At 45.1% G+C, this 72,089-nt stretch overlaps 2 long non-coding RNA genes across 3 annotated transcripts; both read left to right on the forward strand.

The window, feature by feature from the left end:
- Positions 1-17,861: 17,861 nt before the first annotated feature.
- LOC139830239 (uncharacterized) lies at positions 17,862-19,924 on the forward strand. Of its 2 annotated transcripts, XR_011742234.1 has the most exons (4): positions 17,862-17,926; positions 18,022-18,101; positions 18,484-18,645; positions 18,740-19,924. It is a non-coding gene; the product is annotated as an uncharacterized lncRNA (long non-coding RNA). The 2 variants fall into 2 exon arrangements; XR_011742233.1 differs by having other exon boundaries at positions 17,872-18,101; positions 18,740-19,404.
- Positions 19,925-21,800: 1,876 nt separating this feature from the next.
- LOC139830240 (uncharacterized) lies at positions 21,801-22,742 on the forward strand. The gene is made up of 2 exons (XR_011742235.1): positions 21,801-22,084; positions 22,199-22,742. It is a non-coding gene; the product is annotated as an uncharacterized lncRNA (long non-coding RNA).
- The last annotated feature ends 49,347 nt before the right edge of the window (positions 22,743-72,089 follow it).

Below are 72,089 nucleotides of genomic sequence, written 5' to 3' on the forward strand. Positions count from 1 at the left end.
TCCGTGTTAGTTCCAGTCTTAAAGGAGATCAAAACGGATCACACCTGTCTCCTCCCATATACTACCTCCGTTTCAAGAAATAAGGCGCACGCGTATTTCAAGACGAACTTCGACCATAAAAATTGAGCAACAATATCTTGATTATATTATATGTATATAGTATCGTTGGATTCGTATTGAAAAACACTTTTTAATGATACACATTTTATACAAACAATTTTTATCTATTTGAAGTAATTTTTGGTCAAACAAAAAGATCGTAAAACGAGGGCGCCTTATTCCTTGAAACGGAGGTAGTATAGCCAGGGAAGATGCCTTCTCACGACATCATATCGAATCAAATCTTAGAAGAGTACAATTTAACAACCACGTCTGCCGCCGCGATTGCCAACACAAAACCCCAAAGCATAGGAGCAGTCATCGGAAGTCGAAGAAGAGCTTCTACACCGCCGTGTCCGTGCTTCGGATGCGCTAGCTGTCGCCTCGAGTTCGAACAACTCTTCGACATGTTACGTGAAGGCCGCAAAGGATTAGGCCTCACCAAGCCCATGCGCCAGTGCCAAGCCTTCGTCGAGTACGGCGATGACACACCCCCGACGTGGAAGGCGGAATAGCAAACTCTCAGTCTAATGCCTGGCGGGTGGCGGCGGAAATACATGACGAGGCGGGGCAAACCAGGTGACGGGCTGTCGAAGAACTGAATGGGTGCAGCGGCGGCCATGATCTCTTGCCGTCTTGCGACGGCTCCGCGCCTGGGGTCTCTGCCTACAGACCAATAATCTATGGAGAATTCATGGATGTTATATACATCGTTCTATTCGTGGGTCCGACCCGATTTTGTGGAAATAAAAATAAGGTGACTCTCGTGATAAGCCAATGGTTCCAGCTGACGCCGGAGATGGTGGCGAGGCTGGACTGCGAGTACTCCGGAACGTCGGTTTGGTGTGTGGATTGAAGAAACCAGAATTAGTGAACTTGCATTACTTCTATAAATGTTCAAAGACTACCCTCTCAACCAGGGGGTCTGAAGGGGCAAACGAATCTGGGTCGTTCAATCAGGTTGCAACAGTAAATCTCAAGTCCCACTTTTCACCACAGCCGTTCGATCGGTGAATATTTTTCTCACTTGTTTAGTTTCCGACTAAGTCAGTGACGCATGGGGCCAGCTACGTGCGGGGGCCGACTGCTGGAGACTGCGACGCTGCTCGTTTCGTGTCACCTTTTTTCGCGTCCGCGGTGAAACCCTAGATCGAGAAAAGCAAGCAGCCAATCCCCCCTTCCTAGAGCCCAGCACCATTCTCCTCTCTCCTCTCCCCGCAGTGAAAACCAGATCGAGTCGTGCCGCATCCTGCCGGCGGCCGTGCGGCTCGGGGATGGCGGGATTTGGCGCGGGGAGACCCGAAGCAGCGACGACGCATCGACCGGCAGCGGCGTCGACACATCCGCGGCTCCGATTCCCCTGCCAGTGCGGCGGCGGGGAGCGCGCGTTGAGCGACGCCGGCCGCAGGCGACGCACGCCGAGCTGGCGACGACGATCTTCTGCGTGGCCCAAGTTGCGGCGTCGAGTTTGGGTGTGGGGAGGCTGAGGAGTTGGTGCGGGCCGTCAGGGGAGAGCGCGGGGATGAGCAGGATGAGGGAGCGCAGGACGCGGCCGAGCAGCACCGGCCGGAAAGAGGCGCCGCAGAAAGGGTATCGGCGGAGGGCGGCGCCGCGCCGGTGGCAGGGGGCTGCGCGCCTAGCGGCGGCGACGGCTGGAGACGGCGTTCGGCGCGTCGAGGACGGCCACCGCTGAGCCACCCCGGGGCTGACCACCGCACGTGCTCGTGCTCCCAGGCGAACCAGTGGGAGCCAGGAGGCGATTTTTTCGCCGACAAGGGCGTCGATGCTAATGCGGCGAGCTCGTGGTGGAGAGCTCAATGCCGCTCAGGAGGACGATTTGGTTGGCAGCCGGCCTCGTTTGGAGGAGCGGCCGGCCTCGCCCGGAGGAGGGGGACAAGGGTCGTGGCGGCGGCGCCCGAGGCCGCGTGAAGCAGCAGGAGGTTAAGGTCGAGGCAGTGGCGATGGTGCTTGCCCCGGCGGACCCGAAGGAGGAGGCGCGCGATTTGCCTCCATGGTCTGACTTCTCCCTCCTTTCCTCAGGTTTTGGTGGGGCGGCGCATTTGGAGGAACTCCGGGAGCTCTGCTGGTGGCGGCGGTTGGAGTGGGTGGGGCGGCAGAAGCGAGCAGGACGGGAACGTTTGGCTGTCTGCCTGTCCCGTGCACGGCGGGGTGCTGCGTGACAGCTGCAGCAGGTGATTTTTTTCCATTTGGTTTTTGCAAATGGGCTCCTCTTTCTGATTCCTCTTCCTCCCCACTTTTATTTTGCTTCTAGGGTTTGGTCGTCCAGCAGATTCACCGGCAGGGAAAGCAATCACCATTGGTATTCGTGGACTCCATGGCTGGCACAGGTATCCTCCCCTTACCTTTCTCTTTATTTCTAGATTTTTAGATGGACTCGTCTTGATCTGAGATGTTACCTTGTGGTATTGTTCTTCCCTTTTTATCGTAGGATGTGATTCCTTCCTCCTTTTCTCTTTCTCTTTATTTCTAGATTTTTAGATGGATTTGTCTTAATCTGAGAAATTACCTTTCTTGCCTTTTTCCACGATGTGAACTTGGAAGCACGTTCATAGACCTGACAGGTTGATTGACGATGTTAGGTTGTCTCATATGATTCAAATTTGCTAATGATTTTTGGGTTTGGTGGCGGGAGATTCCTATGCTGGTGGTGACAATTACCAGCATTGGTGCAGGAGGATTCAGTAGTTGCCTCTGTTGTAGTTGAATCTTCCTCCGCTTTATTATTTGTCGGTCGAAGATGGCGGCCTGCAGGCTGATGTAAGTTTTTTCTTTTGTGCACACCAGCTCTCAATAGTACAAACGGCCGGTGAGAGCATCAAGAGGAGTGTCGCCGACGGCCAGCACCAATCGAAACCCCACGGGGAGAGGCGACATGGGACCTCCTTCCCCGATCTGCTTCGCACAGTGCGGCCTCCATCTGGCTCTCTCCCCTCACTGGTTGATTTGATTATTAGAATAATGCGGATGAGATGTATTTGTGAAAATTCTTCTCACACTTGAACATGTTAATAGATGACTCAGGAAAGGCGGGATTTAGAAGCAACATCATGGAGGTTGCATGCTGGCCAGAGATTTGGAGGCAGCGTCGTGGAGGTTGCAAGCCAGCCATGGATTTGGATGCGGTGTCTAGGATTTAGTTGGCAGTCTTGGCACAAGGTCAGAGAAGTGTTATCCAGGCTCCCATTTGACATAGCTGACCTCCATCTCTCCCCGTGGGAGCATCATCTTATTTTTTTCAGCTGGCCTTCCCCACACTGACTCCTTCTGATTCCTTCCTCCCTAATTTTATTTTATTTCGTAGTTAGAATTTGGATATCCAGGAGATTCACTGTCAACACCCGGATTTTTAAGTCCGAATGCCTATTATGTCATACATCGCAATCCCAGGAATATTGTTGTTGCGAGGCATAATAGTTAAGTATCACAGTCATCATTCATTACAAGCCATAAGTCTTTACAAATTTGGAATCACATGATCCATATTACACGAATAGTTGATCTATTGATCAACGAACAAACACAAGTTCATAGTTCAACATAGCGGAAGCGTAAGATACAAGGACTCTCTAGTCCACAGGCCAACGCTTGACGTCGGAAGGCGCTTAGTTGTCGTAGGCGTCCTGCTGGTCATCTCCTTGGTCATCTTCATACTCTGGCCATTTGAATAGCCAGGGACAAAGCCGTGAGTATGTTGAGTACTCGCAAACTAATACTAATGTAAGTGCTAGACATTCTAGTAGGGTTTGCTAAGCTCTAATTTATTTGCATAAAGCTAGTTTTAGTTCACAAAGTTTGAGAAAAGCTTGTTCAAGTGCTAACTAACTCAAGTGGGAACATTAGTGTCATTCCCACCATTCAAGTGGTGATTCCAATTCAATTCACCACAAGTCATTTCACCATCATCTTTCAACATCATTTTCAAAAGTATGACATTGGACCACTGTATGGCCTTTCCAACCGTCCGTAACCGTGGACGCGGCTATTCGAATAGGTTTACACTCTGCAGAGGTTGCACACTTGTGCCACAACATTTGATTTCATCCGTCGGGATTTCCCCGAATCATCGTAACACAGTACGCGGATCATCAACCATAACCTTTCACTTACGAACCCTAGTATGAGCACCTCTCCCCATGAGCTTGGCCTCCCAGTGAAGACAGACAGTCAGCCTGGGAACTGCACAGGGCTTGGGCCGGACATTCACCTCATTTCGCATCATATCATATCGTTTCTTTTTGTGGGAGAGGCAGCTTTCGGCATAACCCCGATGACGCTTGTTTAGAGGGAACCCATACTAAGATGCATAAACTTCCAGTTAAGCCCTACCCATAATCAGGTATTGTGGGGGTACTCAAAAATTGGAAAGGTATCGCATCCAAACCAACATCATGTTTTATCAAAAATCACTATCTTCTCTTGTTCACCTTCACCTTCAAAAATCATTCAATGGAATGCATCTTCATTCCAAGGTTTCAAAATCATTTCAAAGTCACATTGTTCCCATCTAGAGTAGTCAAGTTTAGTTCATTAGCACTAGCTCTAATTCATGAGGGGTGCTATCTTGCTTGCTTGGGAAAGACTAACTTACTACTCTAGTAACCAACTTGTACTTTGACCAAAGTTAACTATAAAAGTAACTCATTTAGAAGACGAGTAAAAACTTGTAAAGTAAAAGCTTGGGATGGGTTCACATAAGGTAAGATAAGAAGCATGGTGCCTTGCCCCAAGGGGCTTTGCACTTTGCAAGAATATTAGCTTGCCTTGGTAGTTCTCAAACTGTTCCTCCTCCTCCTCTTGGTAGTATCCTTCTTCTTCGGCGTATTCTCCGGTGCTACCGTCTAAATTTAAATACGAGTATAATTACTCACTAATTCAATGGCTATTCCATATATTACAAACAACACACAAACTAGTCTATGCACACAAATAATTTAACTAGGGTGCATGGGTTGTGGGATTTAACTAGAATTCACTTCTTTGTATTTCATATGTAAATGATAGTTTCCATAGGGTTCTTGAGAAATAATTTCCTCTCATTGAAATCTTCTTAAGATTTAATTCCTCCAATAATCATGGATGAACTCATATTGACCTAAGTCAAATGTTCATCATCATTATTTTGGGAAAATGATTTAAATGAGGTAGATCACCTCATACCATTTGGCTACACTATTTTTGATTTAAATCTCAAGTAATTCATATAAGAGAGTTTGGAACCAGGGGTCCAAACATCCCATGAATACATGTGAGACAAGTTTAAGTGAAGTGTAAGACTTCACACCATTTAACTTAAATAGTTTTGGACAATATCAACTAGTTACACTAGTCAAAATATCCCACCATTAAACCATGGCATGATCATTCAAAGTGACCACACCATTTTATTGTATAAACAATTAGTGCAAGTCAAATGTGAGCTACTAGAGTTGGAATTTACTTAATATCTATTCTGGTTGATTTTTAAGAATTATTTGAATCGGAAAAAGTCCCTGGCTTGTTATTTTTATCACATTAATTCTACAAAGAATTTGACCAAGAGGCCAGTGGCATGTTGTAGGGAATTTTAGTGGCTTTCCAACAACATAAAATTCACTAAATTTGGTTCAGCCAATTTGGAAATATTTAATTTCAAAGTTTGTGCTGTGAGGAAAATGTTTGGAAAATTATTTAAATCTAATTTGAATAAAAAGGCCGGCGGGAAAGCTAGGTGGGCTCAAAGATTCAAAAACGGCCCAAGGCCAGCCCACCACGCGTCTGTGCCCGCGTGGGCTGCCTGACAAGGGGGCTCCACCCGTCAGTGGCTGTTAAAACCCGAAACGGTATGGGCGAAGCTGGGGCGTAGGATTAGAAGCAAATCGGACGATCGAGGTTCATCGTCCCGCCGGCGAGAGGGGAGTTCACCGGCGGCGCAGGTAGGGGGTGGGAGAGCTCACCGCGGCTCCAGCAAGGTATGGCAGTGTGCGTGATGTAGATGTGGACGACGGCGAAGCTCCTGGTACCGGCGGCTCGTCCTGGGGTGGCTCCAATCGACGGCGAGCTTCGGCGGCGTCCGTCGGCAGTGAGGTAGAAATTGGGCGGCGGTGGTGGCTAATCGAGGCAGTGGAGTGGCTCAGGTGGTCGAGTGAGAAGAGGGGAAGGTGATGGTGTGCTCAGATTGACGAGGAGAGGTCTCCTTTTATAGGCGAGGGAGGGTGCTGCGGGGCAGAGACGAAGTCGACATGCGCGCGGCGTCTCCGGCGGCGGGTCGAGCTAGGCGAGGGTGCTGTCGGGTCCTCTACGTCCAGGCGAAGCTAGGGGAGGTGTTGGCTTGGTCGGGCGGCGTCTAGTTTGGTCGCCTTGCGTCCACGTCTGTCGCGCCCGCGGCGGAGCAGGGTTTCCTTCTCCGGCGGTGGTGGGCACGGGTCGTGGCTGGGCGCGTGTCTGGTGCGGCTTAGGTGTCACGGCGGCGTGCTTGGTGAAGAAAGGGGGTCCAGGGTGTGAGCAGAGGGGCTGCGCGGCGCGTGGCCAGTGCGCGTCCAGGGCGTGCATGGTTGCGACGCGAGCGGCATCTGGGCGTGTGCGGGGCGCGCGTCGTCCGGCGTCTGGTCGCCGTTCCTTGGACCAGGGCGGTGCTAGGCGAGGCTAGGCGATGCGGTGGCGCATGGTGGCGAGGTGTCCCTGGCAGAGAAGCAAGGGGAGAGAGGGGAGGGCGTCGGGCTCGGCGACATGGCCGGCATGGCCATGCCCTAGCTACTCTCCTCCTCTCCTCAGCTCTACTGTGCTCCTCTTAGGGTTAGAGGGGGCAGGGGAACCATTTGGTGCAAGTTGGGGTAGGTTAGTTTGAGTAGATCACTATTTGCAATAGTTGCAAATAGTGCCCAATTTTGGAATTCCCAAAAATATCCAAATTTGAAAATAATCAAATGGTGAAAGTTTTTGAAAAGTGAGTGTTGAAATAAGTTGTAATTGACCAGAGATGAATTGAGGTGGTGGTGGAAAAATTTGATTTCAAAATTTGGCCAAAATGGCTAAGTGAAGATTGTTGAACTTGTTATAAAGTTGCAACTTTGGATGAGCATAGCTAGTGATCAAAAATGAATTTGGCAGGGTGATCCTCATCAAAGTTGTTCACCTTGATGTTGACTTTGAAATGGTGCAAAGAGTTAGCAAGAATTGGTTTGGGAAAATTGAATGGCAAGGGCTCAAAGTGGTGATCAGACTAAAATTGGCAGATTCGGTCATCATCACATGTGAGTGGGAAAATGTGTTTGAAATTCATTTGAAAGGTGAACCCTTGATTCCAAAAGTTGTAATAAGTGTTGATTAACATTATCCAACTAATTGTGAAGACCAAATAGGTCTAGGGTCAAAATTTATAAAAATGCCATAGGGCATATGTGAGGGTTTTTAGGGTTTTTCAATTATTGGAATTTCTTCCACTTTGATTTATTTGGTTGGTGATCTTCACATGATCACTCTAGGGTTTTAGAGCATATCCAGAATAAGTAATAACAATCATCATGGCATATCACTCAAATGCACAAGTCCTATGCATGGTACTATATGCAAAAGAAAAGTTTTTGTTGGTTTGAAATTTTGTTCTCTGGAATTCTCTAACTTTCTTTTTATTGAAATTTGGGGTGTTACAAACCCTTCCCCCTTACAAAAGATCTCGTCCCGAGATCGAAAAGAAAGTTAGGTACTAAAGAGATCTGGGTATTCCTTCTTCATGAAATCTTCGCGTTCCCCGGTGGCTTCATCCTCGGTATGATTGCTCCATTGGATCTTCAAAAACTTGATGCTTCGGGTGCGGGTGGTTCTGTAAGCTTCTTCTAGGATGCGAATAGGCACTTCGCGGTAAGTCAAATCCTTGTTGATATCTACCGAGCGGTGATCTATGTTCTTGAACACTTCGGTCTTCTCAGGGACTTCAAGACATTTCCGGAGAAGTGAGATGTGAAAAACGTCGTGCACAGCCGACATTTCTTCAGGCAACTCCAGTTGATAAGATACTTCACCTCGGCGACTGAGGACTTTGAAAGGTCCCACATAGCGAGGTGCAAGCTTTCCTTTCAGCTGAAACCTTTGCATCCCTTTCAAGGGGGATACTTTGAGATAGACGAAATCTCCAATCTCAAAGGTCATCTCCCGACGTCTCTTGTCGGCGTAGCTCTTCTGTCGGGATTGCGCAGTCTTGAGGTATTCGCGAATCTTGTGGACTTTCTCTTCGGCTTCACGAAGAACATCTGGGCCAAAAACTTGGCTCTCTCCGACTTCTGACCAGTTCAGGGGGGTACGGCACTTCCTTCCGTACAAGGCTTCAAAGGGGGCCATCTGTAGGCTGGCTTGGTAACTATTGTTGTAGGAGAATTCTGCGTAAGGTAGGCAGTCTTCCCACTTGGTTCCGTATTCCAGTACGCATGCTCTAAGCATGTCTTCCAAGATTCCCGGTTTACTCTCTCGGTCTGTCCGTCGGTCTGAGGGTGATAGGCGGTGCTGAAATTTAGGCGAGTGCCTAGTCCTTCATGCACCTTCTGCCAGAACCTTGAGGTGAACTGTGATCCTCTATCTGACACTATCGATTTGGGGGTTCCGTGCAGAGCAACTATTCTAGAGATATAGAGTTCCGCTAACTTAGGGCCTTGGTAAGTGGTTTTGACGGCGATGAAATGGGCGACTTTGGTCAGTCTATCGACAACTACCCATATTGAATCATTGCCTTTGTTGGATTTGGGCAGTCCGGTGATAAAGTCCATTCCTACGGAGTCCCATTTCCATTCTGGAATCTGAAGGGGTTGCAACAGTCCGGCGGGTCTTTGGTGTTCTGCCTTAACTCTCTGACAGATGTCACACTTAGCGATGTAGCTACCGATCTCTCTCTTCATTCCGTGCCACCAAAATTGTTCCTTTAGGTCCTGGTACATCTTGGTACCTCCGGGGTGGATTGAGTAAAGGGTGTCATGGGCTTCTTGCAAGATGACTTGTTTCAAGTCAGAGTCCGATGGTACGCAGAGACGTTCTTTGTACCAAAGCACTCCGGCTTCGTCTACGGTGAATCCGGGGGCTTTTCCTGCGGCTATCTGTTTCTTGATTCCGTCAATGCTAGCGTTGTCTTTCTGGGCTTCCTTGATTTGACTAACCAAGGTGGGTTGCAGTTCGATGCTGGCTAGGAATCCTTCACTAACAAGTTCAAGTCGGAACTGTTCAAACTCTTGGTATAGGCTGGGCTGTTCAGTTGCGAGCATGGAGTTCAACTGGCACGGCAGTCGACTCAAAGCATCCGCTACCACGTTGGCCTTGCCGGGGTGGTAGTGAATCTCCATGTCGTAATCTTTGATCAACTCGATCCATCGGCGTTGTCTCATGTTCAACTCCTTTTGGGTAAATATGTATTTGAGGCTTTTGTGGTCGGAGTAGATCTCGCATCGATTACCCATGAGGTAATGACGCCAAACTTTCAGGGCTAAGACCACGGCTGCAAGCTCGAGGTCATGGGTTGGGTAGTTCTGTTCATGTTGCTTGAGTTGTCTAGAAAGGTAGGATACAACCTTGCCTTCTTGCATAAGCACGCATCCAAGTCCAGTCTTGGAGGCGTCGCAATATACGTCAAAGGGCTTTGCGATATCCGGCATGATCAGGATTGGGGCTGTTGTCAGTCTACTCTTGAGCTGCTGAAAGCTCTCTTCACATTTGTCGGTCCACTCAAACTTTCTGTCCTTTTTCAGCAGTTGGGTCATTGGTCGAGCGATGCTCGAAAAACCTTCTACAAATCTGCGGTAATATCCGGCTAATCCAAGAAAAGCGCGGACCTCGGTTTGGGTGGTTGGGGCTTGCCATTCCATAACAGTTTTGATTTTGGCGGGATCTACGGCAATTCCTCCTGCAGACAAGATGTGTCCCAGAAATCCAACTTCTTCCAACCAAAACTCACACTTGCTAAACTTGGCATACAACTTGTGCTGTCTAAGGGTTTCTAGGACAATCTCCAAATGCTGTTCATGTTCCTCTTCGGACTTGGAGTAGACCAGAATGTCGTCGATGAAAACAACGACAAACTTGTCCAAAAAGTTCATGAAGATCTTATTCATGAGATTCATGAAATAAGCAGGGGCATTGGTCAACCCAAACGACATGACGTTGTACTCATACAACCCATATCTGGTGGTAAAGGCAGTTTTTGGGATGTCGGTGGCTCGGATCTTCAGTTGATGGTATCCAGTTCTAAGGTCTATCTTGGAGAAAACTCTGGCTCCGGTGAGTTGATCAAACAAGTCTTCTATCTTGGGTAGGGGGTATTTGTTTTTGATGGTGACATCGTTAAGTTTACGATAGTCCGTGCACAAACGATTTGCACCATCCTTCTTGTCCACAAACAGGACGGGGGATCTCCAGGGGGATGCACTTGGTCTAATCAAACCTTTGGCTAACATGTCATCTATTTGCTTCTTCAGCTCCACAAGCTCGGCTGCGTTCATGCTGTAGGCTCTCTGGGCGATGGGTCCAGTTCCGGGGATTAACTCGATGATAAACTCGATATCCCTATCTGGGGGCATACCGGGTAGATCATCCGGAAAAACATCGGGGTAGCGACAAACGACCCTAATTTGATCCAGAGTTGGCTTGGATACACTTTGGTTGCAGGTAAATTTTCTGGGTAGTTTTTCAGAGACGTGCTCAACTACGATACCGGTGCTGCTGGTCATGGTTATGGCTTTCTTGGCACAGTCGATCAATCCATTGTGCTTGGACATCCAGTCCATTCCTAGGACAACTTCCAAACCTTTGGTTCCAAGTACGATGAGATTGGCAAGGAAATCTACGTCATGGATTTTGATGGGTACATTTTTGCAAAATTTTCTGGCTTTGGTGGTTGATCCGGGGATTTGAACTATCATAACATGCTTCAAACTGAGGGGTTGAATTTTACTTGTGGATGCAAAGTCTTCGGTGACAAAAGAATGAGATGCTCCGGAATCAAACAACACTCTGGCAGGGATGTGGTTGACAGAAAACATACCCAGTACAACATCTGGTGCTTCCTGGGCTTCTTCAGCGTTCATGTGGTAGAGGCGGCCGTTGCGGTTGTTGGGGTTGTTGGGGACAAACTTTTTGCTGGTGGAGACACGGCGTTGCTGCTGAGCAGGGGCAGCGGTGTTGCCGGCGAGCTTGGCAAGACGCTTGGGACACTCGTTGGAGTAGTGCCCCACTACACCACACTCATAACAAGTGATAGTGCTCTTGTCTTGCTTGTTCGCAACGGGAATGGCATTGCTTCCGGTTCTGGGGTTGGTGTTGGTGTTGGTGTTGTTGGTGTTCGGGGCTCGGGGCGGAGCGCGGTTGTAGTTGTTATTGTTGTTGTAGCCTCCGGGCTTGGAGTTTCCTCCACTCCGGTTCTGAAAACCGGGGCGCGAGTTCTGCATCGGGGGCCTGTTGTTTTTAGGAGTGAAACCTCCGCTTGAGCTAGGGCGAAACTTCTGGGGGTGGCTTGATCCACTTTGATTCGCCATGCGGCGCTTGCGGTTCTCATTGGCTTGGTTTAACTTGCCCTCCATCTGGATGGCGGAGTCAACAAGGGCTTCGAGGTCGGCGAAGGGAATGTTGACGAGGACAGTCTGCATCTCATCATGCAGTCCGTTCAGGAATCTCTCCTTCCTCTTCTCAACGGTGTCAGTCTCATCAGGGGCATACCTTGACAAAGTGAGAAACTTGTCGCGGTATTCAACCACCGTCATGCGACCTTGTTTCAGCTCTCGGAATTCATCCCTCATCTTCTTGATAAGACCCGGGGGTACATGGTACTTGCTGAACTTGAGTTTGAAATCCTCCCAAGTCATGAACTGACCTCCGTTCATGGCACGGGTGCTTGTCCACCAAGCGCGAGCTGGTCCAGCGAGATAGTGAGTGGCGAACAAGACTTTCTCGTTGGCTTCCACTCCAGCTACCTCAAGATTGTTCTCCACAGTCTGGAGCCAATCATTAGCATCGAGGGGTTCTTCGGTCTTGCTAAATACCGGAGGGTTGGTGTTTTGGAAGTTCTTGAGCTTGGATCTGGGGTGGTCGTGATTCCCATGGCCTTGGTTGGCAAGGTTCTGCAAGGCTGCGATGTTGGCTTGGCGTTCAGCTCTCTCTGTCTCCCGGTCAGCTAGCAAGGTTTGCAGCAGTTGCATCATGGCGTCGTTGTTGTTGCGGTTTGGAGGGGCCATCTGAAGATATGGAAGATCATGAGATAAGAGGGAAACTTCTAAGGTTCATTTTGGTTAAGTTTGAAAAACATTGGAAAACTTGTAATCTTTTCATGACAAACATAACATTCATTCATTCATGCAACACATAGTACAAACTACACACATACTCTAATGGTTTTAAGAACCATTCTCATGCTACGATACAAGGGACGGGATACAACTCACACCTACTATAAGTGTAACTAGTGCAACTACTCCTCCTCATCGACATCGATAGGGACGTAGTCGTCGGATCCTGCCTCCAGAAACTCGTAGTCCTCCTCCTCGGTGTTCTCATCCTCCTCAAAGTCGTCGTCGTCGCTCAGGAAGGCGTCTCCTCCCTGAATGTCGATGCCTCCATCGTCATCCTCCAGCTGACGAATCTGATCCTCCTGGGCCTTGACAGTGGCCTCAAGTGACGCGATCCGGGCGCGAAGGCGGCGAATCGTAGCGTCCTTCTTGGCACGCTGCTGGCGAAGGCTCTTGCGGTCGTTGTTGAGTAGCTTGATCGCCTCACCCTGCTCGGTGATGTGAGCATGGGTCTGGTTCGCGTAAGCGCGGGAGGCGTCGAGGTCCTTCTGAGTCTGGTAGAGCATGAAGTCTAGGTGCTCAGCATGGTGCCTCAACTCCGGGTGTGGCTGCAGCTCCATGGGCACTCCCGCAGCATCACGCCTCACAAGGTGGGCGTAGCGAGAGGCGAGGAGGCGCACCACGTTCTGTCCACAGAGGCGCGCAAGTGCCTCCTGCAGACCACGTGCAAGTCCGTCGAGCCAGTTGCTCTCGCGGAAGGAGAAGAGGATCCTCTCAGAAGTGGGAGGCTCCATCTTGCCCCTCAAGTCGGCAGTGATCACCCACTGCAACTCTCCTCTAGGCGTGTCGTCCAACTGAACCCCGTGAAACTCGGGGTGTGGGCGCCCAAGGAAGTCAGAGACGGCGTTGAGGTCGTGCTCGAAGATCAAGCTTCCTCCGTTCCCAAGCTGGTAAAACTTGGTGTTGATGGGTTCATTCGGCTCCATCTGAAAGAGAATTGGATGAGTAAGTTAGAGAGTGCAAAGTGTGGCAAAATTTTAAGTTGAGTCAAATAAAATAGAACATGATTCATCAAATTTTGGCAAAGTTTCCAAGACAAGAAGGTAGAACTTTTTCACAAATAGTTTCTTTCATTTGCTTTCAAAGTTAAGTTTTTCAGAACGCCCATTCCAACTAAGGTCTTCTAAGGTCAAACAATGGCTCTGATACCAACTTGTCAACACCCGGATTTTTAAGTCCGAATGCCTATTATGTCATACATCGCAATCCCAGGAATATTGTTGTTGCGAGGCATAATAGTTAAGTATCACAGTCATCATTCATTACAAGCCATAAGTCTTTACAAATTTGGAATCACATGATCCATATTACACGAATAGTTGATCTATTGATCAACGAACAAACACAAGTTCATAGTTCAACATAGCGGAAGCGTAAGATACAAGGACTCTCTAGTCCACAGGCCAACGCTTGACGTCGGAAGGCGCTTAGTTGTCGTAGGCGTCCTGCTGGTCATCTCCTTGGTCATCTTCATACTCTGGCCATTTGAATAGCCAGGGACAAAGCCGTGAGTACGTTGAGTACTCGCAAACTAATACTAATGTAAGTGCTAGACATTCTAGTAGGGTTTGCTAAGCTCTAATTTATTTGCATAAAGCTAGTTTTAGTTCACAAAGTTTGAGAAAAGCTTGTTCAAGTGCTAACTAACTCAAGTGGGAACATTAGTGTCATTCCCACCATTCAAGTGGTGATTCCAATTCAATTCACCACAAGTCATTTCACCATCATCTTTCAACATCATTTTCAAAAGTATGACATTGGACCACTGTATGGCCTTTCCAACCGTCCGTAACCGTGGACGCGGCTATTCGAATAGGTTTACACTCTGCAGAGGTTGCACACTTGTGCCACAACATTTGATTTCATCCGTCGGGATTTCCCCGAATCATCGTAACACAGTACGCGGATCATCAACCATAACCTTTCACTTACGAACCCTAGTATGAGCACCTCTCCCCATGAGCTTGGCCTCCCAGTGAAGACAGACAGTCAGCCTGGGAACTGCACAGGGCTTGGGCCGGACATTCACCTCATTTCGCATCATATCATATCGTTTCTTTTTGTGGGAGAGGCAGCTTTCGGCATAACCCCGATGACGCTTGTTTAGAGGGAACCCATACTAAGATACATAAACTTCCAGTTAAGCCCTACCCATAATCAGGTATTGTGGGGGTACTCAAAAATTGGAAAGGTATCGCATCCAAACCAACATCATGTTTTATCAAAAATCACTATCTTCTCTTGTTCACCTTCACCTTCAAAAATCATTCAATGGAATGCATCTTCATTCCAAGGTTTCAAAATCATTTCAAAGTCACATTGTTCCCATCTAGAGTAGTCAAGTTTAGTTCATTAGCACTAGCTCTAATTCATGAGGGGTGCTATCTTGCTTGCTTGGGAAAGACTAACTTACTACTCTAGTAACCAACTTGTACTTTGACCAAAGTTAACTATAAAAGTAACTCATTTAGAAGACGAGTAAAAACTTGTAAAGTAAAAGCTTGGGATGGGTTCACATAAGGTAAGATAAGAAGCATGGTGCCTTGCCCCAAGGGGCTTTGCACTTTGCAAGAATATTAGCTTGCCTTGGTAGTTCTCAAACTGTTCCTCCTCCTCCTCTTGGTAGTATCCTTCTTCTTGAGCGTATTCTCCGGTGCTACCGTCTAAATTTAAATACGAGTATAATTACTCACTAATTCAATGGCTATTCCATATATTACAAACAACACACAAACTAGTCTATGCACACAAATAATTTAACTAGGGTGCATGGGTTGTGGGATTTAACTAGAATTCACTTCTTTGTATTTCATATGTAAATGATAGTTTCCATAGGGTTCTTGAGAAATAATTTCCTCTCATTGAAATCTTCTTAAGATTTAATTCCTCCAATAATCATGGATGAACTCATATTGACCTAAGTCAAATGTTCATCATCATTATTTTGGGAAAATGATTTAAATGAGGTAGATCACCTCATACCATTTGGCTACACTATTTTTGATTTAAATCTCAAGTAATTCATATAAGAGAGTTTGGAACCAGGGGTCCAAACATCCCATGAATACATGTGAGACAAGTTTAAGTGAAGTGTAAGACTTCACACCATTTAACTTAAATAGTTTTGGACAATATCAACTAGTTACACTAGTCAAAATATCCCACCATTAAACCATGGCATGATCATTCAAAGTGACCACACCATTTTATTGTATAAACAATTAGTGCAAGTCAAATGTGAGCTACTAGAGTTGGAATTTACTTAATATCTATTCTGGTTGATTTTTAAGAATTATTTGAATCGGAAAAAGTCCCTGGCTTGTTATTTTTATCACATTAATTCTACAAAGAATTTGACCAAGAGGCCAGTGGCATGTTGTAGGGAATTTTAGTGGCTTTCCAACAACATAAAATTCACTAAATTTGGTTCAGCCAATTTGGAAATATTTAATTTCAAAGTTTGTGCTGTGAGGAAAATGTTTGGAAAATTATTTAAATCTAATTTGAATAAAAAGGCCGGCGGGAAAGCTAGGTGGGCTCAAAGATTCAAAAACGGCCCAAGGCCAGCCCACCACGCGTCTGTGCCCGCGTGGGCTGCCTGACAAGGGGGCTCCACCCGTCAGTGGCTGTTAAAACCCGAAACGGTATGGGCGAAGCTGGGGCGTAGGATTAGAAGCAAATCGGACGATCGAGGTTCATCGTCCCGCCGGCGAGAGGGGAGTTCACCGGCGGCGCAGGTAGGGGGTGGGAGAGCTCACCGCGGCTCCAGCAAGGTATGGCAGTGTGCGTGATGTAGATGTGGACGACGGCGAAGCTCCTGGTACCGGCGGCTCGTCCTGGGGTGGCTCCAATCGACGGCGAGCTTCGGCGGCGTCCGTCGGCAGTGAGGTAGAAATTGGGCGGCGGTGGTGGCTAATCGAGGCAGTGGAGTGGCTCAGGTGGTCGAGTGAGAAGAGGGGAAGGTGATGGTGTGCTCAGATTGACGAGGAGAGGTCTCCTTTTATAGGCGAGGGAGGGTGCTGCGGGGCAGAGACGAAGTCGACATGCGCGCGGCGTCTCCGGCGGCGGGTCGAGCTAGGCGAGGGTGCTGTCGGGTCCTCTACGTCCAGGCGAAGCTAGGGGAGGTGTTGGCTTGGTCGGGCGGCGTCTAGTTTGGTCGCCTTGCGTCCACGTCTGTCGCGCCCGCGGCGGAGCAGGGTTTCCTTCTCCGGCGGCGGTGGGCACGGGTCGTGGCTGGGCGCGTGTCTGGCGCGGCTTAGGTGTCACGGCGGCGTGCTTGGTGAAGAAAGGGGGTCCAGGGTGTGAGCAGAGGGGCTGCGCGGCGCGTGGCCAGTGCGCGTCCAGGGCGTGCATGGTTGCGACGCGAGCGGCATCTGGGCGTGTGCGGGGCGCGCGTCGTCCGGCGTCTGGTCGCCGTTCCTTGGACCAGGGCGGTGCTAGGCGAGGCTAGGCGATGCGGTGGCGCATGGTGGCGAGGTGTCCACAGCGGAGAAGCAAGGGAGAGAGGGAGGCGTCGGGCTCGGCGACATGGCCGGCATGGCCATGCCCTAGCTACTCTCCTCCTCTCCTCAGCTCTACTGTGCTCCTCTTAGGGTTAGAGGGGGCAGGGGAACCATTTGGTGCAAGTTGGGGTAGGTTAGTTTGAGTAGATCACTATTTGCAATAGTTGCAAATAGTGCCCAATTTTGGAATTCCCAAAAATATCCAAATTTGAAAATAATCAAATGGTGAAAGTTTTTGAAAAGTGAGTGTTGAAATAAGTTGTAATTGACCAGAGATGAATTGAGGTGGTGGTGGAAAAATTTGATTTCAAAATTTGGCCAAAATGGCTAAGTGAAGATTGTTGAACTTGTTATAAAGTTGCAACTTTGGATGAGCATAGCTAGTGATCAAAAATGAATTTGGCAGGGTGATCCTCATCAAAGTTGTTCACCTTGATGTTGACTTTGAAATGGTGCAAAGAGTTAGCAAGAATTGGTTTGGGAAAATTGAATGGCAAGGGCTCAAAGTGGTGATCAGACTAAAATTGGCAGATTTGGTCATCATCACATGTGAGTGGGAAAATGTGTTTGAAATTCATTTGAAAGGTGAACCCTTGATTCCAAAAGTTGTAATAAGTGTTGATTAACATTATCCAACTAATGGTGAAGACCAAATAGGTCTAGGGTCAAAATTTATAAAAATGCCATAGGGCATATGTGAGGGTTTTTAGGGTTTTTCAATTATTGGAATTTCTTCCACTTTGATTTATTTGGTTGGTGATCTTCACATGATCACTCTAGGGTTTTAGAGCATATCCAGAATAAGTAATAACAATCATCATGGCATATCACTCAAATGCACAAGTCCTATGCATGGTACTATATGCAAAAGAAAAGTTTTTGTTGGTTTGAAATTTTGTTCTCTGGAATTCTCTAACTTTCTTTTTATTGAAATTTGGGGTGTTACATTCACCGACAGGCGACAGCGACAACAACCACCTTTGGTCTTCGTGGACTCCATCGCTGCCCCAGGTTTGCTCATCCTCTTCTCTCTTTTCCATGTTTATTCTCATGTGCTCTGTCCAACTCCATATGCTATTTCTCAAATATGTGTGCCCTCTCGTTAGGCTATGCAATCCAGGAAGGTTGGAGAAGAAACTGCAAGTAAATTACCACAATATATGGTTGTCATCCTCCCTTAACTCAGGTTTGTCTTTTTTGCATATATTGTGGTTTCACCATAAGCCAGACATGTAAATTCCCAATATCGAAATAGGGTAGCCCTCGAGTTCACACTATTTTCTGAAACTGTCAATTCTAATGTTTTTGCATCTGGATATATGTTCTGGGCTTTAAAAAAAAATCAGGCTCTATCATAGATACCCTCTGAATTTCAGTCCTACTTCCATCACTGCTGCTCACTGCGTTTTGAGGACAATCCAGACTATCAACACATGAGAATTCAGATTGCAGCAACATTTTGTGTCTAATTAATTTGTTTTATCAAGGATCTTTTCTTGTTGCAAATAAAGTATCTCTGCAGTGTGGTATAGTAGCTGTCATCTTGAGTCATCTGTCTCTCTTTGCAGTTAAATTTACGTACAATCCGAGGTTGTGGCCCTGCGATGTGCTTGAGTGCTTCACACGAACTTCCTCCACCTATGAAACTGCTTCAATGCATAAAAGTCTACTATACGAGTGCCCGGATGGCGAGAAGGTAGGCTTCCAGCTAATATTAGTTGCATGATAAGGTAAAGCATATAAGCCTTTCTTTGGCTTCGTCTTTGCTTATCAAAATATGTTATTCCTCAGGATGACAAGCTCCTTTTCTCCTTGTGCATCAAGCATGATCGACCCACAGATAATCTGCAAGGCATTTTCTTCAGACAAGTAATTCCCTGACTACAGACCAACAACTCCTGGGAATTATAAGGAAGTGTTGATAGACTCCTTCTTTTTTGAAAGTAACATATATGATACCAAACTTGTTTCCTGCATGATTTATTATTCATTTCATTATGTGACTTCAGCACGTCAATTTGTATTTACTTGATCCATCATTTGTGGTCCTTGGTTCTTTCTGTAACTTATTACACTATTATTTATCTGGCTGCTGGCTTCGTGTATTCTGGTTATTGATGTTAGCCTATATTTTTTGTAATGTCTCAAGTTTTGTCATGTCTTTCACTAGCCCATAAATTATTATTTGTCTCTAGGTGCTGAAATCTATACAATATGGTTAGAAAAATAAAGTATTATATGTGGACTTACTATCTCCTCTCCTATTTTGTAAATTTGGTCCTTTCTTTTCGTACCCTTTTATTATTATTTTTGTGTAGATAATGGTCTCAGCAGTACAAAAAAGCTGATTCATTGCTTCAGCTGATTCATTGCTTTAGCTGTTGTTTGTTGTTGATAGATGTAGCTGCTGGTACACAGTACAAGCAACTTTCCCCAGCTGTTATGAATGTGCCTTCCCATTTAATTTCTGGATCAAAAAGGACGATAAGGATTCAAGAACCATAAATTCACTTGAATAGCAGAATAGGATTATGACCCCTAAAAAGAAACTGAGGGAAAAAATGGATCTTGACTAAATTCTAAAGCAAAGCTACTGCAAAATTTTAATTAACTAAATATACTTGATAGCAAACAAAAAAAGGCTTCTTCAGATGATGGGCTTAATTTAGTCAAGTGGACTTATTTAGTCAAGTGGACAGTAGTATTACAGTTCCCAAATCTGCAACACAAAACCTTTCTTCAGATAATGGACTTTATTTAGTTAACTGTATACCATTAATTGCTTCAGCCGTTGTTAGTAAAATTCCTGGTCACTTAAAAATGATGGTTTGCCTACTTATAGATGTGCTTTTGATCGTCTAGCAAGTAGTACTTTCCATAGTTGCTTGCTGCTGAGCCCTTAGTATGCCGCACATGGAACTGTTCCCTTGCCCTCTTACATTGGTATAGGTGTACAGGTAGCTTGTATTTTGCAGGTTATAGGGGTTCCTTCTTGCTGCTGTGTGAAACAGAATAAAAGGTCCGTTGAAGTAGTTCGATCTTTGTGAAATTTTGTCTGCTTATACTGCCCAATCAGCTGATTGCCTGCTAAAAAATTCCACCTTATCCATAAGTTTGGTGTGGGATATCTAATCAAGAAAAAACTAGGTGGGTGCCATTTCTTAGAATGTATTTAGTGGGAGGGTCATGCTTTTGCTTTTACGTACTAGATGTTATGAATGGTCAGGACATGCTCGTCCCAAGCATGAATGTTGTAAATCACCCCTTCCACCTACATTTTATCCTCTATTATGTCCACTATTATAGTCAGCTGCCTCCCCTGGTCATGCACGTTTCTTATAGTGTGAGTCATGCATTCATTTCTTGATCAAGATGATGATTCTGTGAAGAGTTGGTCTTGCTCATGTTTGTCAATGGATGAAGCACGCCGATTTGTTTGCTTTGGGATATTGCTATCCACCTGCCATCAGAAGATGGTGCTGCAGTGTTTGATGATATTTCTCGTATTGATATCATCACTCAAACTTAGATATGCTTTGGCAAGTAATTTACTTTATGAGCTTCTATTAGAATTAACTTAAGGATGCCATGTCCTGTTCTTCTAATAATGTGTAACTATAGTTGTTCATGATCACATACATCACTTTTATTGTGCATTTTACTATTTCAGTAATTGGTTGTGACACTATTCCTGCAATGCTTAGGTTAATATGAACCAAATCATGTACTTATCTGCTATTAAGTGCTTGATACACAGGCATAACTATTACAGTATGATGTATAGTTTACATTGTAGGAGAAAGGTGAAGGCAACACAATGGCTATTTTCAACTACTTATCTGCTATTTCATTTCTTAACCATCAGATTTAATATTTTTGTTTCATAGGAACTTATCTTTTATCATAAATTTGTTCGTGGAAGGCAATCAGTAGAACTTCTAGATGAAGATAGGCTTATCCTTCAGGTATACTTATCTCATACATGTTATCTGAGATAAAGAAAGAATGTTTTTAATAGTACCAGGTCCATGGTTTGAAAAAGTTCCCACCTTGACCCTTGTTGGTTCTTCCTATTACGCTAGACGTTATCTTGAGTAAATTGCTAAGAAAATATGTAGAGCTGGGGTAGTTCTTATACACCACAACTGGGGTGGTACTGCACCATTTTGTTCTTTTTCTTGAATTCTAAGTACATTATTTCTTCCGTGCTCTCTCCAGGGCGAGTTTACTGAAGTGCGCATACGCTAGAAGGCAGTGATGCAAGAGGCAGTTAGTTTGCTGGGTGGAATAGAGCCGATTTATAGCAGCGAAGCATCTTTATGGGATCAGTGTAGTTATTTTTCTTAGGTATACAAAGATGTTGTTTAGAACCTCAAAAAACATAAGACCTATAATGTCGAGCCATCGCTTTCACGCCAGTGGAATTGATCGGCTATATTGGTGATGCTGAATGTAGAGAACCAAATCATCTCCCTCTCCTCTAGACCGTGTATGTCCCTCTGAACTCATCCCCTCCTCTTCATGGATCAGAACCATCTTAATTTGTTTTTTTTATCTTTTCAGTTGGCATACTACAGTCATGGTAGTTGAATTTTATTGCTTCAATGGATGATGTGCTGCCAAATATTGGGGTGACTGGCGGCGGCAGCGGTGCATTGTAAGTGAACCCTACAGTATGTAATTTTGGCCATGTCAAGACCGTCTCAACTAATGACTGAACTTTATTATACTGACATCTCTTTTCTATCATCTATATGGTGGCATTTTATTATACTAACACATAATTGTTTAATAAATTGTGGGCATTAAGCAAGAGTGTATTACTAAAATTACAGATTCTTGTCTTTTTCAGTTATGCAAGAGATAGGTTCCCGATTAAGTTTTGTTGGATATGTTTTCAGATTGATGTGTGGGAGAACGTTTTTAATTTACCTAATGATTTTTATTTCCTGTACTCTTCTAATTCATTTTGATGATTTGATTGAGTAACTACTTTGTGTTCATGTTGGTTTCACATAATCCTTATGATTATTCGGTATGCTGCTGACTGTTTGCTTTGCTTACGTCTTTCTTTTTCTTTGGTAATGGTGTGTGTATGTAGGGGCTCATTGTTTCTCGATTTCGGATGTCATAGGGAGTACACCTCTTGTGTGAATTTACTATCGCCAGGTTGTGTGTCTAAATCAGCGTTGGTGCTTTGTTCCTTCCTTATCTGTTACACGCCTGCTGCTCCTACAGCTGGCGTTCAGTTTACCTTCTCTGATCCAAAGTGCTTTTGTGTAGGAGTCAGCGTTGATTGCAACAATGTTAAGTGATGGGGCTTTCAGTTCTAGACCTGGGGAAGGGGCCTCAGGATGCATTGCTCGTGATCAGATGCGTCAATTATTTGCTGCGAAGGCCATATCTGGTACCCGAAGGCAGCTAATGCCCTCTCTATGGAGGCTCATGCTATTCGAGATGGTGTGATTCTGGCTAGGGATCGGAAGGTGATCATGGAAACTGCTTGTCTGGTGCTCTCAAAGCTGTTGAACATCATGGAAACTGATTCTCTGCTGCTCTCAAAGATGTTGAACAATGGTAACTTTAAGCGTTCAGAAATTGCATATATTATCTATGGTGTAATGGAGCTTAGCCAGGATTTTTCTGGGTTCTGTGTTGTTTTTATTCGTAGAGCAGGCAATGATGCTGCACATCTGTGTGCTCAATACTTTGTTAAGGAAAGGCAAAGGTGCATTTGGACCGAATATGCACTGGTTTATCTGTAATTGCCTTTCCGTTGATTGTAACCCTGTTGCTATGCAATGAAAAGCTCCTTAATCGTGTTTTTTTTGTATATCTGTACCGTATGATGCAATGAAAAGCTCCTTAATCGTGTTTTTTTGTATATCTGTACCGTATGACTGTGTAATCGGTTCATCTTGCTTCCGGGCAGATACTGAAGCATATTTCACGAAGTAGCTTTTGATGCCACCAGCATATGCTTAGCTGGTTTTGTAGCTTATGAACCGGACTGAGTAGACTACTCGGTCTAAATGCTTCCTTAGTACCATGGCCGATTACCTATGGGTAACTAACGGAGGACCTGACATGTGCCTTGCCATTTAAATCCAATAAATCTCAGTCATATATAACAATATCGTATAAAACTTAAGATTATAATACAGTCTCACTTTTGCCTTTGCGCCGGGTGCAACGGGTCATTGGTTTGCTGTCATAATGCCCATCAATCTGAATTATCCAGGAAATAATTGAGGAGAAACAAAGCATTTCTCTTTGTCATTGGTTTGCTGTCTTGAACTTGGTTGCTAATACAGCTCGCAAGTGGATGTACTTCTCCATTGTTTGTTTACCCTTGACTCAAAAGATTGTGGTATTCCCAACCTTGTGTGGATGTAGATTTTAGGGTTTAAGGTTAGAGTGGACAAGTGATTGTTCTTCTCTTCTTTTGTGTATACTGGTAGATCTAAGTTATGAATTTGTTATTTTGTGTATATTGGTAGGCTTGAGCTATGAATAGTTCTCAACCATGTACATAAGTGATAATGTATTCATCTAAGATACTGAGGTCCGCTTGCGCCATTCGGTCACAACAATTATTAGTTCAAACCAAAGTGAAAAATATTGCTCCTCATAGGTTCATGTATCAAGTCATCGTCTTTACCATCTACATGTTAATACGTCGTGAATCCTAACGTAAGTTTTAGGATTCTAATATATCTGGTTTCAATATTTGCGTGGGGGCGCAACGGGTCAGCTCCTTCAACCGTAGCGCCTGTGTCACCAGTTCCTCCATTCCCTCGGGCTGCTTCTGACGCAACATGATCCTCCGTGGTCCTCACGACCTCCTCCTCACCCCCGGCTACTCACAATAAGTAGAAATATAATTAATTGTCCTTTTAGGCTTCTCTTTTATGCTACCTCTTTCGGTACAACAACCATAATTTGGCGGAGAAGCATTTAGAAAAACATAAAAGCTGAAAAACGTGAGAAATCATACTAAATTGTCATATGTCATTGTAGCACCTTGATGGAATGGTGTGTTTGCAACAGTTAAATTTCAAGGTAATTCATAATATTAAAATAAGCTAAAACTTATGATTTAAATCCTGACTTGATTCTGCCATTTGCGCGATAGCGCAACAGGTCATCTAGTGCAATGTAATAGTCGGTAAACTGAGCATCTGGGATTGATTGATTGACCACAAGTGGAGGAACACCAGGAATAAATGTACATGCTTCATCTGTACTATGGGGTTGTGACAGTACAAAGGGAATAAAAGAAGTTCATGATTTCAAAAGTTCGTGAATTAACGTGGCAATAGTAGCGTGAAATTATACCCTATATAATTGCTAAACAGTTTAGCTAACCTGATAGTAATTTGGGTACTGTTGATGCGTATTTTTCTCCAATACTATACCGACACGTGTACCTCCAGGCTCCAGGTAACATAGATTGCTGTTTTGTTTACTTTTTTTTTCCCTGGATGAGCAACCGGATACCGGTTATGAGTCTTCCTTTCCGGTAACAAGGCCTCTTACCTTTTATTTTTATTTTTTCTATGTAGCCTCGCCACATCGCGAAGAAGCGGTCGCCGCTGAACCGGCGAGTCAAAGGCGGTGGAGCAGCCCAGACCGAGAAGTTTCTTCTTCACTTTCCTTCCGTGTGCTTCTTCTCCAGGTCCTTTGAGATGCCATGGCAGCTCTACGCCACCATCACGGGGGGTCGCCGCGGCCTTCTCCTCCCCCCGCATCTTCCTCCTCCTCTCTCTCCGATTTGTATTTTGGGGATGGAGCATCCTTGTCAGCTTCATGGTGGTACGTAATATAATCCACGATTGCTTATGGTTATTCAGTATGTTATTTGCAAATGAGAAACATGGAGCGAGAGAGAAAAAAATACTAGACATGTTCACGCCATAGAATAATTGTTAAATCAATTTTTTATTTCCAAAGATCAGGCTAAAACGCTGCTGGTTTTCAGTGGGGGAAATTTATGTACAGATGTTGTTGGAAACAAAAGATATCCGGCGGCGAACTGAAAAAGAATCAAAAGTTGAGCTTATCACGCTGTGAGGGGCTGCCTGTACACCGTCAATCATGGTGAACCACCGATTTAGATTTAGTATTCGTCACAATCAGTGTCATGCTATGGTATAATTTTGCAGTCAAACACTTCCAATTATCTACAAATTCTTACTGAGGAGGGAACAACTTTATGACTAATCCGCTGCAACGCGCGGGCATTGTGCTAGCGGCACCACTGACCTTGACGCCATGCTGGTGATGATGGAGATCATGTCCCTGCTTTGGAGATGGAGATCAAAAGCATAAGAAGAAAGGCCATGTCATACCACCACTACTAGGGAAAGGCTTATAGCCGCACTCCTTACCGCCGGCAAATACGAGCTGAAGATGCCGGCGGTAATACCTTCCAGGGGGGCCTAACAGTACCGCCGGCGAACAGGTAGGACGGCGCCGGTGGTGGCTCCATTGCCGCCGGCGAAATGAAAACGGAGGCGCCGGGGGCAATGGGCCGCGGGATCCCATTTGGGCCTAGCCTTACCGCCGGCGAATTGGGCCCAAAGCGCCAGGGATACTGGACTGTACCGCCGGCGAACGCGCGCAGTAGATGCCGGCGGTATCGCCGAGCCAGGGTGGGCCACCAGGCCTTAACTTACCGCCGGCGTCTTCGGCCAGCAGATGCCGGCGGTAACGTGCCCTACCGCTGGCAATTTATTTTGTAGGCGCCGGCGGTAACCTGGGCATGTCCATTTAGGACGACCAGCCACCTACCACCACCCACACACACTCATATGTGATGGCAAATCAACCCAAGCACTAGTTAGCTCATTCCCCCATCCATTTTAGCTATTTCAACCAATAAAATATGATGTATTTGAGCAAATCATGCACTACCTAGCCCCTCTAGCATGATATGCATAATCTAGATCTAGATCTATCTCCTCCCACCACCTTTTTCACTAGATCTACCTAGATCTCTCCATTTCTTAGATCTCTAGATCTCTCAAGCATTAAAGTCGACGTGTGGCGTCTCTCGGGTGCTTTTGGACGTCGCGTCAACTAATAGGTACATAACTAAATGAGTGGAATGTTCATGTGTTGGCGAAAATTCGCGGTTATATCACTAGTACTAGTGGTGGCAAAAGGTGGTCCATATATGTAAATGCATTGTTTTGCATTTGTTTACGCGTGCAGGAACATTGAGTTGCCAATGATTTGCCGGAATGTTGATTAACTTCCGTTCCGGCGAATTTTGGAACTCCAGCATGACAATATTTAGCAAAGGTCATGCCGAATTTTTTCCGTGAAAACCGAGACGGCGGTGTAATCAATTATCTTGTCTTGTAGGCGGCGATGGCCATCGCGATGAGGGAAAGCGTCGTGGATAGATACGTGGAACGCGCGACGGCCGACATGTATCGAAAAAAGCGAAAGGATATAATGTGTCCTTGTCGAAGATGCAAGCTAGGATCGTTGTTTGACCCCTTCTCAGGCATAGTGAATCAACACCTGCTCAGGTATAGTTTCATGGAGGGGCATACTCTGTGGATGAGTGATGATGGAGATGATGATATCGATGGTGATGATGATGGAGATGATGATGGTGGAGATGATGATAACGAAGGTGATGGAGAGGATGCCCCACACGACAATGGAGACGAGGTTGAAGAGGATGGCGCACACGTTGATGGTGATCAAGAAGGCCGGGAAGAACATGCGGCCGACGAGGACATGAGTAGAAATGCCCCGCTAACCGCGGCCGTGCAGGACCGTCATGTTCAAGAACTTCTTCTCAGCAACACATCGACCGACCCCAAAATCGCGGGTAGACGGAAGGCTAAGCTGGATCAACTCGAGGTAGACTCGAGAACTCCGTTGTACGATGCAGCTCGTGGGACGGAGGAGAGCCGTCTGAGATACGCTCTCGATATTATGGAGATGAAGGCAAAGCACAAATGGACGGACACAAGCGTGGACGAACTCTTCGGATACTTGAAGATCCACTTTCCTAAAGATAACACGTGTGTCGGTAGCCTACAGGAGGCCAAGAAAATCGTGTGCCCTCTCGATTTACCGCACCAGAAATACCATGCATGCATCAGTGACTGCGTAATATATCGGAACGAGCATGCCAATCTCGATACATGCCCACAGTGTGGCGAATCTCGATACAAGAGAGGGACAAGAAAATCTCCTCGAAAAGTTGTGTGGTACTTCCCGCTCACGCCCCGTCTGCAGTGGTACTTCGTGGACCCCAAGGAAGCAAAGCTCACGCGCTGTCACGCGGAAAGAAAGGAGGCGGTGATGCGTGATGTGGAACGGGTTGAAAACCCAGTGCTAACACACCCTTCGGATGCAAGCCAGTGGAAAACATTAGACGATGAGTATTACGAAGAATTCGGGAAAGAACCAAGGAACATCAGGTTGGGTGCGAGCACCGACAGACTCAATCCGTTTGGGAACCAAAGCAGCAAGCACAACACCTGGCCCGTGTTTGTATGGATGTACAACCTCCCTCCATGGCTATGCCTGAAGAAGAAGTACATACACATGAGTATGCTAATCCAAGGGCCGACACAGCCAGGGAGCGATATCAACCTGTATCTGGAGCTATTGAAGGAGGAGCTAGTCACTCTGTGGGAGGAAGGGATAGAAACTTGGGACGCCTACGGACAAGAAACTTTCCGTATGAAAGCCGCACTGTTGACGATGGTGCAGGACTATCTTGGATACGGATATATCGCGTACCAGGTGTGCCACGGACACAAGGCATGTGTGAGGTGCATGGAAAAGACGCCATTTTTACAGCTGGGTAAGGATCCCGGGTCTTCAAAAACCGTCTACATGAGGCATCGAATGTGGCTTCCCAAGAATGACCCGTGGAGGAAGCGTGGAGACCTGTTCAATGGGAAGGATGAGGTCGAGGGACCTCCACCTAGGAGAAGCGGCGAAGACATAGATACTCTGTTGAAAAACTGGAAAGACTGCCCTCCGGCGGGTAAGATAAAGATCCAGAAGCGGAAGAAAGGAGACAAGAGAAATAAAAAGGAACCCGGGCCGCTCTTGGGGGTATGGAAAAGGAGGTCCGTGTTTTGGGACTTGCCGTACTGGAAGATCCTCGGTACGCCTCATAGCCTTGATGTCATGCATATCACGAAGAACGTGTGCGAGAGCTTGCTTGGCACTGTGCTCAACATGCCGGAGAGGACCAAAGACGGGTCGAAAGCAAGACACGACCTGATGGCCCTTGATATCAGAAAAGAGCTTCATTTCGCCCAGGTTGACCAGGAAACCGAGGAGGATGAAACGGATGGTCGCAAACGCAAAAGGGTGGCCAAGCAGCGCGAAACTCCTCGCCCCTCCTGCTTCACTCTAAATCCCGATGAGCTTGAACAATTCTTCAAGTGCCTACTAGAAGTCAAATTTCCCCTAGCACTAGTAGGAAAAGCCTCATCAGTGGCGCACCAAAAATTGATTCTGTGGCGCATGGGCGGTGCGCCACAGAATTCTCGCCACAAAAATAAGGTTTCTGTGGCGCACCGGCCCATGCGCCACGAAAGTCTTATTTACGTGGGCGCACCGGCGGTGGTGCGCCACAGAAACTTATTTCTGTGGCGCACGGACGGTGGTGCGCCACAGAATTTTTTTTTGAAATTCAAAAAAAATGGCGGCCAGATCTAGATCAAGATCTAGATCTGGGGCCGCCGATTTTTTTAATTTTTTTGATATTTCGCTGGAAGAAGGTAGCCGGAGGTGGGTGCCGGAGGTGGGTGGGTAAAGGAGGAGGATGGCCGGAGGAGGAGGTGGTAGTGGTGGTGGTGGTGGTGGTGGAGGAGGAGGAGGTGGTGGTGGTGGAGGAGGAGGAGGTGGTGGTGGAGGTGGTGGTGGTGGAGGAGGTGGTGGTGGTGGAGGTGGTGGTGGTGGAGGAGGTGGTGGTGGAGGAAGAGGAGGAGGTGGTGGTGGTGGTCACCGGAGGAGGAGGAGAAGGTGGTCGTCGCCGGAGTAGGTCACCGGAGTAGGAGGAGGAGGAGGTCGGCCGGAGGAAGAGGTCGCCGGAGTAGGAGGCCGGCCGGAGGAGGTGGTGGAGGAGGCCGGCCGGAGGAGGAGGAGGTGATGGTGGTGGTGGTGGTGGTGGAGGAGGAGGAGGAGGAGAAGTGGAGGAGAAGTCCAAGGAGGAGAAGTGAGGAGAAGTGGAGGAGTAGTGAGGAGAAGTGAGGAGAAGTGGAGGAGAAGTGGAGGAGAAGTGGAGGAGGGCGGCAGAAATTTCAAATTTCGGAGCTTAATTCTGTGGCGCATGGGCAATTGGGTGCGCCACAGAATTGTTTTTCTTTTTTTGTATTTTGCAGCAAAAAATCTTTAACTGCCCGTAACTTTTTACTCTTTTCGAATTTGGAGATTCAAAAAATTGTCCAACCGGGCATGCCCCGGTGAATTCGGAAGTAGAATTTCCGTGGGAACATTTTGATATATTATGCGTTTTTTTTCGAGTTCGTATGCAACCAGAAATCCAGTTTGATGATTTTCCCACGCAATTTTGCAAAAAAAGTTGAAATACATGTTTGTTATTTTTTAGTGGTGCTAGATGACATAGTACATGGGCATCTCGAAGGATTTTATTTTTTGTAATTTCTATCTATTTTTTTATTTTTTACAGAGGTCAAAAAGGCGATCCACGGGGGGGGGGGGGGGGGGGGGTGGACCACAAAAATGTGCGCCACAAAAATGTGTAGTTTCTGTGCGCCACAAAAATGTGTAGTTTCTGTGGCGCACCATCACACGTGCGCCATAGAATGACTTAATTTTGTGGCGCACTGGTCCTATGCGCCACAAAATGTCTTATTTCTGTGGCGCACATGGTACCGTGCGCCACAAAAATAGCGAAACCAATGATTGGGTGTGGTCCCAACCTTATTTCTGTGGCGCATTAGCTTGTGGTGCGCCACAGAAACAATTTATGTGGCGCATATTTTCTAGTGCGCCACAGAAATAAGATCCGCCTATAAAGCTTTTCCTACTAGTGTAGGCTACGCGGGGCTGATACGCAGATGGCTGGACCCGACGAAAAAATTCTTCAGCGGGATGAAGTCTCATGACTGTCATGTCATGATGACGCAGATACTTCCGGTTGCTATCCGAGGGATAATGGAACCGCACGTTCGTGCGACGCTGACTGACCTGTGTAACGTCTTCGACGTCATCACTCGAAAGTCGATAACCGTCAAGAAACTCGGGAGGCTGCAGGAAGAGATCGTCACCATCCTATGCGAGATGGAGATGTACTTCCCGCCCGCATTCTTTGACATCATGGTCCATCTGCTGGTGCATATAGTGGACGATATCGAGGATCTTGGGCCCGCATTCCTTCACAACATGATGGCGTTAGAAAGAATGAACGGCTTCATCAAAGGATACGTTCGTAACAGGGCACATCCGGATGGAAGCATCGTCCAGGGCTTTCTCACCGAGGAGTGCATCTCTTTCTGCAAGAATTATTTAAACGAGGACGGCCCACATCCGGTTGGATTGCCCGCCAACAAGCACCTCGGCAGATTCGAGGGAGTAGGCCACAACGCTGGCAGGTGGGAACTCGACGCGGATCAAGATGATAGGAGAACAGACTTTAACAGGGCCCACTTAGTAGCACTACATCACATGAACGAGGTAGAGCCTTGGGTGGATCAGCACATAAACATGATCAAGAGCAGGGCTGACAAGCCGATGACGGAAGAAGAGGTATTAGGACGCATAACTCCTCTTTCGCGAGCTGGTTCAAAGACCAGATTGATGCCAATCCCCCACCAATGGCAAGCGGCGTAGACAAAATGATATTGGCCTTGTCTTGTGGGCCCGCCCCCAACCTCATGACTTATCAGAAATACGACATCAATGGTTACACATTCTCCACAGAGGATAGAGACAACAGAAGCAACTATCAGAACTCGGGTGTGACGATGGAATCGTACACGGGTGAAGAGAAGAAAAGGTACTACGGAAGGATCGAGGAAATCTGAGAGCTCGACTACGTCGGGGAGAAACTACCGATGTTTCGTGTCAGATGGGCTACGGACGTCACAAAAGAAGATGCGTATGTCACCACCATGCGACTGCCCCCCAAATCCAAGACCAAGAACCCCACCGCGCAAAATGAGCCTTGGGTATTGGCTAAGCACGTCGAGCAATGCTTCTTGATAACTGACCCGTCAAGGCCCAGCCGTGTTGTCGTAAGGAGAGGAAAAAGGGCCCTCGTCGGAATGGATGGAGTTGCCGACGAGCAAGACTTCGACGGCCTCGTCGGAGACCCAATGATGGAAGAACCCGATGAAGACGATAGAACCTACACACTAAGAAGAAGAAGGACAACGCTACCTAGGTCAAGTGTTCCTCCGTACACAAGGAGTCGCGACGATACCGGTGGGGTCACAAGGACCAAGCGGAAGGGACTTTGAAGTCATTTGTGTATTTATAATAATTATCTCTCGAACAACCATTTGTCCTTCATGTTTATCCTAAATTTATGTCTTGGCTTTTTATCGGATATCACCGAAAGGACTTTGAAGGCATTCAAGAATTAAAATCATAAATTTATGTATTGCAATTTATCCTTCATTTAATTTTTATCGGATGTCGCCAAAAGGACTTTACAATTTATCCAAATAAACTAGACACAATAAAGGAGGTCTTAGCATGAAAAGGGTAAGAGGTCTTAGCTAGAAAACAGAAAGGAAAAAAAAGGTGGCTTTTTTTGCACCCACAGGGATTCGAACCATGGTGCTTCAGCTATGAACAATGAGTGGCTACCACTGTGCTAATGGATCGATTTTGACTAATCTACAGGTTTACAGAAGTAAACGTATCACGCCAGCTGGGTAGGAAAAAAAATGTTACCCCCGGCGAATGAGACGCCTTTGCCGGTGGTAGCTGCACTTGGGCCCACCTGTAAGTGAGAGAAATCTTACCGCCGGCGTTTTAGCGAATTCGCCGGGGGTAAGTTGACTAGGACTTAGCCAAAAAATCCCCCCCGTCCTCGTCGTCCCCAAATCCCACCCCGTCTGCCGCTGTCGTCGATTCGCCACCGCTTCCTCCCCCAAATCCCCCGCCGCCGCCGCCGCACGCATCTCCTGCCGACGTCGCTGCCTCCCCCAAATCCCCCACCTCACGCATCTCCTGCCGCCGTCGCCCCGTCCAAACGCCGCGGCGGCAGCCCACTCCAACGCCGCCCCGCTGCGAGCCCTGCATCCCCAACACCTCGCCGACGCCGCGCCATTGCAGCCAAGATCTTCTCAGGCCTGCGCGCCCACGGAGGGTACAAGCTGCCCAAGCACTGCGACAACAACGAGGTGCTCAAGGCGACTCATTTTCCAAAGCATTTACCTACGCCCCGTCTTCGCCTTCTCCCTCTCGCCTTGGGTGTAGGCATTTGCTCCAACCAAGGTACCTGACACCAAATCACACGATTGCAGCTCATTTGATCGGGCGTGTGGTAATTGTTAGTAGTTGGTATGGACGTTTACATGAATATTTGCAGAGGCAATCGATATTTAGTCAGTATTTCGGCTTGGTCTAATCTACGGAAACTTGCACGTTATGTAGCTTGAAATTTCAAATCCTTGCTGTATTGCACTTCTCGGCTTTTGTCGTGCATGTGTCATACACGCACTATAGATGGATATAAGAGGAAGTTTATAACGAGAAGGATGCCGATTACTAGGGTGGCTGCGTTCATGGGTGCTTGTGTGGTGTGGTGGCCTTGTTTGCCTAGTCTAGCTACCAAAGGGTACAGATGCTGTTACATACTTACATATGATCCAGTTCAGGAAATGGACAAAAAAAATCGACTTAATTTATTGACTAGGGTGCCTAGTCTAGCTACCAAAGTTTGTCATTTCTCAATGCTTGACCTGGTAATATACTACTTACTTAATTTATTGACTTGAGCATGCCTATTATCTTGAGGCGTGTTATTATGACCTTTGGAGGATGTGTTGATGTTTAAATAAAGCACATATTTAAGTTTTGTATTACTGTCGTTGTTATGGTTTTGTTTTCCATCCCTGCGTCAATGTTTGCAACTTCTGTATGTAAGACTGATAGTGATGCCTTTATCCCTGATTACTTGTGCTGAAGATCCTTAGTGTTTCTGCTCCATGTTTTCAGAATATCATGAACAATTCAGAATATCTTAATTTCTGCTCCATGTTCACTGTGTAGCAAGTATCTATCTTGGTCCTTATTTATTCTCTGTTAAAGACTGTTGATATGTTTCTTATCATTAGTGGATCATTACTGAACAATGCTCACTGTGTAGCAAGTCATTGGAACATAGCAAGTCAGTACTGTGGTGAGGGTGTCTCCCCAGAAATACAGACTCCAAAGTTATCTGCTTCCCTGGTGTTGCATTGTCCAACATGGGCTGCTTAATTTAAGAATATGTTATGAAGCTGGGTGTTCAGTTCATTTATTCTGGAGTGTAGAAATGTGATCTGCAGGTACATTGAGTGCCAATGTTTCGCCGGAATGTCGATTAACTTCCTTTCCGGCGAATTTCTGGCACTCCGGTATGACAATTTTAGCAAAGGTCATGCCGAATTTTCGCCGTGGATTTCCACCTAGTAGTGTTTTAGAACAAGTGCTATGTAACTACCTTCAGACATACTGATGGAGCTATTAGTTCAAGGCTGGACTGCTCTCATAAGATCCTAGGCTGTTATAATTATGTTTAATTACTGCCTGTTTAATTGAGTACTTTTGATGCTACTGGTTGTTTTAGCTAGTTTAATTACTGGCTATTTTAGCTACTGGCTTGCTATTTAATTGATTACTTTTGATGCTACTGTATGCTAGTTTGTGCAGTGCTAGGTACATATAGCTAGCGATGTCGTTTTCTGCAGACCCCAACGAAGACGTTGATGGGTCTTCTCAGCGGAAGTTGGATGAGCACTACAGGCTCATGGTCTCGGATCAGCTGGAGGAACTTCCAGGCAGCGATGACGGGTCCTCGGAGGAGGGGGATGATGAGATGGACAACGATGGTGAGGATGAGAGGGCCGCTGCCGACGAGACCATCGACAGTGGCGTTGCCGGGGGTAGCTCGGATACTACTACCGAGGCCAAGAGGAAACGGAAGCAGCGGCGCCCAAACAGGGTCGGCAGCACTCGCGACATAATCACCGCGGTGGACGCCAAGACCGGTCTTCCTACTGAGCCCAAGCACGTGGCGAAGGGGTACGGCCTCCAACTGGGAGCAATCCTTCGGGACGTCGTCGACGTCAACGAGACGAAACTCCGAACCAAGAAGAAGCTGCATCTGCAGGCCCAACTCCTTGCGCGGCTGCACGCACGGTATGAGTTCCCTGTGGAATACAGGAACGAGGATCCCAAGGATAACATCGTGAACAGACGAGCCCTCTCTAAGTTCTCCAAGAACCTCATCGGTTATAAAACCATGCTGAGGGGGATGCTTGGTGACAATGAGACTTGGGAAGAGATCCAGCGCCACTTCCCGCGGATGACGCTGGAGCAGTATAATAAATTCTTGGAAAACGAGGAGCTCGAGTACACCAAACGACAATCGACCTGGGGGAAGGAGCTGGCGGATAAGAACATCGGTCACCGCAATCTCGGTTGCCGTGGCTTCGAAGGCAAGCAGCCGGTATGGGACAAGGAGGACCAGGCCTACATAAATGCTGGCCTCGAGCCCCCTTTTGCCAAGTACAAAGACCCACTCTTCAGGGCATATCTCAGGTCCCGATACCATCGAGAATTGGCTGGGAAACATGTCACGAAACCTGATGTGGTGGTGGGAGTTGAGTTGGTCGCCGACGCGAAGGTGATGGCACTAGAGAAAGCAGTGGTAAGCAATTTACCAGCTTATTAATTTGATAGTGCCCACCAAGTCCATTACATTCTAAAATTGTTCATGTTACTTCTGGCAGTTGACGGAACAAGCAGCCGCCGAATCAGCTGGCTCCTCGTCCCAGACGTCGACGGGCAAAGTCTCGTGGGACACGCCTTTTATCAGGGGTCTGAACACCGTGAAGGCGCGACCGCTTTTGGACAAGCCCCACCGTGTCCCCGGCGCCGGAGGAGGTCGCAAGCTTGCCGACTATGGCTTGGACGTGCCCGCAAGCACTAAGGAGTCGCGGCAGGCGCAGAAGGACCGGGAGCACGAGGCTCTTCTGAAAAAGGTGGCCGACTTGGAAACAACCATGGAGCAACACGTCAGTGCCGAGGTTCAGCAACGAGTCAGTGCCGAGGTTCAGCAACGCGTCAGTGCCGAGGTTGCTAGCAAGGTCGATGACGCGGTGGCCACCAGGTTCAATGAAATCATCCCTGATCTTGTGTTGTCGATGAAGAATTACTTCGCCGGCGGCCAAAAGGGACCGATGTCGGTTATCAGCCTAGGCGCCAGCAACTCGGACAACCGGCCTCCAACTAGACACGCTCAATGCACACCCAACTTGGTGACTCCACCCGCCGGCAATGTCGGCGCTAGAGAGGATTCGCCGGACCTGGGGGGCCACAGTACTAGCCCCTTAGTCACCTGCACGCCTGGCCTCGGTCCTTCAACGCGAGCCGAGCTCGACGCCCTCACGGTAATTAATTTAGTCTCTCAAGCTCTACAAATTAGTTACTTTGTCATCGCCCCTCTCTGACCTACACATGTTTTCACAGGAGAACGCGGCTCCTTGCACCTTGCTACTGAATGTGGACAACAAGTTGAAGGCTGTAGCGAGCGGCAGTGTCATCCTGCCAACACAGCGGATTTTCCATTGCGTCAGGATGGATGATAGCGTGAGCCGGGTTCGCGTGAACCGGTCGTTAACGGGATGCCAAGACCACCATCCTCCTTATCAACCCCCGGAAATGGAAACCCCGCTCACTCTCGGGGACCTCAAGAATTACATCCTTCTATGGCCGAAAGCCCTAATTCGGCTGAACACCGCCGCCTCAGGTTTGGAGGCAAGCTATGGCATGGTCACTCCTCAGGATGCGACGGCTGCCCCGAGTCCTCCACCGGCTGGTGGTCCTTTTGGGCCCGATAGCCAGCCCGACATTCAGCCCGAGAGTCAGCACGGCAACGCGTTGGACATCGATCAAGCTCCAATCGATACGTTCATCGCTGAGATGGAGGGCGACGGGGTTTCTCCTTACAAGCCACCCGCCGATCGTACGCTAAAGAAGAAGTTGTTCCTTTCACAAGAAACTCCCGAGCAGGAAGACACTACCGCCTTCACCGCTCCACCCCGAGTTGGGCTTACCCCGAGGACACTCCTTGGTGTGACCACAGAGGGTATGAAACAAAACGCCACTCCCAGTTGCAGTAAGAAGAAGGCCAGGAAGCGGAAGAAGTCCGGAGATGTTTCCGCAAGCAAGAAAGTGGTTAATGACAAGTTGCCGACTCCGTGGAGGAAGATGCATCACCTAGGCCAGCCTATGCTGCCAGCACACATTGTCCAGCAGGTGACGCCCGATATGAGGAGCTTGCATGATGCTGTTCTAATGAAGGAGGTCCTACTTCTTCGAGATATAAATCCCTCGTACCCGGTTTTGACGGCCAAGGTGCCCAGTGGCTTTGGCTTTGTCACCACATACCCTGCGGACTTGATGTTCATTCGATATGAAGACATCTTCAGGCTCTTGAACATGCAACAGCTCGACCGAAACTTGGTCCGCCTCCTATCGCTCAGCATGGCGCACGATATCACCATGGAGAACACATCGGACATCGCTATCATGGACCCCTTCTACATGACTCCAACTGTCGTCCAGAACGAACAAGCGTTTCTAGCGAAGTACATCAAGGATTTCTTGGTGTTAAACAAGGATAAGAAATGCTTTGCCATACCATATTTCCGCGAGTAAGTATTTGGTTACTAGAGTACCCTCTATTACATTTTTTCATGAATTTCCTTCATAGTTGATTGAGTATGATGGTTTATTTCCATTTTGCGCAGATTCAAGTACTGCACCCTCCTCCTCTTTCACCCGTATCATTCACATGTCAGTTACCTCGACTCCGGGCTTGATCCGGACAAGGACTTCACCGAACTTAAGTCTACACTTGATAAAGCCCTCAACAACTTCATAGCCGAGGTTGGCATCGACAAAATCAGGCATGAGAAGAAAGTGAAAGGTTGCTATGTGTGCAACCACATAACCAAGTTCCCCTGCCTCAAGCAATCGGCGCATGACAATGGGATGGAGGCCTGGTTTGCCATCCTACAGATGAGGTCGATTGTAAGGTCTGAGAACGATCTCTTGTTGCCATCCAGTCTTCAGCGGATGTTCGTGAACATGTCGGACACCAGCGATGAAAACGTGAGAGCCGAGTTCCGTGCCATCCAGCGGACCATTTGCACAATACTCTGGAGGGATGTCTGCGGTAATGGTGGCTTGTTCCACTATGGTCCCGCACTTTCTAATGCCGATTAGAAGATGGATGTGACGATAGAACATTCAACACGCTCGAGGGCATCCGTCCCTTCCCGCCAAAGCCGACTTGACTCAAACACTTTTGTCCTTTGCAAATGTTAGTCATAAAATTACTTAAGTAATTTCCATGCTTTTTCTTTGCACTACTCTATGTTATATCTCTCTCTACTAATGTACTAACAACTTTCATTTCTTTTTTCTGTGTTTGCATAGATGACGTACTATGTCGTCTACCACGGCAGGGTTCCTGGAGTCTACGAGGACTGGGAAGACTGTAGGAGGCAGGTCCACCGTTTCAGTGGCAACAGCTACAAGGGTACACCACTTTGGAGTAGGCGGAAACTCGATACGCCAACTTTCGATCGGGACAGAGGAGGGAGATGTGGAGGACCCCTTTCATCGTGATGATGCTTGCCGCCACCGTCTCTCTAGTTTATTATGTCATTGTTGTTTAGCTAGGTCATCGACACTGGACTTATATGTATTTCTGTAACATGTGCTACTTCGAGTCGTGATGTTTGAACCATATGGTCAACTATCTACTATCTAAACTTGTCTTATTAATGCATGCATGTTGTGAACATTTGGGACTTTCTATATAACTGTGTATCTGTGTATCTGGCTGTATTTCTAGTAATATCTGTGTTATACTTTGATGTGTGTATTCTTGTGTATGTACTGTGTATTCTGGTCTGTATTCTGGTGTGTATACTGGTGTATATACATTACATTTCGAGTTTTATTTTTTTAATCCTGTGATCAATACCACCGGCGCTCCTAAACTATACCCCTGGCGAAATTGGAATCGCCAGCGGTGCAGCCGATTACCCCCGGCGAATTCGTAAGACGCCGGTGCTAAGCCAGTACCACCGGCGATTTGAGAAAAGTGATACGTCTCCAACGTATCGATAATTTCTTATGTTCCATGCCACATTATTGATGTTATCTACATGTTTTATGCACACTTTATGTCATATTCGTGCATTTTCTGGAACTAACCTATTAAAAAGATCCCGAAGTGCCAGTTGCTGTTTTCTGCTGTTTTTGGTTTCAGAAATCCTAGTAACGAAATATTCTCGGAATTGGACGAAATCAACGCCCAGGGGCCTATTTTTCCACGAAGCTTCCAGAAGTCCGAAGATGAAACGAAGAGGGGCCACGGGGTGGCCAAACCCTAGGGCGGCGCGGCCCCACCCCTGGCCGCGCCGGCCTATGGTCTGGGCCCCCCGTGCCGCCTCCTGACTTGCCCTTCCGCCTACTTAAAGCCTCCGTGACGAAACCCCCAGTACCGAGAGCCACGATACGGAAAACCTTACTGAGACACCGCCGCCGCCGATCCCATCTCGGGGGATCCAGGAGATCGCCTCCGGCACCCTGCCGGAGAGGGGATTCATCTCCCGGAGGACTCTACGCCGCCATGGTCGCCTCCGGAGTGATGTGTGAGTAGTCTACCCCTGGACTATGGGTCCATAGCAGTAGCTAGATGGTTGTCTTCTCCCCATTGTGCTATCATTGTCGGATCTTGTGAGCTGCCTAACATGATCAAGATCATCTATCTGTAATTCTATATGTTGCGTTTGTTGGGATCCGATGAATAGAGAATACTTGTTATGTTGATTATCAAAGTTATATCTATGTGTTGTTTATGATCTTGCATGCTCTCCGTTATTAGTAGATGCTCTGGCCAAGTTGATGCTAGTAACTCCAAGAGGGAGTATTTATGCTCGATAGTGGGTTCATGTCTCCGTGAATCTGGAGGGGTGACAAGAACCTCTAAGGTTATGGATGTGCTGTTGCCACTAGGGATAAAACATTGGTGCTATGTTCAAGGATGTAGTCACTAGTTACATTACGCGCAATACTTAATGCAATTGTCTGTTGTTAGCAACTTAATACTGGAGGGGGTTCGGATGATAACCTGAAGGTGGAATTTTTAGGCATAGATGCATGCTGGATGGCGGTCTATGTACTTTGTCGTAATGCCCAATTAAATCTCACTATACTCATCATGATATGTATGTGCATGGTCATGCCCTCTTTATTTGTCAATTGCCCAACTGTAATTTGTTCACCCAACATGTTGTTTATCTTATGGGAGAGACACCTCTAGTGAACTGTGGACCCCGGTCCAATTCTCTTTACTGAAATACAATCTACTGCAATACTGTTCTACTGTTTTCTGCAAACAATCATCTTCCACACAATACGGTTAATCCTTTGTTACAGCAAGCCGGTGAGATTGACAACCTCACTGTTTCGTTGGGGCAAAGTACTTTGGTTGTGTTGTGCAGGTTCCACGTTGGCGCCGGAATCCCTGGTGTTGCGCCGCACTACATCTCGCCGCCATCAACCTTCAACGTGCTTCTTGACTCCTACGGGTTCGATAAACCTTGGTTTCTTACTGAGGGAAACTTGCTGCTGTACGCATCACACCTTCCACTTGGGGTTCCCAACGAGCGTGTGCTTTACGCGTCATCAAGCTAAATTTCTGGCGCCGTTGCCGGGGAGATCAAGACACGCTGCAAGGGGAGTCTCCACTTCTCAATCTCTTTACTTTGTTTTTGTCTTGCTTAGTTTTATTTACTACTTTGTTTGCTGCACTAAATCAAAATACAAAAAAAATTAGTTGCTAGTTTTACTTTATTTGCTATCTTGTTTGCTATATCGAAAACACAAAAAAAAAATAGTTTACTTGCATTTACTTTATCTAGTTTGCTTTATTTACTGTTGCTAAAATGTCCAACCCTGAAAATACTAAGTTGTGTGACTTCACAACCACAAATAATAATGATTTCTTATGCACACCTATTGCTCCACCTGCTACTACAGAAGAATTCTTTGAAATTAAACCTGCTTTACTGAATCTTGTTATGAGAGAGCAATTTTCTGGTGTTAGTTATGATGATGCTGCTGCCCATCTTAATAATTTTGTTGAATTGTGTGAAATGCAAAAATATAAAGATGTAGATGGTGACATTATAAAATTAAAATTGTTCCCTTTCTCATTAAGAGGAAGAGCTAAAGACTGGTTGCTATCTCTGCCTAAGAATAGTATTGATTCATGGACTAAATGCAAGGATGCTTTTATTGGTAGATATTATCCCCCTGCTAAAATTATATCTTTGAGGAGTAGCATAATGAATTTTAAACAATTAGATACTGAACATGTTGCTCAAGCTTGGGAAAGAATGAAATCTCTGGTTAAAAATTGCCCAACCGATGGACTGACTACTTGGATGATCATCCAAACCTTCTATGCAGGACTAAATTTTTCTTCGCGGAATTTATTGGATTCAGCTGCTGGAGGTACCTTTATGTCCATCACTCTTGGTGAAGCAACAAAGCTTCTTGATAATATGATGATCAACTACTCTGAATGGCACACGGAAAGAGCTCCACAAGGTAAGAAGGTAAATTCTGTCGAAGAAACCTCTTCCTTGAGTGATAAGATTGATGCTATTATGTCTATGCTTGTGAATGATAGGACTAATATTGATCCTAATAATGTTCCATTAGCTTCATTGGTTGCACAAGAAGAACATGTTGATGTAAACTTCATTAAAAATAATAATTTCAACAACAATGCTTACCGGAACAATTCTAGTAACAACTATAGGCCATATCCTTATAATAATGGCAACGGCTATGGTAATTCTTATGGGAATTCTTACAACAATAATAGGAGTTCACCCCCTGGACTTGAAGCCATGCTTAAAGAATTTATTAGTACACAAACTGCTTTTAACAAATCTGTTGAAGAAAAGCTTGGGAAAATTGATATACTTGCTTCTAAAGTCGATAGTCTTGCTGCTGATGTTGATCTTTTGAAATCGAAAGTTATGCCTAATGAAAATCATCATAATAAAATTGTTACTACAGCAAATGCCATTCAAGTTAGAATTAATGAGAATATAAGATTAATGGCTGAACTGCGTGCTAGGTGGGATAGAGAAGAAAATGAAAAACTAGCTAAAGAGAAGAATGTAGCTAAAGTTTGGACTATTACCACCACTTGTAATGCTAATGCTACACATGTTGCTGCACCTCCTACTAATACTAATAAAAGAATTGGTGTTAGCAATGTTTCCACTTCTAATGCAAAGCGCGATAAACTGCTCTAAATCTGCTAAAGCTGCTGAAACTGCTTGTGATAAAGCTGCTGAAATTTTTTCCAACATTGGGGATGATGATCCCATTGCTTTAGATTATAATGGTTTGAATTTTGATGATTGCCACATCTCTGAAGTTATAAAGTTCTTGCAAAAACTTGCTAAAAGTCCCAATGCTAGTGCTATAAATTTGGCTTTCACACATCATATTACAAATGCTCTCATAAAAGCTAGAGAAGAGAAATTAGAGCGTGAAGCCTCTATTCCTAAAAAGCTAGAGGATGGTTGGGAGCCCATCATTAAGATGAAGGTTAAAGATTTTGATTGTAATGCTTTATGTGATCTTGGTGCAAGTATTTCTGTTATGCCTAAGAAAATTTATAATATGCTTGACTTGCCACCGCTGAAAAATTGTTATTTGGATGTTAATCTTGCTGATCATTCTACAAAGAAGCCTTTGGGTAAAGTGGATAATGTTCACATTACCGTTAACAATAACCTTGTTCCTGTTGATTTTGTTGTCTTGGATATTGAATGCAATGCATCTTGTCCCATTATATTGGGAAGACCTTTTCTTCGAACTGTTGGTGCTATTATTGATATGAAGGAAGGTAATATAAAATATCAATTTCCTCTCAAGAAAGGTATGGAACACTTCCCTAGAAAGAGAATGAAGTTACCTTTTGATTCTATTATGAGAACAAATTATGATGTTGACACTTCGTCTCTTGATAATACTTGATACACACTTTCTGCGCCTAGCTGAAAGGCGTTAAAGAAAAGCGCTTATGGGAGACAACCCATGTTTTTACCTACAGTACTTTGTTTTTATTTTGTGTCTTGGAAGTTGTTTACTACTGTAGAAACCTCTCCTTATCTTAGTTTTGTGTTTTGTTGTGCCAAGTTAAGCCGTTGATAGAAAAGTAAGTACTAGATTTGGATTACTGCACAGTTCCAGATTTCTTTGCTGTCACGAATCTGGGTCTACCTCCCTGTAGGTAGCTCAGAAAATTAAGCCAATTTACGTGCATGATCCTCAGATATGTACGCAACTTTCATTCAATTTGAGCATTTTCATTTGAGCAAGTCTGGTGCCATTTTAAAATTCGTCAATATGAACTGTTCTGTTTTGACAGATTCTGCCTTTTATTTCGCATTGCCTCTTTTGCTATGATGGATGAATTTCTTTGATCCACTAATGTCCAGTAGCATTATGCAATGTCCAGAAGTATTAAGAATGATTGTGTCACCTCTGAATATGTTAATTTTAATTGTGCACTAACCCTCTAATGAGTTGTTTCGAGTTTGGTGTGGAGGAAGTTTTCAAGGATCAAGAGAGGAGTATGATGCAACATGATCAAGGAGAGTGAAAGCTCTAAGCTTGGGGATGCCCCGGTGGTTCACCCCTGCATATATCAAGAAGACTCAAGCGTCTAAGCTTGGGGATGCCCAAGGCATCCCCTTCTTCATCGACAACATTATCAGGTTCCTCCCCTGAAACTATATTTTTATTCCATCACATCTTATGTGCTTTTTCTTGGAGCGTCGGTTTGTTTTTGTTTTTGTTTTGTTTGAATAAAATGGATCCTAGCATTCACTTTATGGGAGAGAGACATGCTCCGCTGTAGCATATGGACAAGTATGTCCTTGGTTTCTACTCATAGTATTCATGGCGAAGTTTCTCCTTCGTTAAATTGTTATATGGTTGGAATTGGAAAATGATACATGTAGTAATTGCTATAAATGTCTTGGGTAATGTGATACTTGGCAATTGTTGTGCTCATGATTAAGCTCTTGCATCATATGCTTTGCACCCATTAATGAAGAAATACATAGAGCATGCTAAAATTTGGTTTGCATATTTGGTTTCTCTAAGGTCTAGATAATTTCTAGTATTGAGTTTGAACAACAAGGAAGACGGTGTAGAGTCTTATAATGTTTTCAATATGTCTTTTATGTGAGTTTTGCTGCACCGGTTCATCCTTGTGTTTGTTTCAAATAAGCCTTGCTAGCCTAAACCTTGTATCGAGAGGGAATACTTCTCATGCATCCAAAATACTTGAGCCAACCACTATGCCATTTGTGTCCACCATACCTACCTACTACATGGTATTTCTCCGCCATTCCAAAGTAAATTGCTTGAGTGCTACCTTTAAAATTCCATCATTCACCTTTGCAATATATAGCTCATGGGACAAATAGCTTAAAAACTATTGTTGTATTGAATATGTAATTATGCACTTTATCTCTTATTAAGTTGCTTGTTGCGCGATAACCATGTTCACTGGGGACGCCATCAACTACTCATTGTTGAATTTCATGTGAGTTGCTATGCATGTCCGTCTTGTCTGAAGTAAGAGAGATCTACCACCTTATGGTTAAGCATGCATATTGTTAGAGAAGAACATTGGGCCGCTAACTAAAGCCATGATCCATGGTGGAAGTTTCAGTTTTGGACAAATATCCTCAAATCTCAAATGAGAAAATTATTAATTGTTGTTACATGCTTATGCATAAAAGAGGAGTCCATTATCTGTTGTCTATGTTGTCCCGGTATGGATGTCTAAGTTGAAGAATAATCAATAGCGAGAAATCCAATGCGAGCTTTCTCCTTAGACCTTTGTACAGGAGGCATAGAGGTACCCCTTTGTGACACTTGGTAAAAACATGTGCATTGTGATGATCCGGTAATCCAAGCTAATTAGGACAAGGTGCGGGCACTATTAGTACACTATGCATGAGGCTTGCAACTTATAAGATATAATTTACATGATGCATATGCTTTATTACTACCGTTGACAAAATTGTTTCATGTTTTCAAAATCAAAGCTCTAGCACAAATATAGCAATCGATGCTTTTCCTCTATGGAGGACAATTCTTTTACTTTCAATGTTGAGTCAGTTCACCTATTTCTCTCCACCTCAAGAAGCAAACACTTGTGTGAACTATGCATTGATTCCTACATACTTGCTTATTGCACTTATTATATTACTCTATGTTGACAATATCCATGAGATATACATGTTACAAGTTGAAAGCAACCGCTGAAACTTAATCTTCTTTTGTGTTGCTTCAATGCTTTTACTTTGAATTATTGCTTTATGAGTTAACTCTTATGCAAGACTTATTGATGCTTGTCTTGAAGTACTATTCATGAAAAGTCTTTGCTATATGATTCACTTGTTTACTCATGTCATATACATTGTTTTGATCGCTGCATTCACTACATATGCTTTACAAATAGTATGATCAAGATTATGATGGCATGTCACTCCAGAAATTATCTGTGTTATCGTTTTACCTGCTCGGGACGAGCAGAACTAAGCTTGGGGATGCTGATACGTCTCCAACGTATCGATAATTTCTTATGTTCCATGCCACATTATTGATGTTATCTACATGTTTTATGCACACTTTATGTCATATTCGTGCATTTTCTGGAACTAACCTATTAACAAGATGCCGAAGTGCCAGTTGCTGTTTTCTGCTGTTTTTGGTTTCAGAAATCCTAGTAACGAAATATTCTCGGAATTGGACGAAATCAACGCCCAGGGGCCTATTTTTCCACGAAGCTTCCAGAAGTCCGAAGACGAAACGAAGAGGGGCCACGGGGTGGCCAAACCCTAGGGCGGCGCGGCCCCACCCCTGGCCGCGCCGGCCTATGGTCTGGGCCCCCCGTGCCGCCTCCTGACTTGCCCTTCCGCCTACTTAAAGCCTCCGTGACGAAACCCCCAGTACCGAGAGCCACGATACGGAAAACCTTACTGAGACGCCGCCGCCGCCGATCCCATCTCGGGGGATCCAGGAGATCGCCTCCGGCACCCTGCCGGAGAGGGGATTCATCTCCCGGAGGACTCTACGCCGCCATGGTCGCCTCCGGAGTGATGTGTGAGTAGTCTACCCCTGGACTATGGGTCCATAGCAGTAGCTAGATGGTTGTCTTCTCCCCATTGTGCTATCATTGTCGGATCTTGTGAGCTGCCTAACATGATCAAGATCATCTATCTGTAATTCTATATGTTGCGTTTGTTGGGATCCGATGAATAGAGAATACTTGTTATGTTGATTATCAAAGTTATATCTATGTGTTGTTTATGATCTTGCATGCTCTCCGTTATTAGTAGATGCTCTGGCCAAGTTGATGCTAGTAACTCCAAGAGGGAGTATTTATGCTCGATAGTGGGTTCATGTCTCCGTGAATCTGGAGGGGTGACAAGAACCTCTAAGGTTATGGATGTGCTGTTGCCACTAGGGATAAAACATTGGTGCTATGTTCAAGGATGTAGTCACTAGTTACATTACGCGCAATACTTAATGCAATTGTCTGTTGTTAGCAACTTAATACTGGAGGGGGTTCGGATGATAACCTGAAGGTGGACTTTTTAGGCATAGATGCATGCTGGATGGCGGTCTATGTACTTTGTCGTAATGCCCAATTAAATCTCACTATACTCATCATGATATGTATGTGCATGGTCATGCCCTCTTTATTTGTCAATTGCCCAACTGTAATTTGTTCACCCAACATGCTGTTTATCTTATGGGAGAGACACCTCTAGTGAACTGTGGACCCCGGTCCAATTCTCTTTACTGAAATACAATCTACTGCAATACTGTTCTACTGTTTTCTGCAAACAATCATCTTCCACACAATACGGTTAATCCTTTGTTACAGCAAGCCGGTGAGATTGACAACCTCACTGTTTCGTTGGGGCAAAGTACTTTGGTTGTGTTGTGCAGGTTCCACGTTGGCGCCGGAATCCCTGGTGTTGCGCCGCACTACATCTCGCCGCCATCAACCTTCAACGTGCTTCTTGACTCCTACTGGTTCGATAAACCTTGGTTTCTTACTGAGGGAAACTTGCTGCTGTACGCATCACACCTTCCACTTGGGGTTCCCAACGAGCGTGTGCTTTACGCGTCATCAAAAAGCGTCGGGGATAATGACACTTACCACCGGCGATTTGGAAAACGCTAGCGGTAAGGGGTTACCACCGGCGAGGAGGTCGCCGGCGAACACGAAAACGCCGGCGGTAAGGGTTTCTGGTGCGCCGGCGGTAGTACATTTCCTAGTAGTGCACATATTATAAATTGCATGTGATGTTAATCCTTTATGCATCTTATATTGCTTAGATCGCGACGGTAGCACTATAAGATGATCCCTCTCACTAAATATCAAGATAATAAAGTGTTCGTTTTTAGTATGCACCGTTGCTTATACTCGCTGCTTTGAAGCATCACGTGATGATCGGGTGTTATACATTCTAGGGAAAATTTGCTGCAGGACACCGTTATTTTTTGGCATTTGCTCAAACACACCTCCGATTGTGTCTTTGCTAGGTACCATTACAATTTTGTGACACATTTGCCAGAACACACCACCTGAGTAAAAACAGAAAGTTTTGCACTTTTACGTGGGATGGCTGGTTTTGAAGACAAAGGGCAAAACTTTCCGTTTTCAGCTAGGTGGTGTGTTCTAGCAAATGTGTCACAAAATTGTAATGGTACCTGGCAAAGACACAATCGAGCGGTGTGTTTCAGCAAATGCCAGAAAATAACAGTGTTCTGTAGCAAATTTTCCCTAGATTCTATGTGTGCTTACAACGGGTGCAAGCTAGATTTGCACATGCAAATATTAAGGTTAAACTTGATGAGCCTAGCATGTACAAACATGGCCTCGGAACACGGAATACCGAAAGGTCAACCATGAGTCATATGAATGATACGATGAACATGTTGATTGTTCGCCTTTGAAGCTCCATCTTCTATCGTGAAGATCGGACTTGGTGTAGTGGATTTGGTTCGTGTAATCACTAAGGCAACGCGAGAGATGTTGTTTTAAGTAGGAGTTCACCTAGTTAATTTAATAATTGAAAATTAAACTAAATTTATCATAAAATTAGTCTAAACTCTTTGCAAATGTTGTAGATCATGGCGGCCCTACCATCAACTTTAATTCGTTCTTAGAGAAAGAAAAGCTGAAAAACAATGGAAGCAACTTTACGGATTGATTCCGTAACACAAGGATTGTTCTCATAATTAGACAACTGCTCTATGTGCTCGATGCACCGCTAGGTGACTGATGATGCATGAAGCACACGTCCGTTGGGAACCCCAAGAGGAAGGTGTGATGCGTACAGCAGCAAGTTTCCCTCAGTAAGAAACCAAGATTATGGAACCAGTAGGAGATGAAGGCCACGTGTAGGTTGTTGGTGAAGGAGTGTAGTGCGGCGCAACACCAGGGATTCTGGCGCCAACGTGGAACCTGCACAACACAATCACAATACTTTGCCCCAACTAAACAGTGAGGTTGTCAATCTCACCGGCTTGCTGTAAACAAATGATTAAACGTATGGTGTGGAGAATGGTGTTTGTTTGCAAAGAACAACATAGAACAATGATTGCAGTAGGTTGTATTTCAGATGTAAAAGAATGGACCGGGGTCCACAGTTCACTAGTGGTTTCTCTCCAATAAGATAAATAGCATGTTGGGTGAACAAATTACAGTTGGGAAATTGACAAATAGAGAGGGCATAACAATGCACATACATATCATGATGACTACTATGAGATTTACTTAGGGCATTACGACAAAGAACATAGACCGCCATCCAGCATGCATCTATACCTAAAAAAGTCCACCTTCGGGTTAGCATCCGCACCCCTTCCAGTATTAAGTTGCAAACAACAGACAATTGCATTAAGTACTGTGCGTAATGTAAACAATACAAATATCCTTAGACAAAGCATTGATGTTTTATCCCTAGTGGCAACAACACATCCACAACCTTAGGGGTTGCTGTCACTCCCCCGGATTCAATGGAGACATGAACCCACTATCGAGCATAAATACTCCCTCTTGGAGTCACAAGTATCAACTTGGCCAGAGCCTCTACTAGCAACGGAGAGCATGCAAGATCATAAACAATACATATATGATAGATCAATAATCAACTTGACATAGTATTTCATATTCATCGGATCCCAACAAACACAACATGTAGCATTACAAATAGATGATCTTGATCATGATAGGCAGCTCACAAGATCTAAACATGATAGCACAAGAGGAGAAGACAACCATCTAGCTACTGCTATGGACCCATAGTCCAAGGATGAACTACTCACGCAGTCACGCATCAGTCTGGAGGCGGGCATGGTGATGTAGAGCCCTCCGGTGATGATTCCCCCCTCCGGCAGGGTGCCGGAGGCGATCTTCAGAACCTCCCGAGATGAGGTTGACGGCGGCGGCATCTCTGGAACTTTTCTCGTATCGTGGCTCTCGGTGCTAGGGTTTTCGCGACGGAGAGATTATATAGGCGAAGGGGAGTCGGGGGACGCTCGAGGGGCCCACCCCATAAGGCGGCGCGGCAGGTGGGGCCGCGCCCCCCTAGGGTGTGGCCGCCTCGTCGCCCTCTTCGTCTCCTCTTCGGACTTCTGGAAGGCTCCGTGGAAAATAAGACCGTTGGCTTTTGTTTCGTCCAATTCCGAGAATATTTCCTGTGTAGGATTTCTGAAACCGAAAACAGCAGAAAACAGGAACTGGCGCTTCAGCATCTTGTTAATAGGTTAGTGCCGGAAAATGCATCAAAATGATGTAAAGTGTATATAAAACATGTGAGTATTGTCATAAAAGTAGCATGGAACATAAGAAATTATAGATACGTTTGAGACGTATCATGCATCCCCAAGCTTAGTTCCTACTCGCCCTCGAGTAGGTAAACGATAACAAGGATAATTTCTGAAGTGACATGCTACTATCATAATCTTGATCAATACTATTGTAAAGCATATGAGATGAATGAAGTGATTCAAAGAAATGGTAAAGATAATGAGTAAACAACTGAATCATATAGTAAAGACTTTTCATGAATAGTACTTTCAAGACAAGCATCAATAAGTCTTGCATAAGAGTTAACTCATAAAGCAATAGATTCTTAATAGAAGGTTTTGAAGCAACACAAAGGAAGATTTATGTTTCAACAGTTGCTTTCAACTTTCAACATGTATATCTCATGGATAATTGTCAACACAAAGTAATATGATGAATGCAAATAAGCAAATATGTAGGAATCAATGCACACAGTTGACACAAGTGTTTGCTTTTAAGATGGAAAGAAGTAGGTAAACTGACTCAACATAAAGTAAAAGAAAGGCCCTTCGCAGAGGGAAGCAGAGATTACTCATGTGCTTGAGCTTTTTATTTTGAAAACATGGAAACAATTTTGTCAATGGTAGTAATAATTCATATGTGTTATGCATAAAACCTCCTATAAGTTGCAAGCCTCATGCATCGAATACCAATAGTGCTCGCACCTTGTCCTAGTTAGCTTGGATTTCCATGGATTATCATTGCATTACATATGTTTCAACCAAGTGTCACAAAGGGCTACCTCTATGTCACCTGTACAAAGGTCCAAGGAGATAAATCGCATTTGATTTCTCGATTTTGATAGATCTCAACTTGAGGACATCCATACCGGGACAACATAGAAAACAGATAATGGACTCCTCTTTAATGCTTTAAGCATTCAACAACAGATAATATTCTCATAAGAGATTGAGGATTAATGTCCAAGATGAAACTTCCACCATGATACATGGCTTTGGTTGGCGGCCCAATGTTCTTCTCTAACAATATGCATACTCAAACCATTTAACTCATGGCAAATCTCCCTTACTTCAGACAAGACGAACATGCATAGAAACTCACATGATATTCAACAAAGTTGTAACAGGTTGATGGCATCCCCAGAAACATGGTTACCGCTCAACAAGCAACTTATAAGAAATAAGATACATAAGCGACATATTCTTTACCACAATAGTTTTTAGGCTACTTTCCCATGAGCTATGTATTGCAAAGACAAGGAATGAAATTTTTAAAGGTAGCACGCAAGCAATTTACTTTGGAATGGCAGAAAAATACCACACAGTAGGTAGTTATGGTGGACACAAATGGCATGGGTTTTGGCTCAAGGTTTTGGTTGCACGAGAAGCATTCCCTCTCAGTACAAGGCTTTGGCTAGCAAGGTAGTTTGAAGCAAACACAAGTATGAACCGGTACAGCAAAACTTACATAAGAACATATTGCAAGCATTATAAGACTCTACACTGTCTTCCTTGTTTGTTCAAACACTTTACCATAAAATATCTAGACTTTAGAGAGACCAATTTTGCAAACCAAATTTCAACAAGCTCTACGGTAGTTCTCCACTAATAGGTTTAAACCACATGATGCAAGAGCTTAAACATGATCTACTTGAGAGCTCAAAACAACTGCCAAGTATCAAATTATTCAAGATAATATACCAATTACCACATGAATCATTTTCTGTTTCCAACCAAATAGCAATAAACGAAGTGGTTTTCAACTTCGCCATGAACATTAAAAGTAAAGCTAAGAACACCAGTGTTCAATATGAAAAAGCGGAGCGTGTCTTTCTTCCACACAAGGAATGCTAGGATCCGAATTTATTCAAACAAAAACAAAAATAAAAGCACACAGACGCTCCAAGTAAAGCACATAAGATGTGACGGAATAAAAATATAGCTTCACTAGAGGTGACCTGATAAGTTGTTGATGAAGAAGGGGATGCCCAAGCTTAGATGCTTGAGTCTTCTTGAAATATGCAGGGATGAACCACGGGGGCATCCCTAGGCTTAGACTTTTCACTCTTCTTGATCATATCATATCATCCTCCTCTCTTGACCCTTGAAAACTTCCTCCACACCAGACTCAAAACAATCTCATTAGAGGGTTAGTGCATAATAAAAAATTCACATGTTCAGAGAGGACACAATCATTCCCAACACTTCTGGACATTACCCAAGGCTACTGAAAGTTAATGGAGCAAAGAAATCCACTCAACACAGTAAAAGAGGCAATGTGAAATAAAAGGCAGAATCTGTCAAAACAGAACAGTCCGTAAAGACGAATTTTTTTGAGGTACTAAACATGCTCAGATGAAGAAGCTCAAATTGAATGAAAGTTGCGGACATATCTGAGGATCACGCATGAATTTTTGCAGAATTTTTAGAGTCTCCTACAGAGAGATCTACTCAAATTCGTGACTGCTAAAAATCTGTTTCTGCGCAGAAATCCAAATCTAGTGTCAACCTTCTATCAAAGACTTTACTTGGCACAACAATGCAATAAAATAAAGATACAAAGGTATTGCTACAGTAGTAACAAACACCTTGACTCAAATATAAAACAAAAATTGAAGAAATAAAATAGTGGGTTGTCTCCCATAAGCGCTTTTCTTTAACGCCTTTCAGCTAGGCGCAGAAAGTGTAAATCAAGTAACATCAAGAGAAGAAGCATCAACAACATGATTTTCCTTAAAAACACAACTTGTCACAATAGGTAACTTAGATGATCCATTATCTAAATTTCCCATAGTGGTATTAAGGGTTTTATCAATTTTAGGCTTATAATAATTCTTTGGCTTAGACACCTTAGAGACATACATGAACTTTTGCTCCTTACCCACATAAGCTTTCTCCTTAAACTTAAGAAAAGAAAAAGTTGAACCCAAGGTTCCCATAGCTTCTTCAAGTTCACTAATCCTATGGGTTTGATTATCATGGATAGCACAAGTTTCTAAGACAGCAATTCTTTCATTAATTTCTCCTAGAGTTTTATCAAGTTTATCAGTATTATCAAGTAATATTCCCAATTTAGTCTCAACACTTGGGAGATTTTTCTCTATGGCCTCCAACTTTTTCATGACATCCTCAAGAGAGATTTCAATTTTAGCTTCATTAACAGGTGGTATTCCAACTAGACTCTCAATAATGCAACTAGCTTCTAAAGCAGGAGTGCCTAGGAAATTACCCCCCGCAAGAGTATCAAGAACATACCTATTCCAGGTAGAGATACCAACATAAAAGTTCCTAAGGAGGATAATAGTGGAGTGTTTCTTAGTGCACCTATGATGAGCATCACTAATTCTATACCAAGCATCTTTAAAACTTTCTCCCCCTTGTTACTTAAACGAACGAACTTCTACTTCAGGATTACTCATTTTAGCAATAATAAAAATAACCTAAGAAAAACCGAATTAAATAAAGTAAAACAAGTAACTAATTTTTTTGTGTTTTTGATATAAAGAAAGCAAACAAGACAGAAAATAAAATAAAGCAAAGCAAGACAATAAACAAAGTAAAGATATTGGGCGTGAGAGATTCCCCTTGCGGCGTGTCTTGATCTCCCTGGCAACGGCGCCAGAAAATGAGCTTGATGACGCGTGAAGCTGTAACACCCCAAATTTCAATAAAAAGAAAGTTAGAGAATTCCAGAGAACAAAATTTCAAACCAACAAAAACTTTTCTTTTGCATATAGTACCATGCATAGGACTTGTGCATTTGAGTGATATGCCATGATGATTGTTATTACTTATTCTGGTTATGCTCTAAAACCCTAGAGTGATCATGTGAAGATCACCAACCAAATAAATCAAAGTGGAAGAAATTCCAATAATTGAAAAACCCTAAAAACCCTCACATATGCCCTATGGCATTTTTATAAATTTTGACCCTAGACCTATTTGGTCTTCACCATTAGTTGGATAATGTTAATCAACACTTATTACAACTTTTGGAATCAAGGGTTCACCTTTCAAATGAATTTCAAACACATTTTCCCACTCACATGTGATGATGACCAAATCTGCCAATTTTAGTCTGATCACCACTTTGAGCCCTTGCCATTCAATTTTCCCAAACCAATTCTTGCTAACTCTTTGCACCATTTCAAAGTCAACATCAAGGTGAACAACTTTGATGAGGATCACCCTGCCAAATTCATTTTTGATCACTAGCTATGCTCATCCAAAGTTGCAACTTTATAACAAGTTCAACAATCTTCACTTAGCCATTTTGGCCAAATTTTGAAATCAAATTTTTCCACCACCACCTCAATTCATCTCTGGTCAATTACAACTTATTTCAACACTCACTTTTCAAAAACTTTCACCATTTGATTATTTTCAAATTTGGATATTTTTGGGAATTCCAAAATTGGGCACTATTTGCAACTATTGCAAATAGTGATCTACTCAAACTAACCTACCCCAACTTGCACCAAATGGTTCCCCTGCCCCCTCTAACCCTAAGAGGAGCACAGTAGAGCTGAGGAGAGGAGGAGAGTAGCTAGGGCATGGCCATGCCGGCCATGTCGCCGAGCCCGACGCCCTCCCCTCTCTCCCCTTGCTTCTCTGCCAGGGACACCTCACCACCATGCGCCACCGCATCGCCTAGCCTCGCCTAGCACCGCCTTGGTCCAAGGAACGACGACCAGACGCCGGACGACGCGCGCCCCGCACACGCCCAGATGCCGCTCGCGTCGCAACCATGCACACCCTGGACGCGCACTGGCCACGTGCCGCGCAGCCCCTCTGCTCACGCCCTGGACCCCCTTTCTTCACCAAGCACGCCGCCGTGACACCTAAGCCGCGCCAGACACGCGCCCAGCCACGACCCGTGCCCACCGCCGCCGGAGAAGGAAACCCTGCTCCGCCGCGGGCGCGACAGACGTGGACGCAAGGCGACCAAACTAGACGCCGCCCGACCAAGCCAACACCTCCCCTAGCTTCGCCTGGACGTAGAGGACCCGACAGCACCCTCGCCTAGCTCGACCCGCCGCCGGAGACGCCGCGCGCATGTCGACTTCGTCTCTGCCCCGCAGCACCCTCCCTCGCCTATAAAAGGAGACCTCTCCTCGTCAATCTGAGCACACCATCACCTTCCCCTCTTCTCACTCGACCACCTGAGCCACTCCACTGCCTCGATTAGCCACCACCGCCGCCCAATTTCTACCTCACTGCCGACGGACGCCGCCGAAGCTCGCCGTCGATTGAAGCCACCCCAGGACGAGCCGCCGGTACCTGGAGCTTCGCCGTCGTCCACATCTACATCACGCACACTGCCATACCTTGCTGGAGCCGCGGTGAGCTCTCCCACCCCCTACCTGCACCGCCGGTGAACTCCCCTCTCGCCGGCGGGACGATGAACCTCGCTCGTCCGATTTGCTTCTAATCCTACGCCCCAGCTTCGCCCATACCGTTTCGGGTTTTAACCGCCACTGACGGGTGGAGCCCCCTTGTCAGGCAGCCCACGCGGGCACAGACGCGTGGTGGGCTGGCCTTGGGCCGTTTTTGAATCTTTGAGCCCACCTAGCTTTCCCGCCGGCCTTTTTATTCAAATTAGATTTAAATAATTTTCCAAACATTTTCCTCACAGCACAAACTTTGAAATTAAATATTTCCAAATTGGCTGAACCAAATTTAGTGAATTTTATGTTGTTGGAAAGCCACTAAAATTCCCTACAACATGCCACTGGCCTCTTGGTCAAATTCTTTGTAGAATTAATGTGATAAAAATAACAAGCCAGGGACTTTTTCCGATTCAAATAATTCTTAAAAATCAACCAGAATAGATATTAAGTAAATTCCAACTCTAGTAGCTCACATTTGACTTGCACTAATTGTTTATACAATAAAATGGTGTGGTCACTTTGAATGATCATGCCATGGTTTAATGGTGGGATATTTTGACTAGTGTAACTAGTTGATATTGTCCCAAAACTATTTAAGTTAAATGGTGTGAAGTCTTACACTTCACTTAAACTTGTCTCACATGTATTCATGGGATGTTTGGACCCCTGGTTCCAAACTCTCTTATATGAATTACTTGAGATTTAAATCAAAAATAGTGTAGCCAAATGGTATGAGGTGATCTACCTCATTTAAATCATTTTCCCAAAATAATGATGATGAACATTGACTTAGGTCAATATGAGTTCATCCATGATTATTGGAGAAATTAAATCTTAAGAAGATTTCAATGAGAGGAAATTATTTCTCAAGAACCCTATGGAAACTATCATTTACATATGAAATACAAAGAAGTGAATTCTAGTTAAATCCCACAACCCATGCACCCTAGTTAAATTATTTGTGTGCATAGACTAGTTTGTGTGTTTGTTTGTAATATATGGAATAGCCATTGAATTAGTGAGTAATTATACTCGTATTTAAATTTAGACGGTAGCACCGGAGAATACGCCGAAGAAGAAGGATACTACCAAGAGGAGGAGGAGGAACAGTTTGAGAACTACCAAGGCAAGCTAATATTCTTGCAAAGTGCAAAGCCCCTTGGGGCAAGGCACCATGCTTCTTATCTTACCTTATGTGAACCCATCCCAAGCTTTTACTTTACAAGTTTTTACTCGTCTTCTAAATGAGTTACTTTTATAGTTAACTTTGGTCAAAGTACAAGTTGGTTACTAGAGTAGTAAGTTAGTCTTTCCCAAGCAAGCAAGATAGCACCCCTCATGAATTAGAGCTAGTGCTAATGAACTAAACTTGACTACTCTAGATGGGAACAATGTGACTTTGAAATGATTTTGAAACCTTGGAATGAGGATGCATTCCATTGAATGATTTTTGAAGGTGAAGGTGAACAAGAGAAGATAGTGATTTTTGATAAAACATGATGTTGGTTTGGATGCGATACCTTTCCAATTTTTGAGTACCCCCACAATACCTGATTATGGGTAGGGCTTAACTGGAAGTTTATGCATCTTAGTATGGGTTCCCTCTAAACAAGCGTCATCGGGGTTATGCCGAAAGCTGCCTCTCCCACAAAAAGAAATGATATGATATGATGCGAAATGAGGTGAATGTCCGGCCCAAGCCCTGTGCAGTTCCTGTGCCGTATGTCTGTCTTCACTGGGAGGCCAAGCTCATGGGGAGAGGTGCTCATACTAGGGTTCGTAAGTGAAAGGTTATGGTTGATGATCCGCGTACTGTGTTACGATGATTCGGGGAAATCCCGACGGATGAAATAAAATGTTGTGGCACAAGTGTGCAACCTCTGCAGAGTGTAAACCTATTCGAATAGCCGCGTCCACGGTTACGGACGGTTGGAAAGGCCATACAGTGGTCCAATGTCATACTTTTGAAAATGATGTTGAAAGATGATGGTGAAATGACTTGTGGTGAATTGAATTGGAATCACCACTTGAATGGTGGGAATGACACTAATGTTCCCACTTGAGTTAGTTAGTACTTGAACAAGCTTTTCTCAAACTTTGTGAACTAAAACTAGCTTTATGCAAATAAACTAGAGCTTAGCAAACCCTACTAGAATGTCTAGCACTTACATTAGTATTAGTTTGCGAGTACTCAACGTACTCACGGCTTTGTCCCTGGCTATTCAAATGGCCAGAGTATGAAGATGACCAAGGAGATGACCAGCAGGACGCCTACGACAACTAAGCGCCTTCCGACGTCAAGCGTTGGCCTGTGGACTAGAGAGTCCTTGTATCTTACGCTTCCGCTATGTTGAACTATGAACTTGTGTTTGTTCGTTGATCAATAGATCAACTATTCGTGTAATATGGATCATGTGATTCCAAATTTGTAAAGACTTATGGCTTGTAATGGATGATGACTGTGATACTTAACTATTATGCCTCGCAACAACAATATTCCTGGGATTGCGATGTATGACATAATAGGCATTCGGACTTAAAAATCCGGGTGTTGACAAGTTGGTATCAGAGCCATTGTTTGACCTTAGAAGACCTTAGTTAGAATGGGCGTTCTGAAAAACTTAACTTTGAAAGCAAATGAAAGAAACTATTTGTGAAAAAGTTCTACCTTCTTGTCTTGGAAACTTTGCCAAAATTTGATGAATCATGTTCTATTTTATTTGACTCAACTTAAAATTTTGCCACACTTTGCACTCTCTAACTTACTCATCCAATTCTCTTTCAGATGGAGCCGAATGAACCCATCAACACCAAGTTTTACCAGCTTGGGAACGGAGGAAGCTTGATCTTCGAGCACGACCTCAACGCCGTCTCTGACTTCCTTGGGCGCCCACACCCCGAGTTTCACGGGGTTCAGTTGGACGACACGCCTGGAGGAGAGTTGCAGTGGGTGATCACTGCCGACTTGAGGGGCAAGATGGAGCCTCCCACTTCTGAGAGGATCCTCTTCTCCTTCCGCGAGAGCAACTGGCTCGACGGACTTGCACGTGGTCTGCAGGAGGCACTTGCGCGCCTCTGTGGACAGAACGTGGTGCGCCTCCTCGCCTCTCGCTACGCCCACCTTGTGAGGCGTGATGCTGCGGGAGTGCCCATGGAGCTGCAGCCGCACCCGGAGTTGAGGCACCATGCTGAGCACCTAGACTTCATGCTCTACCAGACTCAGAAGGACCTCGACGCCTCCCGCGCTTACGCGAACCAGACCCATGCTCACATCACCGAGCAGGGTGAGGCGATCAAGCTACTCAACAACGACCGCAAGAGCCTTCGCCAGCAGCGTGCCAAGAAGGACGCTATGATTCGCCGCCTTCGCGCCCGGATCGCGTCACTTGAGGCCACTGTCAAGGCCCAGGAGGATCAGATTCGTCAGCTGGAGGATGACGATGGAGGCATCGACATTCAGGGAGAAGACGCCTTCCTGAGCGACGACGACGACTTTGAGGAGGATGAGAACACCGAGGAGGAGGACTACGAGTTTCTGGAGGCAGGATCCGACGACTACGTCCCTATCGATGTCGATGAGGAGGAGTAGTTGCACTAGTTACACTTATAGTAGGTGTGAGTTGTATCCCGTCCCTTGTATCGTAGCATGAGAATGGTTCTTAAAACCATTAGAGTATGTGTGTAGTTTGTACTATGTGTTGCATGAATGAATGAATGTTATGTTTGTCATGAAAAGATTACAAGTTTTCCAATGTTTTTCAAACTTAACCAAAATGAACCTTAGAAGTTTCCCTCTTATCTCATGATCTTCCATATCTTCAGATGGCCCCTCCAAACCGCAACAACAACGACGCCATGATGCAACTGCTGCAAACCTTGCTAGCTGACCGGGAGACAGAGAGAGCTGAACGCCAAGCCAACATCGCAGCCTTGCAGAACCTTGCCAACCAAGGCCATGGGAATCACGACCACCCCGGATCCAAGCTCAAGAACTTCCAAAACACCAACCCTCCGGTATTTAGCAAGACCGAAGAACCCCTCGATGCTGACGACTGGCTCCAGACTGTGGAGAACAATCTTGAGGTAGCTGGAGTGGAAGCCAACGAGAAAGTCTTGTTCGCCACTCACTATCTCGCTGGACCAGCTCGCGCTTGGTGGACAAGCACCCGTGCCATGAACGGAGGTCAGTTCATGACTTGGGAGGATTTCAAACTCAAGTTCAGCAAGTACCATGTACCCCCGGGTCTTATCAAGAAGATGAGGGATGAATTCCGAGAACTGAAACAAGGTCGCATGACGGTGGTTGAATACCGCGACAAGTTTCTCACTTTGTCAAGGTATGCCCCTGATGAGACTGACACCGTTGAGAAGAGGAAGGAGAGATTCCTGAACGGACTGCATGATGAGATGCAGACTGTCCTCGTCAACATCCCCTTCGCCGACCTCGAAGCCCTTGTTGACTCCGCCATCCAGATGGAGGGCAAGTTAAACCAAGCCAATGAGAACCGCAAGCGCCGCATGGCGAATCAAAGTGGATCAAGCCACCCCCAGAAGTTTCGCCCTAGCTCAAGCGGAGGTTTCACTCCTAAAAACAACAGGCCCCCGATGCAGAACTCGCGCCCCGGTTTTCAGAACCGGAGTGGAGGAAACTCCAAGCCCGGAGGCTACAACAACAATAACAACTACAACCGCGCTCCGCCCCGAGCCCCGAACACCAACAACACCAACACCAACACCAACCCCAGAACCGGAAGCAATGCCATTCCCGTTGCGAACAAGCAAGACAAGAGCACTATCACTTGTTACGAGTGTGGTGTAGTGGGGCACTACTCCAACGAGTGTCCCAAGCGTCTTGCCAAGCTCGCCGGCAACACCGCTGCCCCTGCTCAGCAGCAACGCCGTGTCTCCACCGGCAAAAAGTTCGTCCCCAACAACCCCAACAACCGCAACGGCCGCCTCTACCACATGAACGCTGAAGAAGCCCAGGAAGCACCAGATGTTGTACTGGGTATGTTTTCTGTCAACCACATCCCTGCCAGAGTGTTGTTTGATTCCGGAGCATCTCATTCTTTTGTCACCGAAGACTTTGCATCAACAAGTAAAATTCAACCCCTCAGTTTGAAGCATGTTATGATAGTTCAAATCCCCGGATCAACCACCAAAGCCAGAAAATTTTGCAAAAATGTACCCATCAAAATCCATGACGTAGATTTCTTTGCCAATCTCATCGTACTTGGAACCAAAGGTTTGGAAGTTGTCCTAGGAATGGACTGGATGTCCAAGCACAATGGATTGATCGACTGTGCCAAGAAAGCCATAACCATGAGTTCATGACCAGCAGCACCGGTATCGTAGTTGAGCACGTCTCTGAAAAACTACCCAGAAAATTTACCTGCAACCAAAGTGTATCCAAGCCAACTCTGGATCAAATTAGGGTCGTTTGTCGCTACCCTGATGTTTTTCCGGATGATCTACCCGGTATGCCCCCAGATAGGGATATCGAGTTTATCATCGAGTTAATCCCCGGAACTGGACCCATCGCCCAGAGAGCCTACAGCATGAACGCAGCCGAGCTTGTGGAGCTGAAGAAGCAAATAGATGACATGTTAGCCAAAGGTTTGATTAGACCAAGTGCATCCCCCTGGAGATCCCCCGTCCTGTTTGTGGACAAGAAGGATGGTGCAAATCGTTTGTGCACGGACTATCGTAAACTTAACGATGTCACCATCAAAAACAAATACCCCCTACCCAAGATAGAAGACTTGTTTGATCAACTCACCGGAGCCAGAGTTTTCTCCAAGATTGACCTTAGGACTGGATACCATCAACTGAAGATCCGAGCCACCGACATCCCAAAAACTGCCTTTACCACCAGATATGGGTTGTATGAGTACAACGTCATGTCGTTTGGGTTGACCAATGCCCCTGCTTATTTCATGAATCTCATGAATAAGATCTTCATGAACTTTTTGGACAAGTTTGTCGTTGTTTTCATCGACGACATTCTGGTCTACTCCAAGTCCGAAGAGGAACATGAACAGCATTTGGAGATTGTCCTAGAAACCCTTAGACAGCACAAGTTGTATGCCAAGTTTAGCAAGTGTGAGTTTTGGTTGGAAGAAGTTGGATTCCTGGGACACATCTTGTCTGCAGGAGGAATTGCCGTAGATCCCGCCAAAATCAAAACTGTTATGGAATGGCAAGCCCCAACCACCCAAACTGAGGTCCGCGCTTTTCTTGGACTAGCCGGATATTACCGCAGATTTGTAGAAGGTTTTTCGAGCATCGCTCGACCAATGACCCAACTGCTGAAAAAGGACAGAAAGTTTGAGTGGACCGACAAATGTGAAGAGAGCTTTCAGCAGCTCAAGAGTAGACTGACAACAGCCCCAATCCTGATCATGCCGGATATCGCAAAGCCCTTTGACGTATATTGCGACGCCTCCAAGACTGGACTTGGATGCGTGCTTATGCAAGAAGGCAAGGTTGTATCCTACCTTTCTAGACAACTCAAGCAACATGAACAGAACTACCCAACCCATGACCTCGAGCTTGCAGCCGTGGTCTTAGCCCTGAAAGTTTGGCGTCATTACCTCATGGGTAATCGATGCGAGATCTACTCCGACCACAAAAGCCTCAAATACATATTTACCCAAAAGGAGTTGAACATGAGACAACGCCGATGGATCGAGTTGATCAAAGATTACGACATGGAGATTCACTACCACCCCGGCAAGGCCAACGTGGTAGCGGATGCTTTGAGTCGACTGCCGTGCCAGTTGAACTCCATGCTCGCAACTGAACAGCCCAGCCTATACCAAGAGTTTGAACAGTTCCGACTTGAACTTGTTAGTGAAGGATTCCTAGCCAGCATCGAACTGCAACCCACCTTGGTTAGTCAAATCAAGGAAGCCCAGAAAGACAACGCTAGCATTGACGGAATCAAGAAACAGATAGCCGCAGGAAAAGCCCCCGGATTCACCGTAGACGAAGCCGGAGTGCTTTGGTACAAAGGACGTCTCTGCGTACCATCGGACTCTGACTTGAAACAAGTCATCTTGCAAGAAGCCCATGACACCCTTTACTCAATCCACCCCGGAGGTACCAAGATGTACCAGGACCTAAAGGAACAATTTTGGTGGCACGGAATGAAGAGAGAGATCGGTAGCTACATCGCTAAGTGTGACATCTGTCAGAGAGTTAAGGCAGAACACCAAAGACCCGCCGGACTGTTGCAACCCCTTCAGATTCCAGAATGGAAATGGGACTCCGTAGGAATGGACTTTATCACCGGACTGCCCAAATCCAACAAAGGCAATGATTCAATATGGGTAGTTGTCGATAGACTGACCAAAGTCGCCCATTTCATCGCCGTCAAAACCACTTACCAAGGCCCTAAGTTAGCGGAACTCTATATCTCCAGAATAGTTGCTCTGCACGGAACCCCCAAATCGATAGTGTCAGATAGAGGATCACAGTTCACCTCAAGGTTCTGGCAGAAGGTGCATGAAGGACTAGGCACTCGCCTAAATTTCAGCACCGCCTATCACCCTCAGACCGACGGACAGACCGAGAGAGTAAACCAGATACTGGAAGACATGCTTAGAGCATGCGTACTGGAATACGGAACCAAGTGGGAAGACTGCCTACCTTACGCAGAATTCTCCTACAACAATAGTTACCAAGCCAGCCTACAGATGGCCCCCTTTGAAGCCTTGTACGGAAGGAAGTGCCGTACCCCCCTGAACTGGTCAGAAGTCGGAGAGAGCCAAGTTTTTGGCCCAGATATTCTTCGTGAAGCCGAAGAGAAAGTCCACAAGATTCGCGAATACCTCAAGACTGCGCAATCCCGACAGAAGAGCTACGCCGACAAGAGACGTCGGGAGATGACCTTTGAGATTGGAGATTTCGTCTATCTCAAAGTATCCCCCTTGAAAGGGATGCAAAGGTTTCAGCTGAAAGGAAAGCTTGCACCTCGCTATGTGGGACCTTTCAAAGTCCTCAGTCGCCGAGGTGAAGTATCTTATCAACTGGAGTTGCCTGAAGAAATGTCGGCTGTGCACGACGTTTTTCACATCTCACTTCTCCGGAAATGTCTTGAAGTCCCTGAGAAGACCGAAGTGTTCAAGAACATAGATCACCGCTCGGTAGATATCAACAAGGATCTGACTTACCGCGAAGTGCCTATTCGCATCCTAGAAGAAGCTTACAGAACCACCCGCATCCGAAGCATCAAGTTTTTGAAGATCCAATGGAGCAATCATACCGAGGATGAAGCCACCTGGGAACGCGAAGATTTCATGAAGAAGGAATACCCAGATCTCTTTAGTACCTAACTTTCTTTTCGATCTCGGGACGAGATCTTTTGTAAGGGGGAAGGGTTTGTAACACCCCAAATTTCAATAAAAAGAAAGTTAGAGAATTCCAGAGAACAAAATTTCAAACCAACAAAAACTTTTCTTTTGCATATAGTACCATGCATAGGACTTGTGCATTTGAGTGATATGCCATGATGATTGTTATTACTTATTCTGGTTATGCTCTAAAACCCTAGAGTGATCATGTGAAGATCACCAACCAAATAAATCAAAGTGGAAGAAATTCCAATAATTGAAAAACCCTAAAAACCCTCACATATGCCCTATGGCATTTTTATAAATTTTGACCCTAGACCTATTTGGTCTTCACCATTAGTTGGATAATGTTAATCAACACTTATTACAACTTTTGGAATCAAGGGTTCACCTTTCAAATGAATTTCAAACACATTTTCCCACTCACATGTGATGATGACCAAATCTGCCAATTTTAGTCTGATCACCACTTTGAGCCCTTGCCATTCAATTTTCCCAAACCAATTCTTGCTAACTCTTTGCACCATTTCAAAGTCAACATCAAGGTGAACAACTTTGATGAGGATCACCCTGCCAAATTCATTTTTGATCACTAGCTATGCTCATCCAAAGTTGCAACTTTATAACAAGTTCAACAATCTTCACTTAGCCATTTTGGCCAAATTTTGAAATCAAATTTTTCCACCACCACCTCAATTCATCTCTGGTCAATTACAACTTATTTCAACACTCACTTTTCAAAAACTTTCACCATTTGATTATTTTCAAATTTGGATATTTTTGGGAATTCCAAAATTGGGCACTATTTGCAACTATTGCAAATAGTGATCTACTCAAACTAACCTACCCCAACTTGCACCAAATGGTTCCCCTGCCCCCTCTAACCCTAAGAGGAGCACAGTAGAGCTGAGGAGAGGAGGAGAGTAGCTAGGGCATGGCCATGCCGGCCATGTCGCCGAGCCCGACGCCCTCCCCTCTCTCCCCTTGCTTCTCTGCCAGGGACACCTCGCCACCATGCGCCACCGCATCGCCTAGCCTCGCCTAGCACCGCCCTGGTCCAAGGAACGGCGACCAGACGCCGGACGACGCGCGCCCCGCACACGCCCAGATGCCGCTCGCGTCGCAACCATGCACGCCCTGGACGCGCACTGGCCACCGGCCGCGCAGCCCCTCTGCTCACGCCCTGGACCCCCTTTCTTCACCAAGCACGCCGCCGTGACACCTAAGCCGCGCCAGACACGCGCCCAGCCACGACCCGTGCCCACCGCCGCCGGAGAAGGAAACCCTGCTCCGCCGCGGGCGCGACAGACGTGGACGCAAGGCGACCAAACTAGACGCCGCCCGACCAAGCCAACACCTCCCCTAGCTTCGCCTGGACGTAGAGGACCCGACAGCACCCTCGCCTAGCTCGACCCGCCGCCGGAGACGCCGCGCGCATGTCGACTTCGTCTCTGCCCCGCAGCACCCTCCCTCGCCTATAAAAGGAGACCTCTCCTCGTCAATCTGAGCACACCATCACCTTCCCCTCTTCTCACTCGACCACCTGAGCCACTCCACTGCCTCGATTAGCCACCACCGCCGCCCAATTTCTACCTCACTGCCGACGGACGCCGCCGAAGCTCGCCGTCGATTGAAGCCACCCCAGGACGAGCCGCCGGTACCTGGAGCTTCGCCGTCGTCCACATCTACATCACGCACACTGCCATACCTTGCTGGAGCCGCGGTGAGCTCTCCCACCCCCTACCTGCGCCGCCGGTGAACTCCCCTCTCGCCGGCGGGACGATGAACCTCGCTCGTCCGATTTGCTTCTATTCCTAGGCGCCAGCTTCGCCCATACCGTTTCGGGTTTTAACCGCCATCGACGGGTGGAGCCCCTTGTCGAGCAGCCCACGCGGGCACAGACGCGTGGTGGGCTGGCCTTGGGCCGTTTTTGAATCTTTGAGCCCACCTAGCTTTCCCGCCGGCCTTTTTATTCAAATTAGATTTAAATAATTTTCCAAACATTTTCCTCACAAAGACAAACTTTGAAATTAAATATTTCCAAATTGGCTGAACCAAATTTAGTGAATTTTATGTTGTTGGAAAGCCACTAAAATTCCCTACAACATGCCACTGGCCTCTTGGTCAAATTCTTTGTAGAATTAATGTGATAAAAATAACAAGCCAGGGACTTTTTCCGATTCAAATAATTCTTAAAAATCAACCAGAATAGATATTAAGTAAATTCCAACTCTAGTAGCTCACATTTGACTTGCACTAATTGTTTATACAATAAAATGGTGTGGTCACTTTGAATGATCATGCCATGGTTTAATGGTGGGATATTTTGACTAGTGTAACTAGTTGATATTGTCCCAAAACTATTTAAGTTAAATGGTGTGAAGTCTTACACTTCACTTAAACTTGTCTCACATGTATTCATGGGATGTTTGGACCCCTAGTTCCAAACTCTCTTATATGAATTACTTGAGATTTAAATCAAAAATAGTGTAGCCAAATGGTATGAGGTGATCTACCTCATTTAAATCATTTTCCCAAAATAATGATGATGAACATTGACTTAGGTCAATATGAGTTCATCCATGATTATTGGAGAAATTAAATCTTAAGAAGATTTCAATGAGAGGAAATTATTTCTCAAGAACCCTATGGAAACTATCATTTACATATGAAATACAAAGAAGTGAATTCTAGTTAAATCCCACAACCCATGCACCCTAGTTAAATTATTTGTGTGCATAGACTAGTTTGTGTGTTTGTTTGTAATATATGGAATAGCCATTGAATTAGTGAGTAATTATACTCGTATTTAAATTTAGACGGTAGCACCGGAGAATACGCCGAAGAAGAAGGATACTACCAAGAGGAGGAGGAGGAACAGTTTGAGAACTACCAAGGCAAGCTAATATTCTTGCAAAGTGCAAAGCCCCTTGGGGCAAGGCACCATGCTTCTTATCTTACCTTATGTGAACCCATCCCAAGCTTTTACTTTACAAGTTTTTACTCGTCTTCTAAATGAGTTACTTTTATAGTTAACTTTGGTCAAAGTACAAGTTGGTTACTAGAGTAGTAAGTTAGTCTTTCCCAAGCAAGCAAGATAGCACCCCTCATGAATTAGAGCTAGTGCTAATGAACTAAACTTGACTACTCTAGATGGGAACAATGTGACTTTGAAATGATTTTGAAACCTTGGAATGAGGATGCATTCCATTGAATGATTTTTGAAGGTGAAGGTGAACAAGAGAAGATAGTGATTTTTGATAAAACATGATGTTGGTTTGGATGCGATACCTTTCCAATTTTTGAGTACCCCCACAATACCTGATTATGGGTAGGGCTTAACTGGAAGTTTATGCATCTTAGTATGGGTTCCCTCTAAACAAGCGTCATCGGGGTTATGCCGAAAGCTGCCTCTCCCACAAAAAGAAATGATATGATATGATGCGAAATGAGGTGAATGTCCGGCCCAAGCCCTGTGCAGTTCCCAGGCTGACTGTCTGTCTTCACTGGGAGGCCAAGCTCATGGGGAGAGGTGCTCATACTAGGGTTCGTAAGTGAAAGGTTATGGTTGATGATCCGCGTACTGTGTTACGATGATTCGGGGAAATCCCGACGGATGAAATCAAATGTTGTGGCACAAGTGTGCAACCTCTGCAGAGTGTAAACCTATTCGAATAGCCGCGTCCACGGTTACGGACGGTTGGAAAGGCCATACAGTGGTCCAATGTCATACTTTTGAAAATGATGTTGAAAGATGATGGTGAAATGACTTGTGGTGAATTGAATTGGAATCACCACTTGAATGGTGGGAATGACACTAATGTTCCCACTTGAGTTAGTTAGCACTTGAACAAGCTTTTCTCAAACTTTGTGAACTAAAACTAGCTTTATGCAAATAAACTAGAGCTTAGCAAACCCTACTAGAATGTCTAGCACTTACATTAGTATTAGTTTGCGAGTACTCAACGTACTCACGGCTTTGTCCCTGGCTATTCAAATGGCCAGAGTATGAAGATGACCAAGGAGATGACCAGCAGGACGCCTACGACAACTAAGCGCCTTCCGACGTCAAGCGTTGGCCTGTGGACTAGAGAGTCCTTGTATCTTACGCTTCCGCTATGTTGAACTATGAACTTGTGTTTGTTCGTTGATCAATAGATCAACTATTCGTGTAATATGGATCATGTGATTCCAAATTTGTAAAGACTTATGGCTTGTAATGGATGATGACTGTGATACTTAACTATTATGCCTCGCAACAACAATATTCCTGGGATTGCGATGTATGACATAATAGGCATTCGGACTTAAAAATCCGGGTGTTGACAGAAGCACACGTCCATTGGGAACCCCAAGAGGAAGGTGTGATGCGTACAGCAGAAGTTTCCCTCGGTAAGAAACCAAGGTTATCGAACCAGTAGGAGATGAAGGCCACGTGAAGGTTGTTGGTGAAGGAGTGTAGTGCGGCGCAACACCAGTGATTCCGGCGCCAACGTGGAAACTGCACAACACAATCACAATACTTTGCCCCAACTTAACAGTGAGGTTATCAATCTCACCGGCTTGCTGTAAACAAAGGATTAAACGTATGGTGTGGAGAATGGTGTTTGTTTGCAAAGAACAGCAGAGAACAATGATTGCTGTAGGTTGTATTTCAGATGTAAACGAATGGACCGGGGTCCACAGTTCACTAGTGGTGTCTCTCCAATAAGATAAATAGCATGTTGGGTGAACAAATTACAGTTGGGAAATTGACAAATAGAGAGGGCATAACAATTCACATACATATCATGATGACTACTATGAGATTTACTTAGGGCATTACGACAAAGAACATAGACCGCCATCCAGCATGCATCTATGCCTAAAAAGTCCACCTTCGGGTTAGCATCCGCACCCCTTCCAGTATTAAGTTGCAAACAACAAACAATTGCATTAAGTACTGTGCATAATGTAAACAATACAAATATCCTTAGCCAAAGCATTGATGTTTTATCCCTAGTGGCAACAACACATCCACAACCTTAGGGGTTGCTATCACTCCCCAGATGCAATGGAGACATGAACCCACTATCGAGCATAAATACTACCTCTTGGAGGCACAAGTATCAACTTGGCCAGAGCCTCTACTAGCAACGGAGAGCATGCAAGATCATAAACAACACATATATGATAGATCAATAATCAACTTGACATAGTATTCCATATTCATCGGATCCCAACAAACACAACATGTAGCATTACAAATAGATGATCTTGATCATGATAGGGAGCTCACAAGATCTAACATGATAGCACAAGAGGAGAAGACAACCATCTAGCTACTGCTATGGACCCATAGTCCAAGGATGAACTACTCACGCATCAGTCCGAAGGGGGGCATGGTGATGTAGAGCCCTCCGGTGATGATTCCCCTCTCCGGCAGGGTGCTGGAGGCGATCTTCAGAACCTCCCGAGATGAGGTTGACGGCGGCGGCGTCTCTGGAACTTTTCTCGTATCGTGGCTCTCGGTACTAGGGTTTTCGCGACGGAGAGATTATATAGGCGAAGGGGCAGAGTCGGGGGACACTCGAGGGGCCCACCCCATAAGGAGGTGCGGCCAGGGGTGGGGCCGCGCCCCCCTAGGGTGTGGCCGCCTCGTCGCCCCTCTTCGTCTCCTCTTCGGACTTCTGGAAGGCTCCATGGAAAATAAGACCGTGGGCTTTTGTTTCGTCCAATTCCGAGAATATTTCCTGTGTAGGATTTCTGAAACCAAAAATAGCAGAAAACAGGAACTGGCGCTTCGGCATCTTGTTAATGGGTTAGTGCCGGAAAATGCATCAAAATGATGTAAAGTGTATATAAAACATGTGAGTATTTTCATAAAACTAGCATGGAACATAAGAACTTATAGATACGTTTGAGACATATCGGTGAACCACTCGTAAACTGCTCCCTATGAGGTTACAAATGTTTACCTCACTCGGAAGAACCAATAGTCCACATGTGCCATCCTCTACGGTTTAGAATCAGAGCTTCAGAAGCGTTTTGAGAACCACGACCCTTCTGATATTATCCGTGAGCTCCAAATGATATTTGAATTCATGTGGCCGTGGAAAGCTATGAAGCCCCTGAACAATTCTTTGGTTGTAAGATGGAAGAGGGCAGCTCCGTTAGTGAGCATGTGCTCAAAATGTATGGGCATGCGAAGAAGCTCCAAGATTTTGGAATAACGATTCATAATGCGTTGGGGATTCATCGTGTCCTCCAATCACTGCCACCTAGTTACAAGAATTTCGTGATGAACTACAACATGCGGTGCATGAATAAGACATTGCCTGAACTCTTATCAATGCTCAAAACTGTTGAAGTGGAGATTAATAAAGAGCACCAAGTGTTGATGGTCAACAATACCAACTAGTACCACCTAGTTGTAAACCCTAACTTGCTATTCTCATAGTAACACCACTGATCGACATTCCTTAATATCACACCATTGGAATCAACCTTAACCATCATTACTTAGTAGAAACATGCTGATCAACCATAATACCAACCTTGGATAGTAATTCATCTTACATGCTCCTACTCAACTAAACCTTACTTGAGGATAATAAACGACCTAGTTTAGGAACCCATTATTGATTACTTAGTGAAGCAAATGAGAAGTCATAGTAAACCCTAATGTTTAACTCATGGCACCACCTTGATAATCATCCTTTGGCATGCTACCCTATAAGCAACCATAGTGGTAAGCATGCATAGTTATTTAATTTTTTTTCCATGTTTAGCTAGAACATGCCAATACTTGCTGCATTTGGACCCATTCTACTTAAGAACAAACTAGTTCTTCAAAAGTTGTTCTTTTGAAGTAAATATCAAGCAAACCCTTGAAGCGAATAGTTCTTACTTGAAATACTTCTTAGTTCTTATAAAACATGTTTCTTCAAAAGTTATTCTTTTGAAGTAATCATCAACCATGTGCTGTAGAACTTAAAACTGAAAACTTCTCTTTACATATTATTCAACCACAATTCCTTGTGTGTATGATGGTTATGATGCATTATATCACTTGTTTATGGTACTAATATAACCAAACCCTAATAAAAACCTTGTTTGGGAAAACACTCTAAAAGTGCAACACACCCTAAAGAAGTCATTAAAACTCACTAATCCTAAATCATCGGGGTTAGATTACGTTTAGGATGATTGCATTCCATACTATGCATTATAACATCTTTGCCAGTTCTTTAAACATTGTTCTTACCGGACGATGATGATATTTCAGAATTTGGAGTTATTGTATTGAAGTCCTTGTCTGCATAATCTTGCAGTCAAGAAAGGCAAGTTTATCGCTTGCTCATATCATTTGATTATTTTTATCAAATTATATGCAAAATACTATACTTATCACTCCTGCATTGAAAATCAAAACATTACTTTACAATTATGAATATGACTATGTGATGGGCAGTGGAACAATGGTATGTGTTGATGGTGGAGGTTCCATTGAAGGGTACTACTCATCTAGGATTAATCACCAATGTCGTCTAGTGATTCTACTGACGTACATATCGCGTTAAACATAAGATCTATAATGGCTCTGGGGAAGTCAGCTGTATTTTTTTCCTCTCGCATATCAGTAGATCAGTAGTCAGGTTTGCCTATATCAGTCTATGTATTTGGTAAAGGTGAGGACATCGGTCCGTAACAGTCTACCAATAGATATAGGAGAGGGCAGACATATTAAAGGTCTATGATGGATTGTAAAGGTTGTCCTGGTTAGTCTATCTATAGTGTACATGATAGGCCATGTAAATTGTTTGGTACAGTCTACCTTAATGGTAAAGGTGAGAAAAAATATCTGGGTCAGTCAACCTATAGATAAAGGACATGACAAACTTATAAAGGGTGGGTATGTGAGGTCGCGAAAAAGGCAGTGATTGGATTGGTTCTTATACTAGTCCTCACACCAAGGAAGTGTGGACGGGAAAGTAGACGCCCGGTTGGCAACAAGGATAAGTTCTCTTATGGGAAAAGTAACGCACCTCTGGAGAGTGTATTGAATTGCGGCTATCACTCCCTGTTCCGGGAAGGGAACTACGAACACGGCAGCAAAGGATCTCCGTGAAGTTCTGGTCAACATTTGTGATGACCGACGAGCATAGTTTTCAGAATAAAATAAACCTTTTGAAGAAATATTTACGAAAACTTGCATTCTCCTATGACTTTCTCGGTCTATGGGCTGTAACTAGTGCATGATACATCTATTTCCTATCGTGAACTTGTTGAGTACGCTCGTACTCATCCCTCTTTCAATCCCATGCTTAGTTATGGAGGCACCGAAGGAGAAACTACCGTGGAACTCAAAGACAAAGGAGTCAACTACAACAAGATGAAGAATCCAATCAATAAAGTCAATGGAGTCAACTTCTGCATCGGCTTTAGTGGAAACCTAGACTAGTAATAGAAGGGAATCATTTCCCTAATCCTAGTACCTAAGTAGCTAGAGTTCTATAGCAAGCCAAGTATCTCTAGAGCTAGAGTTAGTAATAAGTTAGACTACGAGTTGTTCTTTTGAAGCTTTATTTGCAACTTTACCTCACTGTAAAGTAGGAGGCTGTGTTGGTCTTCTGTAAACAGTGCGTGTATCTTTCTATAGACATGCCTTGGACTCGCATATGTTTCTGTTGTACCACTCTGAAGGGATGTAATACGAGTGGAACGGTGTTTCACTTGTGTTATGTCAACGACTTGCATACTAAACCATGCAGTGGTATGCTGGGTCACCACAAAATCCGGATCCCAGTTCTGTTACTTTAAATGAAAATAGAATCGAGGATATTCCGCAATTGTCGCCAAATGAGAATAGCTTATTAATTACGGATTACTCAATGGAGGAGATTCCTAAGGCTATCTTTCAGATGGAGCATAATAAATCATCGGGTCCAGATGGATTTTCGGCTGATTTTTATCAGCATTTTTGGGAGGTCATCAAAACTGATATGATGTCACTATTTGAGTGTTTTCAGAAAGGAGGACTAACATTGTATAAACTGAATTTTGGAGTTATTACTCTTCTCCCAAAGAAGGAAAATGTTACCCAGATTCAGCAATATAGACCCATTTGTTTACTGAATGTCAGTTTTAAAATTTTCACTAAAGTGGCAACAACCGATGATCGAACCTCAGATAAGTAAAGTATCGCACGACAAAGGGAATCGATATCGTATGTTAATTGTTCTTTCGATCACGAAGTCATCGTTGAATATGTGG

Source organism: Lolium perenne, chromosome 4, assembly GCF_019359855.2.
Source record: "Lolium perenne isolate Kyuss_39 chromosome 4, Kyuss_2.0, whole genome shotgun sequence".
Taxonomy (NCBI): domain Eukaryota; kingdom Viridiplantae; phylum Streptophyta; class Magnoliopsida; order Poales; family Poaceae; genus Lolium; species Lolium perenne.